General features: G+C 31.8%; 2 protein-coding genes, 1 non-coding gene and 1 pseudogene across 3 annotated transcripts; 2 read left to right on the top strand and 2 right to left on the bottom strand.

Moving 5' to 3' along the window:
• Positions 1–20,095: 20,095 nt before the first annotated feature.
• Positions 20,096–21,000, bottom strand: LOC120126064 (NDR1/HIN1-like protein 1). The gene has a single exon (XM_039144363.1). It carries the CDS (start codon positions 20,888–20,890, stop codon positions 20,261–20,263), a length of 630 nt encoding a protein of 209 aa, XP_039000294.1. The 5' UTR covers positions 20,891–21,000; the 3' UTR covers positions 20,096–20,260.
• Positions 21,001–25,969: 4,969 nt separating this feature from the next.
• On the top strand, positions 25,970–26,051 carry TRNAS-GCU. Its single transcript has one exon. It is a non-coding gene; the product is annotated as a tRNA-Ser (tRNA).
• A 7,344-nt stretch (positions 26,052–33,395) lies between these two features.
• LOC120125955 (mediator of RNA polymerase II transcription subunit 27-like) lies at positions 33,396–36,761 on the top strand. Its single transcript, XM_039144268.1, has 7 exons — positions 33,396–33,787; positions 33,892–34,057; positions 34,881–35,343; positions 36,054–36,113; positions 36,195–36,263; positions 36,351–36,394; positions 36,488–36,761. Exons 1-7 carry the CDS (start codon positions 33,481–33,483, stop codon positions 36,651–36,653), a joined length of 1,275 nt encoding a protein of 424 aa, XP_039000199.1. The 5' UTR covers positions 33,396–33,480; the 3' UTR covers positions 36,654–36,761.
• A 1,660-nt stretch (positions 36,762–38,421) lies between these two features.
• LOC120126219 lies at positions 38,422–47,975 on the bottom strand (annotated as a pseudogene).
• Positions 47,976–72,089: the final 24,114 nt, after the last annotated feature.

Here is a 72,089-nt window from a genome sequence, read left to right as displayed (position 1 = left end):
TAAAAATGAAAAAGTTAAAAATCCTAAATTTTGCAGTTTATTGAAAACAATCGTTTCTAAGTTAATTTTTTTTTCATTTTTTTACCCTTTTGACATTGATTTTACGATCAAAACAGACTTTTTAACTAAAAGTGTTTTTAAAAACATTACTAAACATACCTTATATAAATATAATTTAAATATTATATTTTTAATTTACACCGTAATATTTATAATTGGTATTTTATCTTTTTTAAACATAATTTTTAACTATAATTTCAAATAATTAAATTTTAAACTATACTTTTAAAAAAATTAAAAGTTTTTTTACTGCACTTCTATAAGTTATTTTTCAAAAAATAATACTAAACTGACACTTACAAAAGGTCAAAAACACTTTTACCTGACACTTGGTATAAAATACAATTATTTCTCTATAATTTAGAAAACACTCATTTATCCCTTTAGGTTTATTTACACAAATTTATCATTAATCAATTACTTATTATTTTATTTACTTTTATGATTTTAAATTATTATTATTATTATTATTCGATTTGTTATATTATTTTAGAATTTAAACCTTTTATATTATTTATTATTTTAAAATTTATTTTTTATATATTTTTTTGAAACTAGATCTCTTTATTATTTTGTTTGGATAGATAAAATGTTTAATTTTTTTAAATAAATACAGTGAATAATACTTATTTATCTTTTTTATTAATATATTTTACAAATATTAAATATTCATAGTTAATTTTAATTCAATTTTACATATTAACTTTGAGATAAAATTATTCTCTTTTACCTCTAATTTCTTTGCTTTTTTTATATGTTTTAATCAATTTCGTTTATGTCCAACTAATGTAATCATAAACGGTTCAATTGTTAATTTGAGTGTTAAGTGAAAGATAACATCTATAATAGTGGTCAGTATAGGAGTTCATTATGAACTCTTATGCATGTACTGCTAAACAAATGAGAGATTAAAATATAATGATTATTGAGAATAAAATAATCATTATTTTTATTTAAATTTTTATTTATTTTTTTATTAAGCTAAGATAATTACAAAGTAATATTTGTTCTAAATATGCTCAATAATTTTATCAATGAACACTCAATCATCCTACTGCAGTTGTTGTTGCTCGAATCCATTACCTCAAAAAATAACGATTCTTTTAACCACAAAAATAAGTTGATTGGTGCCTCTATTCATTTTTTTAATATCGGAAAAAGTATAAGAAAGAAGTAGTTTTAAAATATATTTTTGTAAATTTTTAACAATTTAAAATAATAAAATATAGAAACCAAAATATGACGGTTAAAATCAAATTAGGGGAACCACGTAGAAAGAGATGAAGTGGACCCCACCACCTATTTCTAAAATTCGAAGACATCTCATAATGATTTGTTCAAACAAATTAAATAAAATAAAAATTGATAAAAGAGAATCGTTATAGCCACTCGTTCCTACTATAAAGCATCAACTTTTTTATTTCTTTGAAAATTTAAGTTTTGTAATTGGTCAAATTCGAGTGGCCTCGAGGCTTTTTTATGTTTCATTTCTTTGTTTAATTTTTGAGAGATTGACTACTCAGCTCAGTTAGTAGAGCACAAGGTTCTTAATCTTGAAGTCATGGGATCGAGTCCCACGGAGGGCATTTCATAATTCGGAGGTCTTCTACGGAAGTTACTCTCAACCTGGTGTTGAGGGTAGCTTACTATCTTATCTCCCCCTTACCCTATTATATATGGGAACAAAGGACAGCCATTTTTTTTTCTTTGTTTTATTTTCTTGACGTGTGTCTGTTTTTTTAAACGTACGTCGTGTCTCTTTCAACTTTTCGAAAGCATATAACCTCATTTTTCTTTGAAGTTTTGCTGCAAACCACGTCCACAATCATTTTGGTTTCGACATTGATTTTATTGGATTAATGTTATTTCTCCTATCAAGTACGTTGTTGATTTCTGATTTAATGTTATTTGAGGATATTAAACATTTGTAAAACAATTAATTGAGTGCATATAGCACTGGGGATGCATCGAAAAGAGTAAGTGGGAACAATTATGTTAAAACCAAACCATAAATATGAAAAATTATTCAGAATATAATCTTGTGTTATGCACTTAATTGCTCAATGATATAAATTGGAAACACTAGAACTGGATGTTCATTGAATAACAACAGAATTACAACGATGGAGAAGAAAAGATAAGAAATAGAAAAGAAGACTAGAAGAGAGAATTAGAGAAGAAAGAGGTTAACAGATCGTAACAATATTTCATGCCTTTTGCTTCTATCTTCTATTGCATATATATAACCAACTGTAGTAACCAACTAAAACAAATCGATAAAGCCTTGGAATGCTTTCTCTTACACGTACTCTCCCCCACCACTTGTGTTGAACTGGCCATATTTGACGTGTGTTGCGTTGGCATAAATTATATTTGGGTCATAACAATGCACTCTCTCGGAGAGGAACCTTGTCCTCAAGGTTCAAACGATATGTTGAGCTTGGATTTTCCTTTCCAACAAAGGTAGTAGAGTAGCTTGTTATTGATGAATGTGTTAATGTGGCTTCAATTTTTTTACTCCTCCATGTTAGCCATAGAACCCTCCAAGCAACTACACGATTCTGTTTTAGGAAATCATTGAAATCAAGCTTTGCCTGCATTCAACATCTTTTTTTTTGGCAAATCTTCAACATCTTCTTGGCGCATATTTGTGCCTTCTCAACAAATGAGAGAACGCCTCCCATCCTCAATATATGTCTAATCATTCGTTCTGAATGGAAAATTTCAAGGTCTTCCAAGCATTCTCCACATCCTACAAGCTTGATTGGCTTCCCAAACACCCCTTTATCACTCAAAGCTACAACACCTACAGAATCTCTATCTAGCTTTGTTATAATGGCACCAAGAATCCATATTTTAACATTGAATGTTATAACCAAAGCAACAACTTCTTGGCCACTAATTGCGTTCAAAATCAACAAAATGTATGTGGAATTCAATATTTTTCTTCTTGCAATTCATCCACCATTTCTTTACCTATCTGAAACCATCTTGCAGTATTCATTATCACGGCAGCTTCGGCGATACGGTCTAATTCCGGGGGCATTAATTTTGGAGGCACTAATCCTTGAGGCATTTGTAATCGATAGAATTTCATAGCGCTAGAAGGTCAGTTTGAGCAACTTCACAAATGCCATAGGACTCCAATAATCTCTGTAGTGCAACCAACTTGTCTAGATCTCCCATAAACTCTAGAATGATTAAGTGATCAGAAACTTTCACAGTCCTGCTCTAAATATGTCAGTAATGTCAAGGATATCTCATCGAACAGTAGAATTCACAACAATCTTTATCAACATCAATTAACGTTCAACAAATGGCAAATAGGTAAGATCTTGTACCTTATGAATATCTGCAAGATTATAGGATTGATGCACCAACTTACTAATTAATTCATCTGTATCAAGGAAAGTTGTTATGTGAGAGAGTCCTGTTTCAATATGTCCAAATGCCAAACTTTGAAGATTGTAGTTTCTTTGAGCAAAAACCCCAAGAGGATATGTAGTAGGTAATCAAACCAATTTTTACAAACTCTTCAACTCCATCATCTTTAACAACATTAATTACTACATCAGGAAAAGAGTTGAAACCTCCACAAGTATCTAATTGGAGCTTCCAAAGAATTAACAATCTAGAGATGAAGGTGACATAATTTGTATCTAAACTTCTAACAAGATGATTCATAGATATTTCCATCAACAAAATTCAAAATCGATAAGGATCGTCAAACTTAATAAACTCCTCTACATGTGTAAACACTCCCGAATAAATGTTTTTTCGATGTGTCTGAACAACAACTAACAACTGGGAAAACAACATAGATAATTCCTCATATGAAATAGTTTTTCATTGAATTTTTACTATTATCAATGTGTAATACATATAATGTCAATGAGGTTTTTACTACACAGGCATTTTGAATATCCAATTCACGTGTAGGGTAGAGGCATTTACTGTAGTTGAGAGTTGTTCCCATTAAATCTATATTTTGGATCTTATCTAATGTTGGTTATTATGATTCAATTAACTTTAACGTCAGCATCATCACTAATACATTCACCATCTACAACTTTATCAAATTGAACTAGCATTTTTTTTACCAAATATAGGATATGTGTCATCTTCAACATGTTTTTCCATTGTCTCAATCGCATTGGAAGAAGAATTTATCACTGTTTCTTTAGTTTGAAATTTAAATCCATCGCTACTTTGATTTATTTGGTCTCCAATATCATTTACCTTTAATGTTGACAATTCATCGAACACTTGGTGGGCCTTTATGCTTGAGTCATCTTACTTAGTCATAACTTCCAACGATCCACCGATCCACCGATCTTGACCCATTTGTCATATTGCTCTGAGTCACTTGGGTAGTTAAAAGTGTTGGCTGGCTATGAATCTCTTTAAGCATCTTTAAATTTTCATCTTTTGTCTGCTTCAGATTTGACATAATCGATGGTTCGTTGCTAATCATCATGGTCTGAACTCTCAACTCCATTTCTGAAGAGACAAATCATTTTCGAATTACAGCAACGAAATTGTCTAATTCGTCCAACTGTCGTCATTGTTGCATCTACTGAAACCTCTACTGGCTTCCCCTTCCATGATGATCAACTGTCCCATAAAAGTCAAAAAAATTGTGTGCTGAGGCGTTCTATTTTTCTGGATCTTTTCCGGTAGACAATGGCAATTCCGTATGAGCGAGTCTTAGAGAAAATAGAAAACAATCTTCCATTCGACTCTCAACGAGAGCACCAATGTTATGCACTTAATTGCTCAATGACATAAATTAGAAACATTCAAGCTGGATGTTCATTGAAGAACAAGAGAATTACAACGATAGAGAAGAAAAGATAAGACATAGAATAGAAGACTAGAAGAGAGAATTAGAGAAGAGATGGGATAACGGATCGTAACAATATTTCAGGCCCTTTGCTTCTATCATCTATTTCCTATATATAACCAGCTGTAGTAACCAACTAAACCAAATCGATAAAGTCTTGAGATGTAAGATTACCAGTAGGAATAAAAGATTATCAGGGAATAGGATTACTGAGAATGTTGTATTTTATGTTTGGTTGGTTTAGCAGGAATGTAAGATTAGCGTGTTTGGTTAAAGAAATAAAAGATTATTGGAATGTATATTTGACCATATTGTCCTTATTATATATTTGTATAATATTACAAATTGTAAAATATTTATATATTTTCTTTAAAAAATTAAATTCATAATATTTATATAATTTTTTTACAAAATTAAAAATATAAAAAAGGTTTAATGAAAGGGTAATTTTTTTTAACCCCTGAACTTCATATAAAATTTTAATTATAGACTTTTTTTTTGTAAATCTAAAATAATTTAAGGATAAATTTGTAATTTAACCTTCGTAGAATTTTTATTATTCAATGACAGAAGAATGATATTTTTGAAAAAAATAAAAATTTAAGGGCATTTTAGTCCAAAACGCCGGTAATGTTACAATACCTAAGGGAAGGGAGGTAATGACATTCCCGGTAATATACCCCAAAAAATCTACTATTGATAATAAAATATTACCGGGAATGAGATTCCCGGTCAACCAAACATGGAAATGTGGGATTCTCATCCCATGGGAATCCCACAATCCTTGAACCAAACACCCCCTTACTCTTTCTCACCACCTGTGTTGACCTGGCTATGGTTGACGTGTGTTGCATTGGCATAAGTTGTATTTGGGTCATAACATCGTATCAAATCATCAAGAATAAAATATTAGATATAGAAGTGTATCTAAATTAATTGATAGATTAAAATTCTTGAATCTTTCTTTAGCTGTGATTTTTCAAGAAGATAGAATGCTCTTGAGAATAAACTCTCTAACGGAGATAAGAGAAAATACGAGATTATCTATTTCTTGGAGACCTTAACCCCTTCATATAGCTGATTTAAGAATCGATTATTGGTTGTACTTATAACTCTACCCCTCATTAAAATATAAATACAACTTTGATAGTATCTACACTTTTATTTCTATGATACTTCTAATACCTTATGACTTTATAAAAAAATTGGTCATTTAGTTTATTTATATTTTATGATAACAATATACATTAAAAATATATGCTCATAATTATAGATTTTAATCTGACAATCTCCCATTTGGGCAATATTTTTTCCTGTCAATTGTATAACCTTATGAGCTCAAAATTCATTATTACACAATGGATATTCTATAAAAATCTCATCCATCAACTATATCTATATAGGATCAAAATGATATTTGTCATATCAATCATGAGTAGATCCATCAATGATCATATATACAAACACAATCAAATGTCATATATCAATCATGGAGTGTAGCATGGAAATTACATGCAATGTGAAACGCACATGTCTATTTTCAATTGGTCTTTTTTAAACATTAGTGTGATCAAATTTTACCAAAGTCATAGTATGAATAAACCAAAATAAATTTTATTTTTACAAAAAATAACTTTAACATAAATATCCTTAAACTAAAGTAACTGAAACTGTGTCTATAACAAACGAGCATTAAAATTATAAACTCCAACTAAAACTAAATATCCTTAAGTGATATTACACCCACATGAGTAGTGCGCTCATGAAGGACCTAGGGTGATAGCTCATTAGTAAGCGCGCAATTATGAGTTTGTACCAATATGCTCCATAAATACATAATCACTTTGAATTTTCTTTAAAAACCAGAAATATAATATCTATGTGCTTAAACTTTAAGGTGTTTATGTTGTATATGGAATAAAGGACTGCAATTTAGTTCACACAAAATAACCGAAGTGGTATTTCTTATAAATCCATAATTAGTAGTTCATGTGACAAAATTTTGCATTCATATTATAATAAGTCACAGTCCATAAACTTGATGATCTCTTACTTACTAGATCTCTGATATGTGAGCATATAACATTTTTGTTCTAAAATATATTGTACTAATTAATTTGGCTGCTATCCAACGATTCATACCCAAATTGCTTAAAGACATTCTTAATATCCTAAAATCATATGCTATGTCTGAATGCATATAAACTTGAATATACATTAAATTCTTTATTTATTTTGAATCATAAGGAACCTTTTTGCACTTCTTTATTCTAAAAAAATTCTTAGGTAACTGATCATACTAAACTCTTTTCATTTAGTGATAAGGGGTATTATTTGATTTACTCCCACTGAGCTTATATTATATACAATTGTTAACCAAATTAATCTCAAAATCAAACGAGATAATTACTAGGTGAAATTTGTTATACAAATAATGAGAGTCATACTTATACTCATAAATGGATTTCTTTAATTTGTATATCATTAATTTTGTATCATTATACACAATTTTCTAATTGCATTGTATAAAATATTTCATCAATGTTTCCATTGAAAAACATAATTTTGAAATTTAACTTGTATAACTCAAAATTATATATGAGCAACAAGTATCATGATTATCCTAAAATAGTCTTTCAATGAAATCAAAGAGAAAGCCTCTACAAAATTAATTTCTTATTTCTGAGTATATCATTTAAATACAAGAAAAACCTTAAAACATGCCAACACCACCATTTTCATCCATCTTGGTTTTAAATATGCATTTGTAACCAATCAGTTTTGTACCTTCAGGTAATGAGACAAGTTCTCAAACTTTATTATCTTGTATAGAACTTATACCCTACTTACATGACATTAATCCACTTTTGAGAGTCATAACTTTTATGACATGACGAAAGTTGATTAGATCATTCTACTATCATTCTTATTTCTTGCAGAAATATAACATAATAAGCTAAATAATATATTTCTCATCTCGTGGATCTTCTTAATGACACTTATTCATTGAGATTGTTGAGTTTGATCTTTCGTAACAATTTTTCATCTTAAATAAAGAGTTGTTCAATATTATCTTATTGAGATTCTAGATTCACTTTTTTGATTAATGACATGTATGAACACATTAATATCATCAAGTGATAATAGGAATTGAGTTATAATTCAATTCATTTTCAAAAGAAATTCCTTAAATCTTATTTCTCCCTCCAAACTCAACATCATCAAAAATAATGTTATAGATACCATCTTAAAAATATTCTTAATTATGAGATTGTAAAACTTGTAACCCCTAAATCTCGCAAGATAACCAAAGTAGTTACTTACTATTTTAAAATTCAATTTTTCCTCATATATCTCAACTTATTACGAAAGATAAATACCATTTATAACATATTGTTGTCCTTTTGAATTGGACTCTTAACAACTACATTCTGGTTTTATTTTTTCCCTTATCTTTATATGCAGGTTTCAAGTGAATACATTCAAACTTATTATGTTTCAACCTTTTTTCCTCTTGCACACAATAAAAATGAGTTCATTTAGAGTTCATTTCTCCATTTAAGTTGATTAAAGGCTTAAATGTCTCATTGCCCTTAGAACTATATCATTTGTACCAAGTTGCCCCTTAAAGTATTTTTCGAGACGTTTTCCCCTTAACTATAAAATGTTACCACGTTTTTCCTAAACTGTTAAAATCGTTAAAAATAAAATTCATGGACCAATCAAAACATGCCATGTCACTTTTTAATTTTATTTTTTTATCTAAATAAATAAAAAATCAATTAATAAAATAAAATAAACAAAATACCAAGATTACCCTATTCTCTCTTCCCCTTATCTCACCTCCACCAAGATTGTCGTTTCCCTAAATTTGTTTCATCTCTGAAGCTCTCTTCTCCACACAAATGGCTGCCTCTTCAAAACCCCCCAATAGTTTGTCGGCCACCATACCTTCGTGGCCATATTTGCTACGGCCGACTTCTACGATGGATGGGTAAACCTGAAACCAAAACTCAAACGATGTAACCCTTATCTCTTCTTCTTAAAAAACAGAAACGAGATCTTAATACCCCAAAACCTTCACTGTGGGTCATAAATCGACTACACCACTCCCTCCGACCATCTCCTGTGGTTGTTAGATGTAACAAGCCGAACCCAACAACACCAACTCTCTCATTTCTACTTTGTAACCTAAACGACCCCTAAATGTATAAAACTCTCGATCGACTAACTCTCAATGGGGGAAGAAGGTCAAAAAAAGAGCACCGCTTAAATTGTTTTTTAGGATTTATATCCCCTTTTATGATTACAATCGAAAGTCAACACCATTGATTTTGGCACCGGCAAGTTCAATTTAAGAGGTGAATTCAGTGGGGTATTGTAACAAGAAGAAGAAGAAGAAGAAATCGTCAACATGGGCTGAGAATGATGAAGGATCTCACCGGAGTTACCGATGCTCCCCAGTTTCCCTATCATGTCCCTCATTATTATGCTCTCACTGGACATATTGCCATTCGATGTAGCTGGGGAAGACACCAAGGAACTCAAAGGTCTACTCGTATTGTAAACCATAATTAGTCGAAAAACAATCTTGGGACTGAATTTCCATTACCGGAGACTGCGACTCCCAATCTGATATCGACGATGATGATAAAGATGGCCCAAAGTGAAATGGTGGGATTTCTGCATCAAGGAAAAACTTGTTCTCCATTTACTAAAATTCAACGTGAAGATCCATATAAAAAAATTGAGTTTGAGATTTTTTGGAAAGGCAAATGAGTGGAATTTAAGTGGGAAAGGATGGAATGTGGGATAAAATGATTGATTGTTTTCATAATGTTAGAGGAAATGTTAGGCATAACACAAATCTGGTGAAGAAAAGGAAAGCAAAGCAAGGGAGAGAGACACTGACATGGGAAGAATTGGGGAAAGTGAATGTAGGCGGTGGAGGAGGAAGGGTTGGGGCCATTTTTGACATATCATGTAAATAAATAAAAATCAATTAAAAATAAATAGTGACGTGAGGTGTTCTGATTGGTACGTGAATTTTATTTTTTGCAGTGTTAACGGCTTGGGGAAAACAGAGTAATAATTTATAGTTAAGGGGACAAAATGTCTCGAAAAATATTTTATGAGACAACTCGGTATAAATAATATTATTCAGGGGCAACAAAGCATTTAAGCCTTGATTAAACTCTATACGCAGTGATACTGAAATCCAAAAACAAGTAATTTTTCAAAAAAAACTCGATCTTAAGTGTCATATGTTTTAAAGCAATATGAAATATGTCACATCCCAATTTAAGGGTTAAAAATTTTAGTATAATATTTAGAGAATTAGTCTTACTAAAATGTTGGGTTAACAAGGAATTTTAAGAAAGTTGAGAACTATAAGTATAATTTTATTTTTTTGGGTTTAATGGATTGTAAAATTCACATTAATTCTATCCATCTTTGATTAATTTAAATTTTATTATTTTATTCAAAATGTTGGAATCATAAATTGATGAGATTTTTTTTAGTGTTGATAGAAAACGCATCTCTATCTCTCTACTGTTTCTGAAGCTTATCTCAAACTCTTATCTTCAAGCTCACAATCCCCAACAACGATATCCATAATCATCCCCTTCATTTTACCTGTTCTTCTTTGCTCCAGATGCATAATAGAGCTTCTCCATGAAAAATAAAATTCAGTTCACAGTAGCCATTTTTTTTACTCGCCTTAACCATCAGTAATGGAAGTAGTGGTTCCGTTAAAAAGAAAGATGGTATTGTCTCCGATGGCATGGAACGAACAACCGGATCTTCAGTTCTCGAACTTCATCTTCCTAGGACGACAACGGTGATCTGTGAGCCGACTTATGGCTTCTTACCTTGCACAACAAAGCCATGGGGGTAGCTATTCCTTTTGGTGGTTTATGAGTATCTATTATCCCTATCGAAACAGTTTATTTCCAGCGGCTCTAATCTCTTCTTTCAAATGTTTGAAACTGGTATTTTTGTGCCAGTTTTTCAACATTCTCGGTATTTTCCCACAAGTTATCTTGGTTCTAGTTAATGGAGTTTCAGCAAGTGAGGAAACTGCTCAAACAAAAGAAACAATCTCCATGGCAATACTCGCAAGACCAACTATTATGATGCTTACATTAATATGGGCTTTTGTCATTTCTTTTGGCAGCTATAATCTTTCAAACAACTAGCTATGGAGTGAGAACCGATGTTGAAACTAAGTACAGTACAATGATCATGCTTTTATCCACGATTCCATTTCTGATTCTTCAGCTGGTGAAAATTCTAAGTTCTGGTGCCACTGCAAAGCGTCCCTTTGTTCTAATTTCTCTCCTCACTTCATTTGTTTTGCTAGTCGATTATTGCACTTATCAAGTCTTTGAGCCTTGGATTCAGAATAGGAAACTTGAATATTTGATGCGTAAATATATAGAGAGAAGACCAATGTGCTTTGAATGATGAAAATTAGATCTTCAACGATGACTGAAGGTGGCGACTGACGTGGTGGTCATCGGTGACTTGTTATTGGCCGACCAAGCTTCTTGTTCCATTTACAGAGCACTCGGTGGAAAGTGGATGATGATGCTTGAAAGAATAAAAGAAAGAAATAAAGGAAATGGATGATGATGCGTGAAAGAATAAAATCATTTTAAATGAATAATAAAAACTACATAGTTTTGTGGTGTTTGGAAAGTAAGATGGACAAATCATGGTTTCAATCCTCTATGTTTGGTAAGGTTCTAACTTGTCCTTCAGTTTTAATAAAATTTCAACCAAGCTATAATAGTTTAAATTAATTCAATCTAGTTTCCGATTTTAGTTCTTAAATATTTTAACGACTCTAAAAGTTTTAGTTTTATCATTTGGGTTCCCGAACTATTAAATTAGTTTCTAATAATCATTTTTATCACGAGGGGAATTATATTGGATTCAAGTTTGCGTATTTGATGGTCCGGGTTTGTGAGAGGAAAATTGGAATCTCGACCCAGTATCTCTCGATCCATCCGTACGCGTAAGCTGTTTTCAATGTTTTATCTTCGAATTCAATATGGTTTTTAATTTAAGTCCATTTCCTGATGTAAATTCGGTTGTTTGGTATCCGAGGAATTATTGGAAGTTGATTTCAAGATCGAGGGCGTTTGAATAAAGTTTAAATGGTCGATCAGTATGGCATGAAAATCGAGGTAATACTTTACTACCTCTTTATGCTTTATGGAACATGTTGATATTGGTAAATGCATGAATAAGATAATGTTGGTCACTTTTGTGGAGTTGAATAATTTATTCACTCGATATGAATGTGGTAGAAATTCTGTAATTGAATACGGATCGAATGACTAATATAAGAGATTGAGGAATTGTTAGAATTAAATTACAAGTTTGTGATAAGTGATAAAGAAATCAGCCCTGGATTTGTAACTTATATTTTATATCATCAAAGGTTAAATGTTAAAGGTACTTATATGGGAAATTATGAGAATATTTCGATTAGGTAAAATTACGAAATTACCCTTATGTTGGAAAATGACAAGAATTGTCCCTGGAAGTGGATTAGTAAATCTGAAAAGACATATTGATCTGATAAATTTATTGATGTGCATAAGAAATGTTAGTTGTACTTGGAAATTATGGATAATCGATTTTTAACCCCAATAGGGATTATGCAAGATACTAGAAGTTTGTTAAGGAATCATTTCAAGATCAGAGAATGTTCGAGGAAACAACTAACCATAGGATCTTTAAATTATATTAATTTCATTAAGAGCTAATATCGAACTTATCTGGTTAAGAAATTACGAAAATGCCCTTAAGAGGTAGAATAGTCTGAGATGACTCTGAATGAGAAAATACTTAAAGGATTCGTACTTAACTTGATTAAGTACGAATTTAATTGTTAAGATCCCGACTTAGTGCAGGAAAATTCCTGATATTCCATTTGTAAAGTCTGAGAAGACACTTGACCTGAAAATATTCGAATAATGAGTAAATACTTGAAGAGTAATTTATTGGGGTGGGGGTATTCTGCTGTAAGAATTGTTCGAAAGGACTGAAGTAAATGATAAGATTGAATTAAATAATAAGATCGGATGGAATGAAAAGATTAAAATACCGTAGATCTGTAAAATGACCAAAATACCCCTGTAATGGAAATAACCCAAGAATATCACCAAGCTCAGGAATGATTGGATATCCTCGAGCTCTGAAATGAATGGAATAAAACTGAACACCAAAATTACCAAAATACCCTCATGACCTATACCAAGTAAATGCCTTGGATTAATTAAGGAATCCAAATAAGCATAGGTATTGGCCTACCTTTAAAAGTAATCGAACACAATTTAAGTGAGTAGATCAACCCTAAAGCTATGTCAATACCTGAATGGCATAGATATTACTGAAATGTGTGTTCGTCTTCTTAAGTTTGACTCGATGATAAATTTTGGAAGTATTCAACTTAGTTCAACTCTGGATCGCATTCAGTACTAAGAATTGGACGTTTGCTCGACAAATCAACCACAAAGACCAAATTGAATGGAACGGAAGTGCAGCATGTGTCTGAAAATCAGGAACGCTTGAATTACTCTGGAAAATCCCGAAGTATCTGGAATGGACTTGAATGCTAAATAAATTAAGTAACCTCAAGGACTGAGGATTGAATAAGTGAGTTGGATGAATCTGGAAATGTTAATGAACATATATGATGTAATGTTCTTATGGATTATGAATTACAAAATCAAGTACGTCAGTATTTCATGATATGGTGAAAGCGTGAACATGAAATAAATACATTGGAAGATTTATTCAGCGATGATTCTGAAAATGGTCTACGAACAAGAATTTGTGGTATTAAAGAGTAAATACCCTGGAAGAACAATGAATTGACCAATCGACAAGCATTAGTTCTGGGAACTATTCATCTAAGAGTTGTCCGATAATCCGATCAATCGACATATAATATAAATGTCCTGAACCTTCATTTCTTCCTTATCAGCTCAAGTCACATTCTGAATAACTGATGATTCTGTCAGTTATTGAACTCTTTCAATAGTGATTCTGAATTCCGATATTCTATCGGTATACTACAGATCCGTGTTTCCCTACTTGTTAAGATTATCCAATATCTTTGAATACTATCTATAAATTTTGGTGTGTTCCCTACTCACATGAATATTTTATCTGATTTTTCGATTTGAATTCTGATCTGATACTTGACATGGATTCTGATCTGATATCTGACATAGATTCTGATCTGATACTTGACTTGGATTCTGATCTGATACTTGACCTGGATTTTGATATGATACTTGACCTGATTTATGTTTTGATTTTTGATATATCTGTTTACGGACGGACATATTTTACTTGGGGGTAATGTTGGAGGAAGTATACCTGGAGGCTCTTCGGCTGTGTGCTCAGGGCCTTATTTACCGGTTCCTCAGTTGTGTGCTCAGGGCCTACTGGACTTGATGGTGGGTGTATGGTTCTGGGGAACCTACACAATTTGGACTTGTTGGATGGGGATATATATATATATATATATATGTTTTAAAAAGATCTGAAAAGTTTCATGGTTTTTGGGAACACACTAGAAAACCTATTCTAATCTCATGAACCTAGACATTCGAAATATTTCCATCTGAAATGAATACTATTTGTTGTACATACGATATCAATGGACCTCAGCTCAACATAAAGATCTGTAAATATCTAAACCAATAAGGAAAATATGTTTATCTGTATCTGCACGTTTTTCAGCATCATCTGGTAGTTCTGTATTATTGAGCTTTTCGAAGCTCACTCTATTACTCACATTTTCAGGTTAAAAGAATTGTACCAGTGCATCTATCGACTTCAGTAAGGGAGTTCGTCCGGCGTTGTTGCAGAGTATGGTACATGTGATTAGGGGGCATGTAATTGTATTTTGATTTATATACGAGTTTGGAAATCTGTTTTATTTTTAAATAGTGAAAAATGATTTTATAAGTTTACATGTTCTGATAAAAAGTTTTTAATTTTCCGCTATTTTTACAGTGGGTCGCTCCGGTGGCCCTAATGTGACATCCCAGATCGGATCAGACTACCCGCATCGGTCTGGGGGTTACAAAATATATCTATAATGTACATTATAACTCTTCCCTGACCCTTATACTTTATACACATCAAGGAAGTAAAAAAATGATGTCATTTAAACCTTCTTATTTTGGGAAAAATAATTTTCAATTTCGTCAAAAACTATTAGACTCAATGATCTTTTCATATTATATGCCCTCAAAGGCTTCTAAAATGTTGTACTTTATAACCACTAGACTCATGCAATTTGAACAAATTTCACCTTACAAAATCTCTTATACCAATTAAGGATGTTATCCCCCATGAGACATATAAATTGTTCTTTCCTTAGTGTAGAGTCTATATTCATAAATCAAAATCTTATGTAAGTGCATTTTTTTATCTTTGAGATTCGTTTCCCTAAGTATGAGTAGAAAATGTATAATTGTAGGTTTTGCGATAGTAAAAGAACTAGATGAACAAAATAAACAACAAGCTAACATAAGGAAACACTAAATTCAAAATAATGGCTAATTCTCATATCAAGATACCAAACATTACATTGATACCAAGTCTTTGGATAGTAATACTAACAACAAATGATACTCTTGTTGTAGAAATCAAACATTGACAATAAACTATATTCGAATAAAAGACTAATATTATTTATTAATAAAATAATACTAATATTTTTAAAATATTAGAATATTTAATATAATATTGCTTATGCCAATATTTTTATTAAAATATTATATCTATTATTTTAAAAATAAAAATATTAAGATTATTATATTTTATTAAATTTTTTTATAAATTATATTAATTATTTATTAAAATGAGAATAATATATTACTAATTATATTAATTACTTATTAAAATGTTAATATTATTAAAATATTAAAATTATAATATTAAAATAACAATATAATATTATATTTTAAAGAATATATTTTTCATATTCAATAATTCTATAATATTATTTTTATGAAATTAATAAATAAAATTATTTTTATTAATAATTTATTATATATTATTAAAATAAAAGTATAACATTATATATTATAATAATATAATTATAAAAATAAAAATAAAATAATATATTATTAAAATTATTAATAAATATTATTTAATATTTAATATTTTTATTCGAATGATACTAAAATAATATATTAATATTAAATATATAAAATAATAATGTTTTGGGTGTTTATGCTTTCAAGTGAAAAGTTTGTAAAATGACTTATGAAAAATCAGACCGTAAGTTATTTTTCAGAAAAAGCAAATGAAATTCAGTTGATCAGAAAAATGAATTATATTGACCATCTATTTTTTGCCAACCAAACACTAGAAAATGAGGAAATCATTTTATGGAAAACCAATTATATGGACACAAAAAGACCCTAGGTGGTTAGGATATACTTACACTATGTAAAACTCATAAACTTTACACCAATTTTTAGCCATTAGATTTAAATAAACAAATAGTTTAGATTAAATTAAAATTTATAAACCATAAATAAATATTTCTTTAAATCACAGTAAAACATTATATATTTTTCTATCAATATATTTTTCTTTTTAGGGTTAAGGTTTATAATTTAGGGTTTAGGTTTAATTAGATTTAAATAAATAAATGGCTTAGATTTAATCCATAAATAAATATTTCTTTAACTCACAGTAAAAAATATTTTTTCCTTTTTATAGGATTATGGTTTACAATTTAGGTTTTAAGATTTAAGCTTTATGGTTTATACTTTATAATTTTGGGTTTGAGTTTAAGGTTTATAATTTAGGGGTTTAGGGTTTGAGTTTATGGTTAGGTTTGGGTTTATGGTTTAGAATTTGGGATTGGAGTACATATTATTTTAATGTGATTTAAAAGATATTTATAGCCAATTTATATGAGCAAGGTCCGCTTGCACTATGTAAAACTAACAAGTTTTATACCAATTTATAGTCATTAGATTTAAATAAATAAATGACTTAGATTTAATTAAAATTTATACACCATACCAAAAATAAATATCTTTTAAATCACAATAAAACAATATCACGTTTACCATAATCTAAAATCCTAAACCTATAATCTCAAATCTTAAAATCCTATACAAACCTCAAATCGTTAACCCTAAATCCAAACCCTAATCTTAAAAATATTTTTTATTGTGAATTAAAGAAATATTTATTTATGATTTATAAATTTTAATTTAATCTCATCCATTTATTTTTAAATCTATTGGCTATAAATTAATACAAAACTTACTAGTTTTACATAATGTTAGTGGATCCTAACTATATATATATATATATATATATATATATATATATATATATATATATATATATATATATATATATATATATATATATATATATATATATATATTGGAGGGCTAATTTATGAATTAAGCCCTATAACAAATAAATTTAATAAAACACACAATTTTCATTAGAACGTGAATAAATTCAAAGTAAAATTTTCAAAATTAAACAACGATTTTGATTCAATGTGTAATGTACTAAATTTTAATTTGTTAATTTGTATTGATAAAATTCTTATTTTCATCTAGTTTTTAAATTTATATATTGAATATATAAATAATTATATTTTATAAACTGAAATATTATTTATTTTACTTTTATATGTTTATTTTTTTAAGTTACAAATACAAGTATAATCATATTTTCATTAAGGATGTCATGATCCCAATCTTACTATTGAACAAGGTCTCGTTAACTTTTAATGTGTATGGTTGATCAAAATTAAATTTTTCATAAGTATAAATTGTATCAAAACAAAATTTATGTATGCAAAACGATCAACACTTTAATATAATTTTAGCGTTTAACTTTAAATGGAAGACAGGAGTGGGAATTCAGGATGAACACATGATTTTAAGTTAGGGAGGTGAACTTGAAGTTATAAAATTTCATAAGGTGAACTTGAACTTATAAAATTTTAGAGGACGAAAACAAATTTTTAATAAAAAATACATAAAAAAAATATATAAAATATATGATGATTTTAGATTTGTAGGGACAACTGCCTTACCCACCCGTTCCCCTAGGACTACACGCTCCCCTAGGCGTATCACTAGGTGGGATGGCCCAAATACAATGAGATGCCAACTATGCAAAGATGACATTAAATGAACATGAACTCCATGTGGATTGTGATTGACATTAATTATTCCTTAATTTTAAATTAAAATGCTCACATGCCTAACTACCCATACAAATGAGCATCACCCAACAAACATGCAAAATAGAAACACCTCCCTCCAGTGCGATCATCTCCTTTTGGTTAATAATGGCAACTTAAATAATATTTTTTTCAGGTCATTTTTAGTAGTTGACAACTCATATACCTCTTATAAATCTAACTGCTCAAATCTAAAATTTCTAAAGAAAATAATTCTCTTTTTAACCACTACGGTAATAAATTCAGAACATAAAATATATTTAAAGTAAAAGATTGAATATAAATTTTATTACTTAATTTTAAAATTTATACAAATTTGAGAATTAATTTAACCTAAAAAAGTTTAAATATCAAAATTTAATTTATATAATTTAAAACTTATAAAAACTTAAGATGTAATTGAACTCAAAATTTGATCTCTCGTGACTCCGTCGTAACAATGAGTGGTAAATGGCATGTTTCTTTATTTCAATCCATTCATAATACATTTCCATAAAAATCCATAAGAAATTGAATCTCTTTTTTTTTCATTTTCTTTTTAAGAATAAAATTCGAGCTATCTAAATTCTAAAATTGAGGTTATAATAATTTTTAAAAATCCCATAAATTTTACAATTTTATGTTCGACAAACATTGGTTTGATTATATCCGAAGCTTTTGAACTATTGTAAAAAAATTGAGTTATAGTAGTAAAATTTATTCTAATATTTAATAAATATCCACTTTGATTTTTATTTTATTTTTTTATATTTTTACCCTGCCATTTTATTTTTAAAATAAAACATCTTTCAATTCGATGAAAATTATTGATTAATTAACTGTCAATGTTAATTGTTAATGTGAAACGTATCATGTTATCATATATATAGTATGTACCGTATCATTACTTTTAAATATAATAAATATTAAAAACAATTTTTCCAGCACTTTCAAAAGAATTGTTATAAAAGCTTGTGATTTAGTCATTTAGACAGATTAACACAAACAAAATAAAAATGGGGGTGTGAAGATGTTGAGGCCTTGAACTTGAGGGTAGACGTTTGAGGAAGTCCCTTTGTAACATGGCATCATAAATTTATTATTATTTGGTAGAGAGCTTGAAAAGGACCACCCCTACATTTCCATGTGACAAATGCCGAACCCGTCCCCTCATTGCCTCAACATTTTTGTCAACACCCATAATTCAACCTTTCCCTCTTATTTAATTAGTTCTATTTATCTATTATAAATAAGCTAAGGTGATTATAAATTTATATATGTTTTTAATTATTTAATAATAAATATTTAATCACTCTATTATGGTTGTTGATATTTTAACTCGTGAGCTCTAGAAAAAAACAATCATTCTTTTAACTATTAAAGTAATTTGAATCTTACTGATGTATTGATTTCTTAATATAAGATGTATGATAAATACCAAATACGAAATTTAGTTCACTCGTTTAAATAGATCCTACTACCTTAATTTATGACTACTTCCACTCGTTTAAATAGATCCTACTACCTTAATTTATGACTACTTCCAATCGTAGACTTGATTTTGATGGGGAAGTTTACCTAAAATAAACTCTTAAAGTCTTTTTGCAATGAAATAAAATAATAATTATTCTTTAAAGTAATGCATAGTTAAATAACCATTAAGCATGCCTATAAACATGAATGAGCTAAATCTATAAAGGAAGATATATTGTTGAATAGAACTTGCATCGTAATCAAGGATGAAAGTACCCCTTCTTTTAAGAAATCGAAATTTAGAGATCCAAAAATTTTAAAAACAACTAAAAAGAAACGAAATGAAGAGTAAACACCAAGGAAACAGAACTTTGAAAATTAAAGAAAAATCATCCACTATTCATTGAAAATTATTTCTTATTTAATTGTAAATTTTGCTATCTTTTTTTCTTCTCACATCAATATATTTATCCATTTAATCCATAGCAAAATGTACAATGTCCTGCACCTATATATATATAGCAAAAGAAAATTAAAATATAAACGGCGTCAAATAAAAAAGCCAGGGAAAGAGATTTAATATGGATGTAATCAAACGATGTACTTAACGGCGTTTCCTTCTTCTTCCTCGGCCACCCTCATTCTCAGACGCTAACACTGCACCTAGTCACAAACTGATACTTGATAGCGTTTTCTCCGACCATAACGCCGGTGCTTGTGCTCCCGAAGGTGATATAAGCCGGACACCGAACGTAAAGATGATATCTCCCGGAGATGAAACTTCCAACTTTCCATCTCACCCGTCCGTCAATCTTGATCATCAAGAAAACCGACCCGGTAGCCTGTTGCATTCCCAAGCTGGCGGAGAATTCCGGGGCGATGGGAACGGAGTTTCCGTTGATGAAAGGGGACCAAACGTTGATCTCTTTGTGACCCTGGTACGTCGGAGGGATGGAGGTTCGGAGGGTAATTTGTTGGTTGTTGTAAGTGGCGTAAACGTAGAGGCGGTCGTAGTAAATGCCGATCCTGTCGTTGGGGTTTCGAGAAGACAGAGTGAGCTGGAAATTGGAGGTGAGGAGGTTGGGGGTGGAGGCGTTGAAAGCGTAGACGGTGGTGTCTTGGAGGATGAACCTGGGCTTGTTGGGACGAAGGATTGCCCAGATGAGCAGAATTGTTATGAGGACGATCATGAGGAAGATTAGGATGCCGGCGATGATTCGCCGGAAGATTTTTCGGCGGTGTTCACCGTGGTGGCCGCACTCTTTCACCGACATCGTTGATGGGAAGAGTGAAGATGAAAGTTCGGATGAGAGAAAGAAGACGAGGATTGGAAAACAGAGGAAGGAGCTCTTTGTTTGTGTTTGTGTTTGTGTTTGTGTAATGAAAGGAACACCGATGTGTGAAAGAAGTGGGGTTATTTATAGTTTGAAAACAAAAGAAATGGGATTATTTTTATTTTTTAAATATAATTAAAGAATAATGACAATGTTATAACCTTATTCATAAATATTTTATGGATAATTTATAAATTTTTATATAAATTCTAATTGGATTTTAAATATGTCATGACCTTAGATTGAGAGAGTCTTCTTTAACCAAAATTTTAAGGTATAAAAAAAGGATAAATACGATGAAGACGTATGGATGATGAATGGTGATATAAAAATTATATGAGGAAATTAAATCATAATGTTTTTATTTGAACAAATGTTTGTCAAGCTAGTGATTTCCATTTCTTTTTATTATTATTGTTATTGTATTTATGGATAAAGCCCAAAAATTTATAAATGTTTGTTATTTTCTCTAAATAGAATTAAAATTATATGAATCGGTTTATCTTAATGGTTAAAAGAATCATTATTATTTCTTTAGATATTATAGGTTCGAATATCAACGACTACAGTAGGATGATTGAGCTTTTATTATCAAATTATTGATATTATTTAGAACGTATACTGACTTTTAATCACCTTTGTTTAATAAAAAATAAAATTATATTTGGAATTTATTAAAATAATAAAAATATATTAATTTTTTTAGAATATACGAGTTTAAAAGAGAGAAATTGTTGCAATAATTGAGTGATGAAATTCTACGAAGTCTTTATAAATAAGCCTTGACGCAATAGAGGGGAGCTCCATGTGGATTTTTCGTTCATCAAAACGCAGAAAGTCCAAAAAGAACGAGAAAGAAATGAAATAGAAAAACCTTGCAAATTTGAAAAGAAAGGGAAGCATTAACGAGTTAGGAGTGACACGTTTTCATGACAGCCCAAGACCCCCAAGTCTTCCACCGACTTTCTTTTGAGGTTCCAGTGTTTACACTCAATCCCCTTTGTCACCACCTTCTTAGTACTTTCAAATTTTCATTTATTTGTTTTCTAAAAAAATTAATTTTGTAATTTAAAATTTATTTTAATATATTGATAAATTGCAAGTGCGTTGCATTTGTAATAATAAAATATCTGAAATAAAATTGAAGTCAATAATTACTCTTCGAATCTCACTATCATTATTTTTAGTGGACAATCTATAAAATCATATATAAATCGGTTCCCCCAATCGACCTAAACTTTGTGTAAAAAAAATTATCTTGTTAAAGGTTCTCCTAAAAAGTGAAGAAAAATGAAACATTACACTTTGCCCTTTTTACTCTTTTTATTTTTCTATGAATATTAAAGGTTTGAAAGTGAATTACCTTTATGAAAATACTATATTTATACTTTTTCTCCTTTTTTTTGAACGAATAATATTTTGAAGATGTTTATTTTCTAACTGAATATTTAAAAATATTTAATTTTTAAATATAACTTAAAAAATACGTGCCATTTTATAAATCTGCACTATACTGTTTAAAAAATATACTATAAAAAAAATTTCTAACCATAAATATTTGATCAAGAAACATAATTGTATCACTCCCTATTGCTATAATGATGAATTTAATCTCAAATATATATATCTTTTCATTTTAACTTTTATCTATTTTTAAACTAAATTCGATCATTAACCTTTCAAAAAAATTGACTTTTTATGTAAAATATTGACTAGAATGTTAAATTTTTAATTCTGTTGACATGTGATTTCACGTGTCAATCCATATATATATTATGGAATTTCTTAATTTTTGAATGTTTTATAATTTTAATCCTTTATTGATATCTCATATAAAATAAACTATGTTAGTATGAAATGCATATAGACTACGACAGTTCAAAATCGTTAAAATTTAATGTTTTTAGTTAATATTTTCATTTAAAAAAATTAATTTAACTTTTTTTTTTGAAAATTTAAAAATGAAATAGAAGAGAAAAAGAAATGATTCAATGGATGACTCACACAATCACCAATCTTAAATTCGACAGTACCTAACATTTATTCTAATCTAGATATTAAAAACAAAGGGGAAGTATTAGGTGCGGCAGCCTAATATACCGGCTAAAGAAAAGAAGCTACTGAAAATATTATTATTTTTTTAATATTTTCGACAAAACCCTACATAAAATAATATTTGTTCTATCGGAATGTTAATATTGGGCGCTATCTAAACATTATTTTTTCTATCAGAAATGTTAATATTTGATGCTACCTAAAATATTATTTTTTTACCTGAAATTACCTAACGAAATTAACATTTTTGGTAAAACAAATAATGTTTTAGGTAGTGCTTTACCGGAAATGTTAAAAATATAATAATATTTTCGGTAGTGCCTTTCTTTAACCGTATATTATGTTGTGGTACGATATAACTAACCGAAACAAAGGACAAAATTAAATAGAAGAAGAAGAAGAAAGTTAAAACTTTCGTGCCCTTCATAATGTTTTAGGGAGAAAGGGTGTGTAATCTATTTCTCAAGCTAAATTATTGTTGTTCTAATTACATGAGATCACCCACCAATGTAAGCTAATTGCACCAATGTCACATATGTATGGAACTAATTACTTTAGTACCATTCGTAATGTACAAAATTTAAAGTGAACAACCTGTACTTCTTTCAAAAAGAAATTAAATGTTGCTTGGAAAAAAATGTTTAAAATCAAACCCTTCAACTTGAAGAAAAGAAGATGTAATTAGTCTTCAAGTTCATATTTATCGAGCCCTTTTTGACTCTTCTAATAAGTCTTCGCTATAAAATTTATGTATGTGATAAGTACAAAGCAATGTATGTTTAAAGATAATTTTCAATCATCTGACATTGAATGTTCACATCTTGATATTCATTGTGTTTGAACTCGAGATCTCAAATAATAACAATAATTCATGATTTAATACTCGGAGGGGTTTGTTAATTGTTAGGCTGAAATTTCAACGCTTGAAATCATGGTTTATTAACAACCCTCAATATTCATTCGACCAATAAAAAAAGAAAACGGAAATTGAGGGGAAGAAGCAAAGGGGATATCCCCATGCTGGTGGTGGGTTCAATGTACCCTTTGTTTATAGGATCGCCCAAAAGTCTGCTTTTGGGCACTGACATTTAAGCTGTTCTGATCCTTGTCTCTACGATGTCCCTACCACAAATCTTCTCTCAACCTCCTTAATCCTCTTTTGATTTTTTAATATCTTTTTAATCAACCACTTTTACTATTATTACATTGAAAAACGTTAGGTCAATTTTTTTAAAAAAAATTCTTTGTACTAGGTTAAATTCAACTTCAGAACTGAAAATACAATATTAAATGAGAAATAACTATAAATAATCAAACTATAATTAAGGAACTAAATGTGTCAAAAACACATTACTTAAAAAACTTTATTATAATATTTTTTATTAACCTAAAGTGATAATATTTGTTCGAAAGACTCTCAACTCATTTGACAATAAACGCTCAAACACTATTAATTTTCGATATTCTTAAATCTGGAATATTTAGGGACCTTAATTTTATTATAGTTTAATAAAATATTGAAAAGGTTGGAAATCATAGAATTAAGCGTGTGGAAGGAACTCTGATAGGGAATTCACCTGACACAAAACTCCAAATTAGAAGAGGAGGAGAAAAAATTGAAAGCGAAAGGAAATGATTTTTCCAGGAATATTATCAACCCACGCATACATTTATAGTATTGGAAAAGTAGTCCTTTTTCCACCTAAACTCTAAAGCATATCGAGTAATCAAGTATAGAGACATGAGTTTTGAGTGATTATAAAGGTAACAAACAATTAGTGTTACAGAAGATTTTCAAATTCAGGTTACCATTTTCAAAGGGGGTTATGCTGCTAATATTTGTCATATTTAATTATAAATAATATAATTACCATTTAAAAGATAAAAATACTCAGGAAGTCTCTTTACTATAGGATTATAAATAATATAATTATTAAATAAAGTGAATAACTTTCATCTTTATACTATTTTTTTATTAATCTAAGGTGATTACAATTGATAATATATGTTCTAAAGACTCTCAACCATTAGTTGTTGGTGTTTGAACCCAAGACCTCTAGGGATAACAATTATCCCTGTAATTACTCATGTCGTTTGATTTGTGCTAATCCCTACACTCAATGGCGGAACTTGATAATATAGTTTGAGGATGTCAACTTAAAACTTTAAAAAGATTTAGAAATTTAAATTAATTTTTTCAAAAATTTTAAAGGGTTTAATTTACATTTAAAAAAAGAATGGAGTAAATTAACTTTTTTTTTAAAAAAAAATTGGAAGTCTAAATTATAATTTTTTCAATTTTGGGAGGTCATTGAGTTCCTCTCAACCTACACTATTTCAATGCAAGTAAAAATATTTTTTGATATACAACTTTGATTTTTTTTTTTATTAATCTAGGGTGATTTACAAGTGGTAGTATCTATCTTAGAGACTTTCAATTATTTAATAATGAACGTTCAAATACCCCACAGTTGTTGGTGTTTGAACTTATGACATCTAAGAATAACATACCTTTAATTTGTGAGATAGTTTGGTTTGTGTACAACTTTGATCTTATAATTTAGTAATTAATTTGCTATATATTATGTTGTGTATGCTATAGTATATATGACATTTTATAGTATCATATAGCGTATAGTATATACTTTGGACCGGTTTTTATCATTTTTAAAGTAATAAATATATTTTTATTTAACTTTAATTACAAACACCTATATATTATATTTGATATCTTCACATATTTTTAAAATTAAAATTTCTTTTATTATTGTCATTATTGCAACACATGAAAACATAAATTCAAACGTACTTCTTTAAATATTTACACGTGATGGGAGTTGATAATGTTGTATATGTATTCACAAATATGAAAAAGAAGCAAATGTACAAGCGTTGCTTTATTAAATCCAAGTTGTTGTTTTTATTATATATTATAAAATATATACGTTAAATGTCAAAGCAAACGACGCTTTGGCCGAGTGGTTAAGGCGTGTGCCTGCTAAGTACATGGGGTTTCCCCGCGAGAGTTCGAATCTCTCAGGCGTCGCACTATTTTTTCAATTTTTTATTATTGGAAAATTCCAGAAATAGCATCTCGGAGAAACACGATTAAAATTTAAATTAACATATCTTATAAACTAAAATTTAAATTAATTCAATATTATTTTAATTATAAAAAACACTTTTTTAGAAAGGCTATTGATTTTATTATAAATATTTTCGTCTTCTCATATCTTTACATCACCTTTGGATAAAATAATTAAAATCGAGAGTAATTTATATGTTTATGCATCAATTTTTTTATTTTGTTCCTGTTTTTGTTACTTAAAATATTTTTTTAAAATTTATACATAATTTCACATTTTGTTTTTACTTTACTCCTCTGTCATTAAAAAATTAATGAATGTGATTATGTGACATTTTTAAATTACTTTTTAAATTTTCATATCACCTCTCTTTCATAGTCAGTAATTTAATGATGTATTTTAAATAATTTTATCAATTAATTAGATAATGACACATATCTTTATATATAAAAATAAAATAGTTTCATTTTTTGATCGCTATTGTGAGGAGTCAACCTTGACCCACTTGCACAGTTGTGAAGCAGTTCACCAGAAGGCTAAGCATATTACATGAACGCCTTTCACGTATGAAAGAAGTTATTGATCGAGCAATCATGTTAAGCAAAGCCGCGTTTTATAAAAAAACGTGGAAAATTCAAATGACATTAAATTCAACCAGTATCACATAGCAGTCAAGTTTATAATTTAATATTTCATGTCAACAACCAGCTATGCACAACTTTATGTTTAGTACTGAACAGAAACACACCTCGACAAAATTAACGACGATAATCACTTCTCCCACAATCAGCTTGAGCAAGAGGTCGGTCTGAATCAATTCCTACAACAAAGAATTTAAATAAATAACTTATTCTAAATCAATCAATTACAACATTAACGGAATAAACTCGTCAATTACAACTCACGATCGAATGCGAGCTACACGATTCGATTCGTAGTTCGAAGGTAACAGTGGCGGAGGCAGTAACTCGATTATCGGCTCGACTTCCTCTGTAAAATTTTCAACGACCAAATAAATCCCCGATTATGATATTTCATATCACTAAATAATAGTTAAAGACGATTAAAAAAATTATTTATGATTCATTCGAGACCCGACAGTGGTTTAGTTTAACTTCTTGATTATGTTAAAATTGAAATAGGGGTTGCCGACGTCAAGGGTGCATCGAAAGCGGTACCCATGGGCAGGGTCTGCCCTGGGTCGGGGCAGAAGGGGCGCCTGCCCAGAGCCCATAAAAGTTTTATTTTTTAATGCATAGAGAATGGTTTCACCGGTTAGGTAGGGGTCTACAAATTTATTAATTTTTTTCTTTAATTAAGTGCAACAAACGTTAATTTTTTTTTGGAAATCCAATAGACATTAATTATTTTTCAATTCCTATATCTGTTTAGAATTTATTATACCTGTTCATTTTTTTTTCAATTTTTATTAACCATTTTTAAATTTTACCTTTTTTTAATTTAAAAACAAAAACATTAGTTATTGTACGAATAACTGTTCATTCCTTTTTTTTGGAAATTTATCATAACTGTTCATTCCTTTGCAGAATTTGATTTGATTATAATTTTTTTGGAAATTTTTTATAACTTTTCATTTTTTCAATTTTTATTAACCATTTTTAAATTTTACCTTTTTAAATTTAAAAACGAAAACGTTAGTTAAAGATTTTTGAAAATATTTTATATTTTTAACTGATTCTATAAGGTTGAAGTCACTGGATGATAATAAATAAAGAGAATGTTGTAATAATTTAAAGATTATTTTTTTCATAATAATTTGTTGAATGTTGATGCAGTTGATTTTTTTTTCTGAAATAAAAGTGTTGTAATTGACTTTGCCAAATGTGTTCATGTCAGCGCTTGAAATTCTTGAGTTTGTTAATGTTGCATATTGTTATTCTAATGTTTCAATTGCTTATCAAATCCTATTAATAATGCCGGAGACGGTAGCATCTATGGAAATAAGTTTTTCTAAGCTGAAATTGTTGAAAATTTACTTGAGGTCAGCAATGTCACAAGAAAGATTGAATGAGCTACCTATGTTTTGTATTGAAAATAACATGTCTGAAAATATAGATGTTGACACTATCATCAATGATTTTGTATAAAAAAATGCTCGAAGATAATGTTTTTAATAATTTTTTTGTGTACTTTAATATTTTTTTGACATTTTTAGATGATAATTAATTACTATTTGTTTGTTTTTATAAAAAAATATCAATTTTAAACTATATTTTTTATATATTTTTTTTTCTAAATCAGGGGTCCATTTCTTTTATTTTGTCCCAGGGCCTAGTCAGAGCCGGCCTTGCCCATGGGTCGGTAGTGACATGACCAACCTTGTCGTGGCCTTAGATGGCCGACGACGACTGTGACAGAGAAGGACAACAAGTGATAGATGTTGGGACCGTCGGCGTACCCCACGGCGCAGCGGAAACAAAACTCGATGGTCTCACCAGCGATCTAAGTACGTAAAACCGAAATCGGGAGGAATGGATGTGAATACTTACAGTGGGTTCCTTGAAAAAGAGCAAGAACAGCAGTGAATACTGGTGGTGTAGATCGGTTCGAATCGTAAGCCTCCACGAAATCACGTCTCGGCCTCTACTCAGTTCACCCAATTGAGAGCAATATTTGTTTTCCCCAAAACTATTTTGAGCGAAAAACGACTGAAGGTTTATGTGTGTGTGTTAAAAAATGGCTGCTAGACCTAACACACCCTTTTATATCCATTACCCTAACATCTTAGGGTTTTCAAAGTTATTTCGAATTAACAAAAATATTATTTAATTAATTCAATTAAATATACATTAAAGACTTATAATCTGAATTATAATCTTTAATGTTTATTTAAAAACTTATTTAATTATTCTGAATTATATATACCAACTAAAAGAGTTGTAATCTAAATTACATTCTTTTAATGCTTACTTACTATATTCGGGATAATTAAAATCATATGTATATCAAATATATATATCATAACTCTAGATATATTTTTAGTAACATACAACAAATTGTACATTTTTTCTCATTTCAATCCTAGGGTGTAACCCTGTAGGTTCTTGTAACGTTAGTAGTAATTATTAGAACAATTCTAATATTACATACAATGAGTGACATCTAGCAATATATCATTGTCACCTAAGTTACAAGAAATTATGATTCGACATATCATCTTCGTGATTAACTCTTTTATGTATTACATCATTTTTTCCTTTATATCTAGAATAGGCACATGTCTTAGAATAGTCACACTTGTATAGCCCATCTATTGTTTCTTGATATCTAGAGTAGACTATAATTAACGAATATAATATCACATATCAACTTATTCGAGCATGGTCATGCATTTCTAGTCTCACTCAATCAAGTGACCTGTGATATATTTCCTATTATGTAGGAATGACAAATCTTATCTTAACCATATACACCCCACTACATATATCGAAATATATTGAATAACAGTCTTTATAGTGCAACTAGTTACGGAGCATGTTTAACTGTATCAAAACATACAACAATATATGTTGGGATGGCATTGATCTCAAGTCTGAGGATCATACATATAGTTATCACCATGAACAATGTTATGACCGTTACATAATAATCCAAGACATATGCTCATGATGGGTCAATCCAATACATTGTTCTCTAACAATATAATCATGTATCAATTCTGACATCTCTATGTCAATGACAACTCCTTGTCATCAATCAATACCATGTTAGTCTTAAGCATATTATTATTGTCCATGCCCATAATAATACTTGACTATGGATCTTTTAATAATGTTATTATATGGACTTTATTATCTTTCAGTTTATGTTAAACACAGACACATAACTGAAAATAATAGTGACAATGCCTTTATTCAATAAAATCGATAAATAAATACATTATTACAATCATAATATGATTCGTCTTTGGGCATACTCTAACAATAGAGGCTTTTCACGGCCAAACGACGTCGTTAAACCTCGACCCAAGACATCCGAGTCTTCCCCGACGAGCGTTCAACCCTTCCACTGCCACACACGACCGTCGTAAGGGCCCCACGATGACGAGAGCGAGCCATAGCTCGCGGGTTCCGCAATCAGTACCGTTCAATGACAACAACGAGCAATGGGGAGATGCTGAGGTACATGAACGACGATTGGCTACCATACCTAACAAACGTTCGACGATGAAGCGTTGACGATGAGCGACATCACGAGGTTAAACGGTGAACGAAGCAGTGCTAGGGTTTAAAAATAAGGAAGAAGGTGAACACATCAGAAGATATAATCGGGCAGAGGGAGGGATTTGGTTTGAAAAAAAGGGTAAATGATAAACTAAATCTCTACACACTTTAGGGTTTTTGAAACGGGCTCTATTCTTTACCTTGCATACGATTTGATCACTTCTCATAATTTAGGGATTAGAGTTTTTGGGGAAAAACTCTAAACTTTCAAACTTCGCAATTTGGCCACTAATCTCAATTTAGGAATTTAGGTAAAAATTTCCCAAATTCTAGGTTTCAGATTTGGGAATTTTTCAATGTGTTACAAAGTTCATTTGAAATGAAGAAGAAATAAATCTTTTAGGTGATGGTTTGGAGAAGCCAGAGTTCAAAGAGTGGTCGTGGAAGTTACCAGAACAAGTTGTAGAGCTTGTAAGCATCTCTTCTAATTCAATCCTTACTATAAAGTTTTATAGAAATTGCAATATTTGGCGGAGATCCGTAATTCTCTTTTGCTGATCCTTCAAAACTAATTTTTGAGCAGGTCGTGGATTTCTAGAAGCCGGTTTATGAACAAGTTCTCAAAGTATTCAGCCCCTACTTTTCATTGAACACAGATGAAGTGCATCCGACCAAGAAGGAACCAAATGGAGGAGAAACACATAAGCATACTACTAAATGGAGTTCAACCAAGAGTAAACCTAGTGGAGGAAAAGTACATAAGCAAAATAAAAGGAGTCCAACTTTACTTCAGGGTCAGGTATCTTAATTTTGCATTGTTTTGGGGTTGAGATTGTGAAAAATAATACTGGGAAGTGGGAACTTTCTCCGATCAAGCTGATGCAACAGGTTATAAGTTTCTTCCTGATGAAACTTGATTATTTGTTCGTCGGCGATTGCAAATCTGTCCCTCCGTTTATCTCTATGAATTGGACATTAGAGATATTCTTTTGCAAATTGAATCTTTCAAAGGCAAATTCATACATTGAAATAGTATGATTTATATTAAGATTTTGAAGCACTCAACTCAACTCTGAATTCTCAAATATGTTCCATTTTTTTAGAACAAGGAAAATGAAGTTCAAACATGCCTGGAGGCACTGCAAGTACGTTCATACTCTGAACAAATATTATGTGCAACTTTTTTCATTAAATTATGCTAGGCTTTTTTTTTTTGTACTCATAACTTTGTTTAGTGTGGAAGTCGAGAGTATTATATTTTTTATCTTTCACAAGAGTAGAAACTTACCATCTTTTAAGTGATGAATCTTATGAATAAATGGGTTTTGCAAATTGCGGTTGTGAGACCCCCAATGAATAGCGATGTTAATGATAAGCCTGGTTGGACTTGAGATAGACGTCGGCGTTTCTCGAGTAAGACTACAGGGCATTAACTTATCCTTGTGGGTTACTTTGCCAATGATCTGTGGATTGACAAACTCTGTTCATTTTTTAATGACAAGTTTGTTGAGGAAGATGGTGTCTTTAAAGGGCCATAAAAAAAGCATGGATTGACAGCTTTGTGAGTATATTAGTTGGGATGAGCCTGCGAGGAGTTGGTGTGAAGTTAATACAGATGGAGTTTGGAGATCCTTGGATGGATGGAGTGGCATGTCTAGAGACTGATAGATCCAAGGATTGGTGTCTACGTTTTACCCTGGCAAGTTGTGCGGGGGAAATAATCATGTGCGACAGTCTTAATATACGGTTAAAAAAAGACGTTATTGGTTTTGTTATTATTTAAATAACAAAATCGGTAAAAAATTACCGAAAATATTATTATTTCTACCGGTCTAGTATTTATCGAATATATTACCAAAATCGATAGAAATAATAATATTTTCGATAAATTTTTTTATCAATTTTGTTATTTAAATAATAATAAAACTGATAACACATTTTTTTAGCCGTATATTAAAGGTGTCGCAATGTAGAGACTGATGGGTAGAGTAGTACTATTATTCATGACATATATATTTTTTTAAAATTCACATATATTATTTAATAGAAGGGTAAAGTACATATTTAATATCTAAAACTATTACTTTTGTTTTGTATTAGTACCTAAACTTTTATTTTTTTTTAAATCATACCTAATGTTTACTTTTTTTTTCATTTTAGTACTCCGCTGCTAAAATTTTAGATACTAAAATAAAATAAAAAGTTAACTATGGATACTGAAATAAAACAAAAAGTTAACAACGGTACTAAATGAAACAAAAGGTAAACATTTGATATGGTTATGAAAAAATTGAAAATTTAAATATTAAAATGACAATAATTTACGTACTAAATATGCAATTTACACTTAATATAATTATATTTAACATATATTTTTAAGATTGAACTAACTGATAGAAAAAAATTTAATTTTTAACCATAATTATCTAGTTTATCTTTTAAAGTGTCGCTTGGACAGTCATTTCTCCTTTTTATATTTGCTTTTTTTGTTTAATTTTTTCTGATTTAGATCTAAATAAACATATTCTCCATTTTGATTTTTTTTTTTGCATTTTCTTAAAGCGTTTATTATTCTATGTTTTTATGGTATGTTTTTGTCTATTGTTATGATAGTTTGACATTTTGCATTGTATCCATTATGACGTACCACCTGATCAAGAAATATCAACGATCTCGTATAGTTATATATTTTTTCGTAGTAGTTTGTCGATGCATTCAGAACCGTTCATAGAATAATATATTTGATTGATTCTCTAAATCTTTATGCCTACATAAACATTAAGTCTAAGTTTTTTTTGGAAGATGAATAATATATTCAAGTGAAAGTTTTGATTTTAATTTTATTCAAACCCTTAAAATTTTATGTCCTTTCCATTTTTCATGTTAGGATTGTGTTGTCTTTGTTGTATCTTAAGACCTAGCTCTAAGTCTAAAAATGATAAAAATAAATAAATAATTATATATTTTTATTTTAATAATTAACATAAACTTTTTATATATTTATTATTTCAATATCTTATAATAATTTTATTTTTTAGGAAAAAGAATAAATAATTAATATTAATATTGACAAAAATAAAATTATTGATGTTACTTTAATGAATCTATTATTCTCCTAGAAGACCTCAAAGAAGACATACATTTTTGTAAACCCGTTTCGAATATCCCAGTTCTCAGATCTTCGGATTAAATTAACAATACCCTAATGCTGCAACGGCATCAACATCACCTCCAGTCCGCGGTGGCGGCGGCACCGCCTCCGACTTCGTCGACGACGACGTCAGCACCTCACTCGTCAACCACCGGGGAGGCGCCGCCGAAGCAGGTGGCTCAAGCGATGGATAGACTCGGACAGGCAGCGAGACTCATCGCCGATATCCGTCTAGGTGCCGATCGACTTCTCGAAGCACTTTTTGTCGCTGCACAGCCGCATCAAAGCTCCAAACCTCTCCACTTGTTCCGCCAAGAAGACGAATCCATGCGCCAACACTTCCAAGACCTCCGCACCGTTGGTAAACAACAAATAAAAGAAATGGAACTTTTTTTTCTTAATATTAGAATTGATGTCGCCTTGCAGGCCTAGGTTTTTGAAACTTATATTTGATTTTATCGTTAGGAAAGCAGCTGGAGGAATCTGGAGTGTTGAATGAGTCACTTAGGTCAAGGAGTAATTCTTGGGGTTTGCATATGCCATTAGTGTGTCCTGACGGCGCAGTTGTGGCTTATGCTTGGAAACGACAGCTTGCTGGCCAGGCTGGTGCATCTGCTGTTGACCGGACTAGGTTCGTACTCAATTAGTCATAGATATTGTAGATGTTTGATATTGTTGAATTCTACCTAAGCTTCGACGCCAAACAACGCCTTAATAATTTGGCATCGTAAGTTTCAAAATCACATGAATTTAGTTGTCTACCGTTGTGCTTACTAGTGTTTAAATCTTACAGGAAAGTAAACGATCCAGCCCTATTATTTTCTGATAGTATTATGATATTTTACATCTGTATGACTTGAATGACAAATATTTTAAGGTTCAGATTGAAATGAATGTGAATAGTGATGAAGTTGCAAAGTTTTTAGTAAAATTTTCGGATTAATTCTAGTAGATTTTGAGTTTCTGACATGGTGTAATATGTAACATGAATTGCTTTGAGGTTTTTGAAATGGTTCACTGATTTACTGAATTCCGCTATATTAACTACTTGTTTAGTAGGTGTTGCTAGCTTGCACTAGTCTAATTCTGAATGAATAAGGGTTGTTCTACTCATAAACTAAAGATTTGAACCAAGCTCCTAAGACAGTGGCTAACTACAGTTTTGGGTCACATATATAATTGCAAGGGAGTTGCTTTGAATGTATAATGAAATGATTTTCTTAGGCTATCTCTATGTATTCATTTTTTCTACTTAATGTACATTGCTCATGGAAAGCACTCTAGTGTAGTGCTGTTTTCTTGCGTTTTTATTCAATATCATCATTTTTGTTGCAACATAGTACTACTATATAGCGAGTTCCTTTTTAACTTAGCTTCATTTCCTTGGCTCACAATTGTTTGTGCTGAAACTCGAGATTGTCAAAGTGTTAATCTTATTCTTCTAATTTTCACAGGCTTGCTCTTAAAGCCTTCACGGACCAGAAAAGGAGATTTTTTCCTCACCTTAATGATGAAGAGGATGTTGAGGGCACTGACCATGTGTCAAAGAAATACCACAATTTGCCAGCTCAGGCAGCTGATAATCAAGAAAACCGTAGTGATTGTAGAACATTATCTGATGTTTTGAATAACTTGGAGAATGACATGCCAAATCTGAAAGTTTTGACTTATGAAAGACTGGATTGGCTGAAGAGAGCTACGTCATTGCCTGCTTCAGCGAATGATAATACCATGGAAGCACCGAAACATAATTTTCACAGCTCAAGTATACTTAGACCAACAGCCCAGAATGCTGTTGCTATGGATAAGATTGCTGTAATTGAGCTGTTCTTTCCTTCTGTCTTCAGAGCTGTGGTCTCATTGCATCCAGCTGGTTCAACAGATCCAGATTCAGTGGCTTTCTTTTCTCCGGATGAGGTAATCTTTCAGAAGATGTGAATGCTTCTTGTTCTCTGCTTTGAAATTCATTATAGTATTAAACCTTTACCTTTGATTTGCATATGACCATGAAAGAGGCAAATCATATTTATGTTGTATGATTTGTCAAGCTTATCATATTAGATATGTGTTAGATAAGTTAAGTTTCTTTACATTGTAAAGATCTTTCTGTGTTAGTATCTTTTGAGGCTTCTATATATGTATTGCTGCATAGAAGCAGAGGCAAATGAAATACATATTATAATCATGAATCATGAAATTTGATTGTGCATCTTCATGGTTCAAGTGCTTTCCGGGGCTAATTAGTCTAGTTCAAGCTTGGTATCACCTTTTATCTGAATCGGCTTGGCTTGTTCATGAGTCTGTATACAGACTATAGGCAAGCTCTAATTCTATTTGAAAGATTGGCTTATCAGTTTTTTTTTCCTCGGCTGGGGACTTGACTAGTACTGTGGGAAGCTTTTATTCCATTTGAAAGCAAAATGCAGTGCAGACTATTTCCTTTTTGGCTAAACAATGGTAACTCAATTTGTTGGCAGAAAGTTGACTAGGAATCCCGTTGCTAACTCCGAAGCTTGAATTTGTTTTCTTCAATACTTCATAGTTCCGACTTCCGAGCTTTTGATTGCTTTGCCTCCAATAAAACAGTTTACTTGCAATTCTGTGTTTTCCTTTTTCATTCTGCGCAGGGCGGCAGTTACATGCATTCTAGAGGCTCTTCGGTCTACCATGTCTTTAGACAGATCACGGTAACAGTTTATCTAGTTCCAGTTAATTATATCCACTGAGCTGAAGCTTTCAGCTATACTAATAATTATTGCCTATTACAGGAGCATTCTACTGTTGCCCTCCAGTATTTCCAAGGAATCAGAAGTAAAACAGCATTGCATTCTCTTTTGGTACAGTTTCTGACAAGCTGTGAATTGTTATTCAATTATTAGCAGTCATTTCATGCTAATGAGGTGCTTCTGATTCTATTTTTGTAGCATTGGATACGCAGCTATCAAACTTTATTCACCAAAGTCTGCAAGTATGACTTCTTTTCCTTCCCTTTTTTTTCTGTATAATCCTCCTTAACGTGTAGTAATATTTTTCTAGTAATCAAATGAACTTACTGGTACAGCAAATGTGGACGGCTACTGGCAATGGACAGGCAGTCAGCTTTGATCTTACCTCCCGTCCATCGTCCTTATCGAACTTTTTCTGCATCAAAAGTTTTGTCCAGCCAAGACCAAAGTTCTAATGCTCCTGAGGCTTATCATATCAGTTGCTTCTCAGATGACGTGTAAGTTCATTCTAATTTCTGTTAACCAAGATATATTAACTAAGCTAGGAAGAAATAGAAAGATTGAAATTGGCAGTAGTGGTGATGTAACCAGGTTGCTGAATTTACATCCTGTAGGGAATGAAATGAAAGTTCTTTTCTTTCTTTCTTTTTTTGAAAACAAAGAAATGAAAGTTTTAGTTCTTATCAAAAAAAAAAAAAATGAAAGTTTTAGTTGTTGTAAGAAAACTTGTTTCTCAACTCCAGACTCCAAATTTATTGTCTGCTTTGTTTCTGTTTGTACATTATTAGTAGTATTTTTACTTTGGTCCTTACTTCCTTCCATCCTCCGCATCCCGTAGATTAGTGAACTCCATAAACTGTGTTCTTTGTGTCATCTGGTTTTGGCTGTTTTAATCTGATTTAATTCATATCAGCTTTTGTTTTCAATCCTTTATTTTTTAGTGTTGTAATGGCCTGTTGTGAAGTGGAAATAGATCCACCATGATAATAACAAATAAAAGGTTCTCAAAGCATAATTTAGAAGAAAATTAGTGTCAGCTATACTGCTTCACAACCTCATCCATTTTAATATCGTCTTATGTAAGATTTAGAGTCTAAGATTTGGGGTTTGAGATTTTAGAGATTATAGTTTGGGTTTAAAGTTCTAATAATATATTTAGGAGTCATATTTCTGTATTTCCCTCCAAGCGTTGGAAACTGATGTCAAACCCTACTAAAAATAATAATTAATAAATAATTTGAGTAACGTCATTTTTTATTTTTTTTATTTAAAAAATGGGTCAGGCTGCTCAGCATGAATTATTAATCAATATAAAAATGTTATTTTATTTAAATTTAATTATAAAATACATGTATGTTATTATGAAAATATTTTATTTTTCTTAAATCATGGAATTAGCTATCAGATTGATTTGGTCTGGAGTTTATAAAGAAAATGAATGAGATTTGTGGATTGCGGCCCGATGTATAGGCACTTTTTTAACTCGTATCTGTAAATGTTGAGGGTACTATACGTAGTCTTCCGACTATGGTCTTTTTTACTTGGGTCATCCAATTATAATAGTTACAAAATGGTTATTTTAGTTATCGAAAGTTGTAAAATAATCACTTATTGTTAATTTTAAATGAAAAGTTGAGGATATAATTGACATAATAATAAATGTAGTTCTTATATAAATAATATACATATATATATTATTTTAATTTATTTCAAAATATAAAAAAAATAATCTTCTAACATTTCAATAAGTATATGTTTTTTTTAATAGAATAAGTATGTTGTTAAAGTGGCTCAACTGACAGCACCATAACAGTTGGGAGCATTGCAAGTGTATGATAGGAAGTAAAGGTAACCCATCCTTACCAGTGACACCATTTGAAGTCATATCATTTCTCCATAACTACTGAACCAAAACAAGGAGAAAGGAACAAAATATAAACATGTCCCACATTATGTACCCTCTGGTAATAATGGAAAATAAGATCCTCATATAGGAATTAAATTCATTAAAATAAAACATTGTTTAAAAGGTAAATTTATCACCAAATCTTGTGGATTTTGATACAAAAATGCTACAAATTGAAAAATAAACACCAAGACTTGAACTTATAATTTATAGATATGAAAATCCACCAACAAAAAGCAACCGCAAATGATAAATATTTATATATTGAAATTGAATCCTCAAATGGATAGAACATAAACAGCTATCTACAAACTCGCAAACGACCAAAAATATTAAAAGAAATGCAATAAAGCTATCCGTTCCTCATCGACCATCAGCCGAAGTGAACGAGTCTGCAAAACCAGTAGGCCTAGCAGGGATACTACCTTTGTTGTCTTCCAAATCCATGTAACTCAACTTCTTCCCTTCAGCTTCTTGCCAACCTTTCACCATTTGGTTAAGTGGAAGATTGTAGCCGATACCACAACATTCGGCGTTATCATCATCCAATGGTTTCCATTTCTCAACAAGTGGAGCCAATACATTCACAGCATGGCCCATGTCTGGTCTTTGGCTGGGTTCCCTTGCAGTGCAATGTCCAACAAGTTCAGCAATGATGGAGATCCTCTTGAATGTTTTGCCTTCTATGTCGAGACTTGGATCTATGGCTGCCCTCAGTTTCTCCTTGTCTGATTTGATATGCCAGAACACGCAGCTAAGTACCGGGTCTCTTTGGGTCTACCATCAATCCAGTTACAAGTTCCATCACCATAACTCCGAAAATAGACACGTCGGCTTTGGTCGTGATTTTTCCTGTCACTGAATTGATTGGCACGTTATGTTAGAGTTGATACCAAAACAAAAGGATATCAGTTATAAGAAACAACAATGGGGTCTATGGGACTCAATCAAGGGCTAAATTCATATGGTTGAGATGATACATCACAGATTAAGCATATGCATTTTACAAGTATGAACTGAAAGGCAATACCAATGTTCTGAACTTCCTTTTTCATTTTCATTTGGGTGGTCGCCCCCACCCACTCCCCTCGGTCCATCCCTATAGCTAACTATCCCTATAGAACTACATGCAGAAAATCCTTGTAGTTCCAACAGGGGTCCCAGTTATGAATAGAAAGAATGCTAAAACAGTTCAAAGTTTAAACAAACTAACTACCCTATTGAGAAAAAATTTAATGTGTATTCAGCCTAATATCATTTCAAATGATTGGAAAAGCTTAAATGATTTGCATACCTGCATATTCTGGTGCTAAGTAACCGAAAGTTCTGGCAAGCCTTGTCACAACAGATCTCTCACCGTCAGGAGCAAGTTTGACCAAACCGAAATCTGAAACTTTTGCTCTGAAATCATTACCAAGTAAAATATTTGAAGAATTCAGATCTCTATGTATGAAGCTTTGGTGAGCCAGGATGTGAAGATACTCAATTCCTCTTGCTACATCCAAGGCAATATTGAGTTGCCTCTTCAGAGATAGAAGCTCAAATTTCAGGCTCTTCCAATGGAAAAGATGCTTGCTAAGAGCTCCTTCAGACATATTCATAAACAAGAATTCTTTCATTGCCTTCAATGGAGTAACCCAAAAGAGATACCAAATTACGGTGCCGGGCCTTCGAAAGAACTGCAATTTCTACCTGGAATTCATCCAAAGCTTTGCTTCTAATCACACCAGCCTCCATTCTTTTAACTGCAATTTGTGTCCCATCATTCAGTTTCCCTTTATAAACTACACCGAATCCACCACGACCTAGCTCGTTTTTGGGTGCGAAATTTTTGGTTACGTTTCGAAGAACTTGGACCGATATGAACAAGCTTCCAGCTTCAATGATATGAGACTCCCCAATCCAGCTACTGTTTCTGCTTGCAGAACCACTCCTGGTTAGCACAGAAGTGCTTCCGTTACAGTTACTCGCAACAACAACCTTAACCACGTTGTTTGAATCTGACAGATCCCTGGGGTGAACGACCAGGGAAGGAACCAACTTATTGTCTTGTCTCTTCTTACAATAGTAGAGAGATAGAGGAACAACCAGAAAGGCAAGAACCAAAAAACTCGCGACTGGAGCAACAATTGAAACAATGTGTTTTGTTTGAAGCCTTTCGTTCCCGTTGAGTCCGCAGAAGAATCAGTTGGACTAGAACCTGAACCTTTTAATGAGGTAGATTGACTATCGGTTGGAGAATCAGAATTCTTGGATGGTGCATTTTCCCCGGTGGTGGAAGGGACCTTCTTATCACCATTCAATAACGGATTACCACCTAGTACAAGCTTCACAGTGCTACTAAACTCCGGTAGTGGACCAGATATGCTATTGTCGCTAAGATCCAAAGTTTCCAGAGCTTTCAAGCTCGTCCAGTTCTTCGGAATAGAGCCACTTAGATTTTTAGATTGCAGCCTAATTTGAGAAAGGGAGTCCAACTTTCCAAGTGAAGGACTCAAAGTACTAGAGAGATTATAATGGGGCAAGTTTAGGATTGAAACTTTCCCAACATTACATGTAATTCCTACCCAATTGCAAGTGTCATTATCAGACCAGGAAGAAACAAGCCTAGAAGGGTAATTCATACAATCTAGAAACTCTACAAGTGCCATAACTTCTAAGGGACAAAGAAAACCCTCAATGCCTTCACAAAACTTTTTTGAAGCAAAAGTCACATTTGAGGCTTTAAACATTGGAATTGGACCCAGAAACTGATTATTGTTTAAGTCTAAGGTGTTCAATCTCATATTTACTAAATTGCTAGGAATCATACCAACAAGGCTATTTCCATTAAGATTGAGATCTTTAAGAGAGTTAAGTTATCAATTGTTATAGATTATTAGAAAAAGTATATATTCCATTAATTGTAATATATTTTAGTTACCTAATTTAGATATACTAGCTTGTGCATATATAACCCTTTTCTATCGATGAATAAAACCTACAAGACTACTTTCTTTACTGAGTTCAACATGGTATCAGATGTGTTAAAATATTCAAGTATTTAAATTTTTTTTTCTGGGGGCTGTTTTGGTTTCGAAAGAAAGGAGTGGTTTTTTATAGTTTTTCACCGGCGACTTTTGGAGGCCAATCTATCGACACCGCCAATACAAGGAGGTCCACCATGTGCCAATCGATCGATCTGGAAAGATTGGTCACCAAATTCCCTACGCGTGAAGCTCATGCGCAGCCACAAGTATTTGTCATTTCGTCACGCATCGGCGCGTGAGGGCGCGTGGCCTCCCGTTTTTCAACATCATTTTCTTCCACCAGCATCTCTATTTGATTTCGACGACGTCCTGTCGTCGCTTCTTGTTTTCGATTCGATTTTTGGTCGGGTGTCTCCTTTTTTTGGTGATATATGCTTACCGATTTAATTTCCTTTGCGGGCTGTTTGTTATCTTGCACTTTTCGCTGATAAAAAGAATATAGAAACTTCTTCAATGACTGTTACAATATCTGCGGATGAGTATGCCAAGTTCCTTCATCTTCGAGAAACTATGAAACAATCGTATAGTCTTATTTCTACCCTTGTTAAGTCAGGTAAATCCAATACATGTCTTGTTTCCACCTCATCGAAATAGGTCATTGATTCTGGTACAACAGACCATATGACAGGTAACCTTAGTTTTCTTTCTCATTTTAAATCTCATTCTATCACTCCTGTTACTTTAGTTGATGGTTCCACATCCATTGTTATTGGCTCCAGTATTACGAATCCTACTCTATCTCTTCTTTTGTTATCTGTTTTGAGCTTACCACAATTACCTTTTAATTTAATGTCAGTTAGTAAACTTATGCGTCTCATTAACTGCTCCGTCTCATTTTTCCCCCCAGTTATTATTTGTTTTAGGATCTCTTGACGAACAAGATTATTGGTAAAGGACATGAATCTGATGGTCTTTATATCCTCGACACCCAAGAACCATAAATTGTTGTCTGCACTTGAATTATCACTCCTTTTGAAGAGCATTGTCGTTTAGGTCATCCCTCACTCATTTCTTTAAAGAAACTTTGTCCTCAATTTTCTAACTTAACATCTTTGGATTGTGAATATTGTCAGTTTGTTAAGCATCATCGTCTTAGTTCACACCCTAAAGTTAATAAACGTTCCTCTTCCCTATTTGAGTGAGTCTATTATGATGTTTGGGGTCTTAGTCCAGTTATATCTAAACTTGGGTTTCAGTACTTTGTCACCTTTGTTGATCATTTTTCTAGAATGACACGTCCTTATTTGATGAAATCTCGTTCCGAATTATTTACTCATTTTTCTTCTTTTTGTGCTGAAATTCGAACTCAGTTTGGTACACTTGTTCAAATATTAAGAAGTGATAATGCAAAAGAGTATCTTTCATATCCATTTCAAAATTACATGTTTGAGCAAGACATTATCCGTCAAACTTCATGTGTTGACACGCCTTTTCAAAATGATGTTGCTAAAAGAAAAAATTGACATATTCTTGAAACTGCTCATGCCTTGTTAATCCAGATGCAGGTTCCAAAATGTTTTTGGGTTGATGCTGTGTCAACTGCTTGTTTTCTCATCAATCGTATGTCTTCTTCTATTTTTTTTGGGTAAAACACCTTTCCATACTTTGTTCCCAAATAAAAATATGTTTCCCGTCTCACAAAAAAAATTTGGTTGTACTTATTTTGTTCGGGATGTTCATCCTCATGTTACAAAGCTTGATCCTAATTCCTTGAAATGTGTGTTTTTGGGGTATTGTGCACAAAAAGGGTATCGTTGTTATTATCCAAATCTGGGTATGCATCTTGTGTATGATAATGTTACTTTTTTAGAACAAACATCGTTTAATTTTTCTTCAGGTTTTGTGCATCAAGAGGAGGAGGATTTCTTAATTTATCATATCTCGTCAAACTTGGAATCTTCATCCTCTACATTGGTTCAACCTTCATTTGTTAAGCCTACCATTAAAAATGCATACTCTCGTCACCCACAACTACCCAATTCCAACCTGGTTATAGAGGTTCTAGAATCATGTCCTGATGAGCCAATATCTTCATCATCAGATCTGATTACCATAGATGATCTTGATCTTCCTATTGCCCTTCAAAAAGGTAAACGTAAGTGTACATACCCAATTTTTTCTATTGTCTCCTATAATTGTTTGTCCTCCTTTTCTCGTGCTTTGTTTACATCCTTAGATATTGTTTTTATTCCTAAAATTGTTCGAGAGCCATTAGCTCATTCGAGATAGTTAACAATTATGCTTGAGGAAATGACTGCTCTAGAGGATAATGGTACGTGGGTTTTGGTACCTTTACCTACTGGTAAACAAGCTATTGTGTGCAAGTGGGTGTTTACTATTAAATTCAATCCTGATGGCTCTGTTAATCGATTGAAAGTTTGGTTTGTTGCTAAAGGATATGCTCAGACTTATGGAGTGGATTATTATGATATGTTTTCTCTTGTTGCTAAACTTGTTTCTTTTAGATTATTCATCTCCCTTGCGGCCACTTTTGATTGGATTTTGCATCAGTTGGATATAAAGAGCGCCTTTCTTCATGGTGATCTTGAATTGGAGGTGTATATGGAGTAATCACTTGGTTTTGTTGCTCAGGGGGAGTATGGGAAAGTATGTCATCTGAAGAAACATCTATACAACTTGAAACAAAATCCTCGAGCTTGGTTTGGGAAATTTAGTCAAGATATTGAGAAGTTCGGGATGCAGAAAAGCGAGTCAGACCATTCTATTTTTTTTAGAAAGTCTGATGGATGCATTATCTTGTTAGTGGTATATGTGGACGATATCATTCACATTGGAAGTGATGCTAGTAAAATTTCATCTTTAAAGTCCTTTCTTCACACTCATTTACATACCAAAGATTTGGGGATGTTAAAGTATTTCTTGGGAGTTGAGGTGAACAGGAGTACAAGAGGAATCTTTATATCCCAAATAAAATACATGCTTGATTTATTATCGAAGATGGGAAAATTAGGTGTTAAACCTTGTAGCACTCCAATGGTCCCTAATCTATAATTAATAAAAGAAAAAGAATCTTTTAATGATCCCGAGAGGTGTAGGTGTAGGTGAATTATTGGAAAACTTAACTATCTTATGGTTACGCGTCTTGACATTGCGTATCCAATAAGTGTTATGAGCCAATATATGTCATCTCCAACTATTGATCATTGGAAAGTAGTAGAACAAGTTTTGCATTATCTGAAAACTTCTCCTGGACATGAAATTTTATATAGCAATCATGGTCATACTAGGATTGAATGTTTTTCAGACTCGGATTGGGTAGGATGCAAGGAATATAGAAGATCTACCTCATGATACTGTGTGTTTATTGGCGGTAACTTGGTTTCATGGAAGAGTAAGAAATATAATGTGGTCTCACAATCTAGAGCTGAAGCTGAATATAAAGCAATGGCCAAGTCCGTATGTGAAATCATATGGGTATATCAGCTACTCGATGAAGTAGGAATTAAAGTCTCAGTACTAGTAAAACTCTGGTGTGATAATCAAGTTGCACTTCATATTGCTTCCAACCCTGTCTTCCATGAACAAACCAAACATATTGAGATTGATTGCCATTTCATTCGCGAGAAGATACAACAAGGTTTGGTCACTACTGGATATGTGAAGACCGAAGAATAACTGGGAGATATTTTCGCAAAGGGTCTCAATGGAATCTAGATTGATTATATATGTAACAAGTTGGACATGATTAATATCTAAGATCCAACTTGAAGGAGAGTGTTACAGAGTATTAGGCTAACTTTTAGAAAAAGTAGATATTCCATTAATCGTAATATATTTAGTTACCTAGTTTAGATATACTAGCTTGTGTAGATATAACCCTTTTCTATTTATGAATAAAACCTACGAGACTACTTTCTCTACTGAGTTCTACACCAATATTATCTAGAATTGGTCCAGTAACCATAAAGCTGAGGTACTCCATTGTTGCCACTACATCAATTGGTCTAGGCCTATTTGATTCCCATTCAGCCAAAGCATCTGCAAAGAACTGTCATTGGAATTTCACCAGACAAACCATTATCAGAAAGCTTCAAGTTTGTCAAGGAAGACATGGAACCAAGAAAATCTGGCAATGAACTCTTCAAATTACAACTCATACAAGAAAAGTTAGTCAATTGAGCTGAGTTTTGTAAAGCCTTAGGGAATGACCAGCCAGTTGTGGCATTAAAATTGTTGTGATCCAATGCCAACACTTCCAAATCATCTAAACCATCAAATAAATCAGCTGTAATTGAATCAAAACTGTTGTAATCCAAATAAGCCACTAAAAGATGAAAGCATTCCACTCAATTGGTTTCTTTGGAGACCAATGTTGTTGAGCACGGAGAGCTTGTTTAAGTTTTGTGGCAAAGTACCCTTCATTCCCAGACCTTGAGCCTGAATCTGAGTGACCCGGGACTCATGATCACAGTATACATGGTTCCAGCTTGGAGGACCACAAGGGTCGCCACCAGTTTCAGGCCACTTCAAGAGGTCAGAACTCTCAAGTCCATCTCTGAATTGCATTAAAACATCAAGGTCACCCGGGTCAGTGATGCTAAAAACCTCTGTAACAAGAGATAAAATAAACGCTCAACCAAAATTGTTTCCCATGGCAGGTTTTTGAAGCTGCATTGAACCGGATCACCTCAAACTACTGTCAAAGAAGCTTCATTTGAGAACCAATGGTGGTTTCTTCAAATCTTGCATCAAACAGATTAAAAGACCATACTTTAGATTCCAGAAATGCTGGGGAGACAATGAAGAAATGAAAGAATAGCAGTGTTTTGAAAACCGGACCGGCCGGTTCAACCGGGAACCGCTGCCTAGTCCGGTTCATTCTACACCAGTTAAACCGCTACTAGTGAATCGGAAGGAACCGCTGAACCGACTGTAAATCGTTTGAACCGGACCGTGAACTGGTTGCAAATCGGTTCTGTTTTTTTTTTCTAAAAAAAATTAAATCAAACGACGTCGTTTGTTAAACAAGCCGAGTCGAACTCGAGTATTGCTAAGCTCGACTCGAACTCAAAAATTTTAAAAGTAAGCTCAACTCAACTAAAAAACTCACGAGCTAAAAATTATCAAGTTCAACTCGAACTCGAAATATAATATTGAAACTTGAACTCAAAAAGGCTCGAACTAAAAAAAATTAGAAGCTCAATTGAAGCCTGAAATTCGAGCTCGATTGAAGCGAAAGAATAGTTCGCTCTGTACTCACCAAAAGGCTCCATGATTTTGAATGTCAAATTACCTCTATTATTTATAGAAGTCAGTTGGGATGCTCTATGTTTTAGCCATGGGGATGTTTTGTTAATATTTTTACTCTTTAGACTTTTGTGATGTTCTTCTATGTTTCTTAGCCATGTGTGATTTTTAAAAAAAAAATTAAACTAAACGATATCGTTTGTTATGATTTTTTTAGCCCCAAATTTATTTTTTGATTATAGTTATAAAATTATATTTATTATTTAATATGTTTTACCTTAAATATTATGTTGTAATTGATTTGAATCTTTTGTTTCATTGATTTTATGGTTTTTAACTTATATATGTTATAACTTGCTTTGAATATGACTTGTGATAAAAAATTGTTTTTAATAAATGTTTTTTTTATTTTATTTAATTTTTTAAATAATTAATTAATTATGACGTCGTCCGGTTCTTCCGACCGGTCTAATCGGTTCGACCGGTTGAACCATTGAACCGATAGCACGGTCGGTTCGCTGACCGATCTGGTTCTGAAAACCATGAAGAATAGTTGGAAACAAGCAAAAAAATAAAATAAAATCACATAATAGTTCTTTGATATGAAAACAACACAAATTATTGAATTAAAGGTGAAGCATTTGAGGCAAACTAAAAGAGAGAAAATGGAGAGAAGGGGGTGTTCGGTTTAAACCGACAACCGAATTAATTCGGTTAACGGTCGGCCACGAATTAATTCGGTCGGGGAATAGTTAAGGATTTTTTTGGAATTCGGTTAACGGTTAATTCGGTTCGAAATCGGTTAATTAACCGAATTAACCTTTAAATATAATTATATTAAGAGGCCCAATCCATTTAAAATCTAAATCAATATTAATTAATTAAAATAATATCAAAACTAAATGCAAAATGTTTGAATCAAATTAATTAGATATTATTTATAATTAGATATTATTTAAATTAATTGTAAATTGTTTTTTTAATTAAAAAATATTAAATTCTAAAATTCTAAAAAATTTCGGTTAATTCGAAAATTAACCGAATTAACCGAAATTTATTCGGTTTCGGTTAATATTTTCGGAAAAAAAATTCGATTCGATTAACGGTTAAAAAAAATTTGATTAATTCAAAAATGATAGTTCAGTCAGTTCGGCCACCGAATTAACCGAATGAATACCCCTACTTAAAGTGAATTTCTGAAGATATAAACACAAATATCGTAATCAAGATTCTGAAAGCAAAAAAAAAACAGAAAAATAATTATAAATTGACACACATGTCATCAGACATTTCCTTTCCAAACAGAATGTAACGTGAAGGTGTCATTTTTTTATTTGTTTAATTAATTGGAACGACACATATTAACCTTGAAATTTCTTGAAATTTGAATTTTTTTCTTTAAAAATTAAAATTTTCTTTATTAATGTATGTGTTCATCTTGAAATTTTATGATGTCTATCTTAAAATTTTATCGTATCAAAAAAATTATATTAATAATATATGTACTCACCCAAAAAAAATTATACTTGTTACTGAATTAATTGATTAATTTTTTTGACAAAAATAATTGATGAATTAAGCTGGTGGGTCATTTTTATTTTTAATAATTTGGTTGAGAGGACTGACCTGATCCATTTTTCCTGCTGCATTGATTTCCCTGACCTGTTTTTCTTCCTTCATTCAAAATATTTATATGTACATACAATAGGAGTCATGTTGATACTTACGATATATGGAGATCGTTGTCATTCCATTCCGTCTTCGAAAAAATCAGTTGATGTAGGCTGTGTGCTTGTACTCAAACTGAACTTGACTTGAGGACATGTTAGTTTGTTATGTCCCTCACCGTTGCAGTACCCACATCGCCTAATTTTCTTCTCGACCTTGTTCTTCGGCACTTCTTTTCGCTTGCGTTGTTTTCGTTGAGGGTCACGAACATTGTTTACTACAATGCTCTGGTTGACTGAATCATTCAAACCAAACGAGTTTTCTAATTCTTCTATTAGTTTTTTCATCTCATCTCTTGCGGTTTTGAAAGACTCGTCTGTCTTTGATGCAATGTAGCATAACCTACTTGACGTTGAACGTAGAGCAGCGAACCTTGCCATTTGCATCACTTCTGGAGACACATTCAAATCAACATAGCTGGGTGCAGAAGCCTTCGCATCATTAGTCCACCTACTTTGAATCAAAGTCCCGGGCAAATATGTGTAGTCCAATTGCTTCAAAATGTGAAGTTGATGGCGACACGGAAGTCCACGGTCTCGAATTTTTTGCATGAGCAATAGAGTTTTCGTACGAGAATCAAAACTAATTTCAAATTTCCTATTTTTTTCTGCGTACTTTGACAAATATAATGTTGACATTCATCTGATAAGGACTTAATCTCTGCCTCAATCCGGTACAATGTCTCCCGTATAAATTCATCTTGGAAACACGAAAAGATTCGCGGGTAAAAATCGCAGCGGCATGCTTTCAAGGTCGACCAGTTTGTGATCTGGAAGGGCTTCGTATGGGAACTTAAGTAATCCGCTTTCAACTCGTTCATACACATTCTACTAATTCCATCTTCAATTGCACGAACATCTAAATATGTCTTCTTGTGTTTCAGTGCAATAGCTAGTGAAGCATTCATAGACTCGCACCTTTGTGTTGAGCGAATATTGGCAAAGAAAAATGACCGGTTAGATATGCTTGTGCCCATAAGTGTCGTGTATTTCCCTTCTCAATCACCCATGGATGCTTTTGGACGTTGAATTCTGAAACAACCGAACGCCATTGAATATCAAATTCCTTGGTTGTCACCAGGAAGCCATGCATTTTGAGAATGCTGCTATAAACTTTGGGTCACCAATGTTAGCTTGTGCATTGCGAGAAAGATGCCAAGAACATAATCTGTGCTTAGCATAAGGGATAACAGATTTGATAGCCCTCTGCATTGCCCTATCCCCATCGGTTACAACGGAAATAGGTGATTTATTCATCATGGCTTCTAAAAAATTCTGAGCACCCACTCGAAAGATTGAGACGTCTCGTCAGCGATTATGGCAGTGGCAAACACAATTGTGTTATGGTGATGATTGACAACAATAGGCATAATTGGTCGACCATACAAATTATCTTGTACGTTGTGTCGAACGTAATTACATCACCGAAGCATGTGTAATCCGATCTCGATGTAGAATCCGACCAAATAAGATTATACAATGCCCCGATTCGTCTACCGAGTATGTCATAAAAAACCCGGGATCATCATGTTTCTTATAATCAAAGTAGGCAATAAGCGCATTCATATCCCCATCGACGATTTCCTTTGCTTTACCTCTTTGAAGTGCATTGTAGAGGTCTTTATGTGTAAATCCAACATATGATAGCCCCCTGCCTGCTGCGTTAAATATTCATTACTTGTGACGTGCCAACACCGACCTCTTTCAATGTTTGCCTCATCGATATCAGCCTTACTTACAGCTCTATTAGAACGCATAAATGGTGTCATAGCAGGTGTGCACAATGCATGATTATGTTTCTGATCAGACTTACTTATAACCCACTGATCGTTTGTATTTGTTGCTATAACTACGACTCTAGCCTTACATCCTGTTCTTGTGACTGGCGTATGAGCACGTTGACGATCAACAGTATTGACTTTTGATACTCGAAACCCTTCTTTGGAACAACAAAAAACTTGTGTCTTCACTTCCCTTCCACGTCAAGCCGTGTTGTTCCCTTACATGCACTAACCCATGTTCCCGTACGAATCCCTTGTAAAAGTACCAAGCTTGATCACGTGAACAAAAGCTGACCAACCAATCTGTCAGATTCTCAACATTATGTACTTCATGGCATTCCTCGGTTGGCTTAACATTGTCTACATCAGTATTATCCATGGCAAAAATTTTGTTGTGCAAGTTCAGTGGTCCAGGAGTTGATGGAGATGTAAGCAAAGGTTCATTTGAACACGTTTTCAGTCGTGCTGCTTTCAATAGATGTGGTAGTGGTAGTTAAAGGGTGGGTACAACATTAAATTCGCAATACATATTTAGGTATGTACAATAACTACAAGTATATATATCATTAAATTATGTATGTACAAAACATATTTAGGTATGTACATCTTTTGAGTGAGTTTTAAGATTAATTTAGTAATTAGGCGTCTAATGATTATTTTTTACGTTACGTATATATTATTATTAAATTAAAACAATAAACATATATATTACATATTATTATTATCTTTGGTTAATATTGTTAAATTTAAATACTAAATAATATTTTATAAAATATCAAAACAATCAAATAATTTTTTGTGCAAATGAAATTATTAAATTAATATTGTAGGTGGAAAACATGAAAACACTATTAAAAAAATTGAAACATAAATTACATAACTTTAAAAAAATATCGATCATTTTTATAAAAAGTATAGACACTTTCAATAATAGGTAAAAATATGATGTAATAGGTAGCGCTTATAATGTAATAGGTAGCGTTTTATAATGTAATAGGTAGTGCTTATATTGTAAAGTATCTATCCTTTTTATAAAGTGTCCATATTTTTTTCACTGTGGAAAACATTCACTTAAGGTTATCTTTTGAGTGAGTTTTAAGATATTAATTTAGTAATTATAGGCGTCTAATGATTTATTTTTTACGTTACAGTATATATTATTATTAAATTAAAAACAATAAACATATATATTACATATTTATTATCTTTGGTTAATACTGTTAAATTTAAATACTAAATAATATTTTATAAAATATCAAAACAATCAAATAATTTTTTGTGCAAATGAAATTATTAAATTAATATTATAGGTGGAAAACATGAAACACTATTAAAAAAAATTGAAACATAAATTATATAACTTTAAAAAAAGTATCGATCATTTTTATAAAAAGTATAGACAGTTTCAATATAATAGGTAAAAATATAATGTAATAGGTAGCGCTTATATAATGTAATAGGTAGCGTTTATATAATGTAATAGGTAGTGCTTATATTGTAAAGTATCTATCCTTTTTATAAAAGTGTTCATATTTTTTTCACTGTGGAAAACATTCATTTAAGGTTATCTTTTGAGTGAGTTTTAAGATATTAATTTAGTAATTATAGGCGTCTAATGATTTATATTTTACGTTACGGTATATATTATTATTAAATTACAAACAATAAACATATATATTACATGTTTATTATTACCTTTGGTTAATATTGTTAAATTTAAATACTAAATAATATTTTATAAAATATCAAAACAATCAAATAATTTTTTGTGCAAGTGAAATTATTAAATTAATATTGTAGGTGGAAAACATGAAACACTATTAAAAAAAATTGAAACATAAATTACATAACTTTAAAAAAAGTATCGATCCTTTTTATAAAAAGTATAAACATTTTCAATAAAATAGGTAAAAATATGATGTAATAGGTAGCGTTAATATAATGTAATAGGTAGCGTTTATATAATGTAATAGGTAGTGCTTATATTGTAAAATATCTATCATTTTTATAAAAGTGTCCATACTTTTTTCATTGTGGGAAACATTCATTTATGGTTATCTTTTGAGTGAGTTTTAAGATATTAATTTAGTAATTATAGGCGTCTAATGATTTATTTTTTACGTTACGGTATATATTATTATTAAATTAAAAACAATAAACATATATATTACATATTTATTATTATCTTTGGTTAATATTGTTAAATTTAAATACTAAATAATATTTTATAAAATATCAAAACAATCAAATAAATTTTTGTGCAAATGAAATTATTAAATTAATATTGTAGGTGGAAAACATGAAACACTATTAAAAAATTGAAACATAAATTACATAACTTTAAAAAAAGTATCGATCTTTTTTATAAAAAAGTATAGACACTTTCAACATATTATAATGTAATAGGTAAATTTGCAATGCTATCGGTATAAATATACCGGTTTACTTATAAAATAGGTCAATATAAGCGCTACCTATTACATTATATAAGCGCTACCTAGTATATTATTGTACTTTAAAATATTTCCGGTTAAATAATATAACATAACCGGTCTAAATTTTAACCGATCACTTATTTAACCGGTCACGCCGTATATTAACCGTTTTTTAGACGCCGCACCGCAGAACCACCCAGAAGTTACCACTCAAATTCCTTTATGGATAATAAAAACATTATACCATAAACAAGTATATAAAATATACTCTTTACTTTATTTAAGTGCTTTTTGTTAAAATAAATATCTAGAGTTATATTTTTGTCAAAATAAGTATTTAAAATATTTTTGGTCAAAATAAATCTAGAACTATCATTTTGGTCAAAATATGTATTTAAAGTATTTTATGTTAAAATAGATATCTAAATTGTTCAAACTTTTTCATTTAAGTTTTTAAAAAAGTGACATATAGTGTTAATTAAAGAATACTTTAGATAGTTAGATGAAAAAATTGAATATTTTAATTACTTATTTTGACCAAAAAGTACTTTGATACTTATTTTGACCAAAAATATAATTTTAGGTACTTATTTTGACCAAAACGTACTTTAGGTACTTAAATGAAATAAATGATATATTTTAAGCACTTATTTGTTATACAAGCCATAATAAAATAATGCACATGAATACAAAACTATGTTTATGTTTTTCTATAATTATTTTCTCTTTTCAATTACAAAGTAAATTAAATTAAAACATTAATTACGAATTTTAGAATAATTAGATTATAATTATAAATACAAATGATTAACCTATATCAACAAAATTTTAAAATTAAATTAAATTTTATTCTAATATACTTCGTGAAATTTATAAACATATAATACGTTGCAATATAAGCAGATAAGATTAAATCTAGCATGCAATGTTATCATTGAGGTATCATGCAAGTCATTATAATCTATAAACTACGTGATAGTGTCATGATTTGATTCTTGATTCCACCTTAAAAAATAATTTTATCAACAGTTTAAAATGTGACACGTAATATATTTATAAAATTTTAAAATAATTTTAAATTATTATTATTTAAAAAAAATATTTTTTCCTAAAATCTCAAAACTCTCATAAAATCTTTAATTCTAAGTCCACTAACGTCGTCCTTAGTTTTCAAAAGTGCGCCTAAGGTGGCAGGCGCAGCTCCACGTGGAAGAAAACACCTTTGGAGGCACATGCACAACGCATGATGACAAGTAGGAGTAGGGCTGTAAAAAGTTAATCCGACATGAAAAACTGACTGAAATCGATTTGTGTCAAAACTGTTTTTAATATGAGCTGGAGCGATTCGAAACTGACTCGAGTCGAAATTGGTGTTTGCCTGAATCCGAGTTAGACCTGGAAATTGTGAACCTGCACCCGATCTAAGAACGACATGAAACCGAATTGAATCGAAAAATTGATACCTGAAACCGACTGATATGAATCCAAACCCGAGATTGACCTCGTAAATAACTGGTATTACCCGACCTGTTTTCAACCTAACTTGTGATGAACCTGACCTGTTTTTAACCTAACATGTTTTTAACATGATCTGTAAATGATCCGACTTGTTAATGACCTGATATGATATTTATCTGACTTGATATTTACCCGACTTATATATTACCATGGACGAAATTATAAGATTTTAATAAAATTATGAGTTTTTTAGTTTATGATGTAATTAAAAAATTAATATAATTACTTTTTAAATGTTATAATAAAATATTTATTATGATAATTAAATTAATAAATAGACATATTATATAAAATTATTTAATAAAATTAATAAAATTATTTAAATGTAAATTAGATAAAAATGATTAATAATGCAAAGGAAAATTAATATAGTTTAATTTATATAAATTATATAGTTTAATTTATATAAAGAAAAAATAATATTAATAATGAAAGTATTTATTATTTAATATATATTAACGTTTTACATTATTCATATAAATAATTTTGGCAATGAAATAATAATTAATTTGATAATAAATGAATATTAGTATTGAACGTGATTAATTCTCTAAAATATAAATATAAATATAAATTATACCGTTTAATTTTTGTAAAGAAAAATTATCTACCAATTATAACATAAATAAAACATAATATAAAATATAAATTTAATTGATAATGATAATTTGAATAACATTTGATATAAAATTTGAATAACATTTGAGTCAATTCAAGTTGAATACAATAAAATGAAAAAAAATTATTTTTTAAGCTCTCAGATCTTATAACAAAAACGTTATAAGGCTAAAAGCCTAACTTTGCTACAAAAAATTTCTTCATCGAGCTTTTATATCGAAATAGCTGCCAACATTATTAAATTATGAACAACTTTTAAAGCTACCAACATAATTTAATATGAGTAGCTATTTCGAAAAAAATGACAGTTTCAACAATCTATTTAAGTCAGACCAACAAAATAAATTACAAGGCAACAACAGGCAGTAGGCAGCAGCAGGCAGCAACAGGCAACGACAGGTAGAATTTCTACATTAAACAAACATTTATTCAGCGGTAAAGCCAAAGGGAATACGATGGCCAACAGTGCCAAACATTTCCGACTTTACCAAACCCTTACATAATCAAACATTCAACATTGTTTATAATAACAAAAATAATATCAACCAAAATCAGAATGTGTTACTTTGGACAGAAGCATCCTACAAAAAAACAAAAGCATCAATAAAAATTTGTTTCAGATAATGTTAAACATAATAAATACAATAAGTAATTAATAAGTAAAAGTTACATGTAAACGGAAGAAACAAGACTGAATCTCAAATTCCAATGGTTTCACTTAACGTTAATACCCTAAAAAATTAAAATTAAAATTAAATTAATTAAGAAACAGTTTGAAATATTGAGATTAAAATTAAAAATAAAACAATTATATCATACATTTACATAGCAGAGTCATTAACTATAGTAAAGTAGCTTCATCCTTATCCTCCGGCTCAAAACCATACAACCAATTACGGGTTGTAACAAAAATCTCAACATTTTTTTGTAAGAGTGAAACTCTTAATTTGTTCAAAATTCTACCCCATACTAAAGGACGATACAAATGCAACTGAAGTAATTGGAATAGCCAATATATCTCTCGCCATGCGAGAAAGTACAGTATATGAAACACATTGATTTTTCCAATACTCCAAAATATCAAAGTCTGATTCTCTAATACAAGGGACAATGGGCAAACTGATGTACGAGTCAACATCAGATCATCCACTCCTTGAAGCAGCTAAATTGGCATCAAAATTCTGAAAAACAAAAGACAAGAAATTAGTAAATGAAAACAGGAAATAAATAAATTAAAATTCAACTAGAAATTATATTAACTAACCTGAAATAAATATGATTTTCTAAATGTTCGAGGCCGATTGGAACTTGAGCTACTTCTGTCCAAGGATGTGCTACTTTGGACAGAAGAAGAAGAGACTTACCCTCTGTTGAAACACAAGGTGCATTTTTTTGAATAAAATACATGTAACTCAAGAAACTCATCATAAATGAGACTTACCCTCTGTTGAACCTCATTCTCAACATAAAGAACATTGTACAACTCCTTAAGAAGTTGCAATTTATATCGAGGATCAAGTAAAACAACAAAAGACAGAATCATAGAGTGATCAGACCAATATTTCACATATAGTTCAAGCATGGGTCCTGCCATTGCAGAAATACCTTTACAAGGATCATTATGAGCATCACACAACAATTTCTCAATTGCAACAACGTTAGCCAAATACAAGTTAGAAGTATGATACTTAGAACCAGAGAACAAAGTAGTAATTTCATAAAAAGGCTCAAGAAAATCACAGATTGTTTGAACTATTTCCCATTCATGATCAATAATGATATCCAACTCATTTTCCCTATTAACAAACAAGTTAATTCCTAATCTAGCCCCAAGTGCCCTATGAATCATCAAGTAAGTTGAATTCCAACGAGTAGGAACATTCAATACTAACTTACCAAAGAAATAAGAATCATAGTCTTTAACAGCTAATTCAAAGGCACAAAGTCGAGAGTCAGAAGAATCAATAAACTTAATAATCTGACGTAATTTATTAACAGAAGAATCAATTACCTTCAAACCTTTTTGAACTATCAAGTTCAAAATGTGGGCAGCACACCTTATATGGAAGTACTTACCATTGTAGGGAAGAGGAGAAATGACATTCAAATCATCTTTAATTCTCTTAACCATTCTATCATTTGCAGAAGCATTATCAAGTGTAATGGTAAATGTTTTTTTTCAAGACCCCATTCACATATCATATTTTTCACAAACTTAAAGATAGACTCAGCATCATAAGGATGAAAAAAACGACGAAAATTAAGTATTTTAGACTGAAGTTTCCAGTTATTATCAACATAATGAGCAGTAAGGGCAAAATAAGAACGTGAAGTGCAGGCAGACCAAGCATCACATGTAAAACAAACAAGACTTGAGACAGAATGCATTGAATCAAGCAATATTTTTTTTATGCTTTTCATACTTCAACATGCAATACTTAGTAACAATATACCTAGATATATCCTTAACAGAAGAATTAAGGTAATGTTGTAAATCCCTAAGTTGGTCATGCTCAACAATACTATATGCTTGGATTTTCAAAAGAAACTACACTCGGCATAAATAGAACCATCATCAAATTTGGTGAATGTGTAGTGGTCTTAAACATGAGAGGTTGGTATTTCAAAAGAAACTACACTACCTGGATTTTCAACAGGAAAATCCTTATATGCTTGGCATTTCTCAGTATGCCTTCTAGGGTTAGATGCACCAATATAAGAATAAGCTTTATACCTTTTCAATTTGCAATACTTACACTCGACATAAATAAAACCATCATCAAATTTGGTGAATGTGTAGTGGTCCCAAACAGAAGAGGTTTTTCTCCCAAATTCGGATGAACCAGTGGACTTCCTCTTAGAGGATTTATTTAAATCAACTGCTTCAGACAATATATCATTTACATCCTCTTGTAAACAAATTAGGGTTAGTATGGTAAAAATCAAACCTTAATTAAACCCTAAATAAATGTAGCTAACAACCTTATACAACCAATCCGAATGAACAACCAACAACACAAACAAGGACTACAGAGGAAACAAATCAACAGTAGCTACAAAGTATAGTATATTTACCTCTTTCAGAATGCCCTTCATTCTGATTTGTTAGGTTTTCTCCTACAAAATAAATAAATAATATATTAATAAAAAATATTAAAATCAAAAACAAAATAATAAAATACTAACATACCTGGATAATTCAACTCATAAGAAAGGTTGTCCGTGAAACCCTTGAAAAAAAATAAGGATTTGAATATTAACAGAGACAGCAAGTGAAGATGCTCGGTTAGGGGTTTTTAGGTTCGGGTTCGAATTCAGGTTTGGGTTTGGGTTCTGGGTTCAGGTTTGAATTTTGGTTCAGGTTTTGGATTTGGATTTAGATTCGGGTTTGGGTTCAAGTTCGGGTTTGAGTTTGGGTTCAGTTCAGTTCAGTTCGGTTCGGGTTCGGGTTCGGGTTCGAGTTCGAGTTTAGGTTTTGGTTTAGGGTTAGGTTTAGGGTTTAAGTTTAGGGTTCAAGTTAAGGTTAGGTTATAGAAGATGAACAGGTTTGGATTTGATCGAAGAAAACAAAATGATTTTAGGGTTTAAGTGTTTGTAAAGATCAAAGAATGGTTTGGGGGGAGAATAAGGATGAAATGTTGCTTGGGTTTAGGATTTGATCTAAAAAAAGGAAACGGTATGTGTTTTGGTGTTTGTGAAGATCAACGGACGGTTTTTGTGAAGAACAAATATGATCTGGGATGAATACGGATGAATATGAGAGAAAATTTTGGGTGTTTGATCGAAAAAAACAAGAAAACGAATGGTTTTTGGTGTTTATGAAGATCAAATGAGGGTTTTGGTATGAACAAGGATGAAATTTTGTGTGTTTGATCAAAAAAATAGAATTTTTTCTTCTTCAGGATTTGGTGTTTTTGAAGATCAAATAAAGGTTTTTTCAAAGAACAATAAAGAACACAGATGAACTTCTAGAGAGAAGGCAGAGAATTTGAGAGAAACAGAGAGTTAGAGAGAGAGCAAAATGGGAGAATGAATAGGAAACCGAAAATGAGAAAACAAATTGACTTTATATAGTCGCTCCGTTCAAGTTGGGTTAAGGATCCGCGTGTTTTTTAATTTCATTTTGTATTTTACCATTGTCCCCTTGTTTTGATTTTATTCAATTTAGTCCAACTTTAATGATTCAATTTAATCGTTATATTTTAAATTATTTCAATTTCATCCCTATATAATTTATATTAATTAACTATTTATAATTAATATTAAAATAATTATATATTATAATTAATATTAAAATAATTAATATTAATATTAATATTAACTTATATTAATATAATTGATATTAATATAGTATAGTTTATAAACTATATACTATATTAATATAAATTATAGTTAAGATAATTAACATTAATATAAACTATATAGTAAATTAATATAAACTATAGTTTATAAATTATATACTATAGGTTATAAAGTATAAATTATATAGTACACTAATATAAACTATTGATTATGAACTATATCTTACATATATAGTTTATATAACGTATAAATAGATTGTATATATACATATACTATAGGTTATATATATAGTTTATATATACTATACATAGTTTTTACATACATGTACTATAAGTTACATATATTGTTTACATGTATACATATACTATGAGTTATATTTATTAATTATTGTTTATGCATCATCTTTAGGGTTTAATATGTATGATTTTGGGTTTACGATTTACGATTTTTTTATAAACGATATACTTTTTTTTAATTTATATAGTTTATGCATATTGTTTCTATAAACTATATAAGTAATTTACCTGAAAATTAACCTGAGTTGACATGTACCCGATTTTACCAGACTTGCTTAATCTGGTGTCAAATTAACCTGAAAATAACCTGAATTGATTTGACTTGTACTTGACATGATCCGAGTCAAACCATCAAATTGACCTGAGTTGACATGTACCAGATTTTACCAGACTTGCTAAGATCCGATTGAAACCTGTCCGATTACCTGATTTTACAGCCTTAAGTATAAGTGTATTCGGTTCGAATTTTCAATAAAAATTGAAGCAAACCTCACTTTGCAGTTTTTAAAATTGAAATCGAATGGTATAAAAATGATAGTTTTTGGTTCGATTCGGTTCAATTCACTTATTTTTTATTGTACATTATTTTTCAAACTTAACATAAAAAACAAATTTAAAGCTTATACCGAATACAAACATATAAGTTTAAATTTATAAAAAATATTATTAGTTTTAAAATTTTATTTTTTTAAGTTTCTCTTATAATAAAAGCTTAATTATAAAATAAGTGTCTAAACTATACCACTTTTTTCAAATAGGTGCCCAAACTTTTTTTGAATCATCTAGGTGCCTAAAATTACAAATGTTACCATTTTAGGTGCCTGGGATGTATAGACCATTAATAATTTTTGTTAAGTGACACATGTCATGCTCTAGTAATTTTTAGTTTTAAAAAAATATTATATTTATAAAAAAAATCCTATTTTTTTCTAAAATTAAAAAAGCCCCAAATCCCTGAAATTACCAAATCCCTAACTCTAACCCTAACCCTAACCCTAAACCTAATCACCCTTAACAGCCACGACCACCATCATAAACAGCACCCTTGTCATCTCTATTGTTAGTCGTCCTTTCTCATGGCGTCGTGGTTGTTGTTGGAGTCGTCGGGTAGCTTCAATTTTGCAATTTTGGTATTATTTTTGTCAGGTTTAAATCATGGATTAGGGGTTCTTCGGGTTGTTGTGTCATCAGTGATGGTTCAATTGGGTGGAGGTTCATCGAGGGCAACAACGGAGAATGGAGGTGGCCGACATGGGCATATAGATTGGAATAAAATTTTTCAAAGGTTGGTTTTTTAAAAAGATTTTCAAAAGTTTTAGGGTTTTTAAATAAAATTATATTTTTAATTTTTTAATTTTCAATAACAATTTTCAAAATTAGTACAATAAGACATGTGTAACTTAACAGAGTTTTTTAATGGTCGTTACGTCCCAGGCACCTAAATGGGAGACGTAACAACTAAAATGATAATGTTTGCAACGTTAAACACCTGGATGATTCAAAAAAATTGGGTACCTATTTGAGAAAAGCAGTATAGTTTGGGCACATATTTTACAAGTAAGCCTATTATATATTCAAAATAAATTTATTTTGTATAATTATTTCTTTTCTTTCTTAATTCGGATTGATTTGGAACAAATAGTTTCCATATGAAAAAATTGAAACTGAACCCAATTATAAATTTATATTCTCAAATTGAACCAAAATCGAATCACAAAATGAAAAACCCAAATTGAATTAAACCACATAATTTGATTCAAATCAATTATTTGATTTTCTCAGTTTGATTGCTTAGTCCTAACGGCGGGCTCTCCTAGGCCCGCGCTTATTAAGCTTTTATGCTTGGGCGCTAGGCGGACGCTTAAGTCGCCTTGAATAGGGGTGGTAGGTGTAACATCCTCCATACCGGGTTAGTGATCAAATTGTGAAATTATAAAATTCAGTGACCAAAGTAGATAAATTGAATAGTTGAAAGATTTAATGGGAATGTTTTATGTAGGATCAATTAACAAAGAAGGAGGAACTAAAGGGGTAAAGGAGTCTTTTAATAGGGGAAATAATTAAATATTAGATGAGGATATTTAAATCCACGTGGAAGGCAAATGAAGAGAACAAAAGTTTCCAGATTTCTCTTCTTCTTCTTCTCCATCGAGAGACCAAGCTAAAGGCGAGTTTTCTTGTTGATTAAATTCTTGATGAATTTAAGGTTTCTTATTGATCCTTAGTTGATAAATAAGCTTAAGGAAAGCTTAGATTATCTTAAAACCATAAGATGAGGAGAATATGAAGAATCAAAGAAAGGAAGTAGAAAAGTAAAATCTTGGATTAGAGTTCCTAATAAGAATTAGAAGTGGGATTTGACTTGTCATAAAGCTAACTAAGAAGTATGAGGTGTTAGAATTCAAATTAGAACATGTTGGAATTTGGGTTAGATTCTTAAATTCTACATGGAGAATTGGATTTTTTAAGTTTGAAAAGTATGAAATGGATAATAATTAGTTTAAGTAAGAGTATGCAAGTTAATGATATATAAAGAGGGGAAATATAAAGTGTTAAGTAGACTAAGAATAGATTTTCGTGCTAAAATGACAATTCTGGGCAATGTGCATCGATGCATCGATGATAAATCCCAGAAATTATTTAAGGTGCATCGATGCACATGCAGTGCATCGATGCATTAATTTAAAAATAAAACATCGAATAGGATTTATGCATCGATGCATAAGGAGTGCATCGATGCATCCCCGTTAAATACAAATATCGAATAGGATTTATGCATCGATGCATGGTGTAGTGCATCGATGCATACCTCCATTAAAAGATAAAAATGGCTTTTCTTTTAGCCTAAGAAATGATAGTTTAGAATATATTAATTAGTATACTATCAGTATCAATGAATTACTATGTAGATATCGAGCCTAAACGAGTTCCGGAACCATCAACAAGTAGGATCAATCGAGGGAAAGACAAAGAAATCTAGGTGACTGCATATGCATAGCATGAATATGTATTTTATTCAGTTCTAGACTTGTGATAAGTCTAGATTCAATATTTTGATACATGATAGTGTTTCATATTATGATATATGACATGAATCCATACCATATGCATTATGGGACATGAATATGCAAGAAAAAGTTATATGAGTTATGTGATAAAGATATGAAAATAATATGTCTACGTGATACAAATAAGATAAATTGTGAAAGCCCATGTTATGTAAATGAGAACTATAGGTATAGTTGGCATGCCAAGGGTAGAGGGTCTATGTGGTCTTTCGGGACATATATGTATTCTTTGGAACATGTGTGAAGTCTGGTGAGACACATAATTGATCCTTGGCATATGTATATGATTTTTAAGGAATGATATGTGGTCCTTCAGGACATATATGTATTCTTTGGAACATGTGTGAAGTCTGGTGAGACACATATTTGGTCCTTAGTATATGTATATGATTCTTAAGGAATGATATGTGGTCCTTATGGACATTATTATATGGCACTACAGTGTAATTCTACGCGGCACTCTGGTGCAATTCTACGTGGTACCTCGGTGTAATTATATGAGCTGTGGTGACAGCATAGTGCACAACCTCACAATACTCACATACCTTAGGTTCTCTGTATGGTACCATGGGCTAATGAACTTACTAAGGTGAACTTATGAATGTGAATTTGATAAGTATATGTGTAAGAAACATGGTTCTGGTTATTGCATTATTTACATACATCTTATCATTGCAACCCATCCCAATTTGGCAATTACTCTATATTTATTGATATTATTATTATATTGCCTCACTAAGTCGATGACTTAGCGTGTGAGTGTTTCACACGTAGGATCCGATAAAGTAGACGATCGAGGTTAAGCAGCTGGACAACATTACTCCTGCAACTATCAGATCAGAAGCAACTTAATCAGTAGGTCATTTTGTTATGAAAAGGGATGTTGGCATGTAACTAAAGGGTTAAGTTGTGTATGCTCTGAGTATTTTGATAAACTTGTATTAATATATGTATATTATTGTATTTTTCTTAATATAAGTTCAAGTATTTTGATATTATTTGTAAGAGTTGTGTTTTAAAAGTCAATATAATATCTCTGACTCGTATCTGGGTTGGATTCGGATTGGGGATGTTACATTTAATGGTTTCAGAGCCATGGTTTAGCCGATTCTAGGCATAAACCAGAGTCTATAGAGTCTTTAAATGGAATACATGCCAACAAATAGTGAGAACTTCTGATCTGGTATAATATGAGTATATTGTTTTGCTAATAGAACAATGTGTTTATTCTTATTAGATGTCCGGACATAATAGCTCCCGAAGTGAAGCGGGAGAAGATAGGCCTGCTGAAAGCAGTAATTCACCTGCCCTGGCCAGGCAAGGTGAAGAACAGGCATCTCGAGGAGTGCCTGTGCAAGATCAAGATATGTTCTTTAGAACGTTAGACGCTATTCTAACGCGTCTTCAACCTCATGCTCCACCAACTCAAAGGATGAATGTAGCAAAAGAGTTGAGAGGTTTGGGAGCTCCCGAATTTAAGGGAGAAACCGAAGAAGGTCCGGTTACGGCGGATCTTTGGTTAAATGACTTAAAAATCATGTTGGATGGTCTCCACTGTTCTGAAGTGGAGAAGTTAGATGGAGTTGTCTCGTTGTTGAGGGGTCAGGCGAGAATATGGTGGACGAACGTCACCATGAGGATGCCCAGTGACCAATTGACTTGGTCTTTATTCTTAGATGAATTTAAAAACAAGTACATTGGAGATCAATTTATTCGACAGATGAAGCAGGAGTTTTTGAATTTGAAACAGATGAACCGCTCTGTATATGAGTATGAATGTGAGTTCAACAAGTTGAGTAGGTTTGCATCCGAGCTTGTGCCTACTGAAAAAAAGGCTTGTGAATGGTTTGTAGAGGGTTTGCGCCCTAGATTGAAAGAGATGCTGATATTATTAAATTTGTCCTCGTTCCAAGAGGTGATCAATCGTGCCAAGGCTCTTGAAAGAGCTCAGAATGAGAGATTTGGGGATTTTAGAGTTCAGACATCAAAGAGAACGGGTGCTTCTTCTAGCTTAATACCATCAAAAAGGGGAAGAGACTCAGGATTTTGATTACAAGCTAGATCAGAATCAGTTGCATCGTCTGCTAGGGGAGCAAGTCAGACAAGACCTAGACAGACGCAGTCAGTGGGATCTGGTGTTGAGAGATCTACTCTGAGTCAAGCGAGACAGTGTCAGTACTGTGGGAAAAACCATTCTGGGGCTTGTCTGATGGCTGCTGGGACTTGTTTTTGATGCGGAGATGTCGGACATTTTATCCGGGATTGTCCATTTATGGTTGGTGAGCCTGCACCATCTGAAAGAGTTGGTTCTTCATCACAAAGAGGATGAGAAAGAGGCAGGGTAAAGAACCCGTCTGAATTCTCTACTCAACCTGAAGTTCGGTCAGCCGCATGGGTGTACAATCTAAAGACAAGTGAAGACCGTGATGACCCTGATATTATAGTAGATACTTTTCAGCTGTACGATAGATTAATATTGGTATTGATTGATCCGGGTTCTAATTATTCTTACATTACAAGTAAGTTAGTAAAGGAATTGAGGATTCCCTTAGAAGCTACGAGTAATGAGATTATAGTAACAACTCCTTTAGGCGATAGTGCTCGGGTGAATAAAGTCTGTAAGGGGTGTCCCATAAAGGTTCAGGGAATTGAATTCCATGTTAATCTGATGGAATTACCCTTTGATAAGTTTGAAGTGATTCTGGGAATGGATTGGTTGTTCCATTACTATGGAGATGTTAATTGCAGATTGAAAAAGGTAACCCTGAAAAGTCCAGGAGGAATAGAGATAAGTGTGAGCAGTGAAAAGTTTAATCCTTTAGCAAATGTAATGTCAGTAATGTCAGCTAAGAAGCTATTGCTACAAGGATGTCAAGGATTTCTTGCAAATGTGATAGATTTAAGAGCGATAGAGAAAGGGCTAGAGGAGATTCCAATAGTTCAAGAATTCCCTGAAGTTTTCCCGACTGAGTTGCCAGGATTATCTCTAGATAGAGAGGTAGAATTTCAAATTGAAGTAATGCCAGAAACCGCTCCAATTGCAATGGCACCTTATCGGATGGCTCTGAAAGAATTGCAAGAGTTAAAGAATCAATTGCAAGAGTTGTTAGGAAAGGGATTTATTCGACCAAGTGTGTCACCTTGGGGAGCTCCGGTGTTATTTGTTAAGAAGAAGAATGGATCAATGCGTCTCTGTATTGATTATCGACAGCTTAATAAGGTGACCATCAAGAACAAGTATCCCCTTCCGCGCATTGATGACTTGTTTGATCAACTAAAAGGAGCTTTGGTATTTTCGAAGATCGATCTACGTTCGGGTTATCATCAATTGAAGATTCAGGAGAAAGATATTCCGAAGACGGCTTTCAGAACGAGATATGGTCATTATGAATTCATCGTAATGCCATTCGGAGTAACGAATGCACCAGCTGCTTTCATGGATCTTATGAACAGGATTTTTCAGCCCTATTTGGACCAGCTTGTTGTTGTCTTTATTGATGACATACAGGTTTAGTCGAAGTCCATTGAAGAGCACAGCGCACATCTGAGACTAGTTTTGCAAATTCTCAGGGATAAAAATCTCTATGCGAAATTGTCCAAATGTGAATTCTGGCTAAACGAAGTAATTTTCTTGGGGCATGTGATCTCGGCAGTTAGGATTAGAGTGGACCCTCAGAAGGTTAAAGCTATAATGAACTGGAAAGTTCCAAAGAATGTATATGAAGTTCAGAGTTTCCTTGGACTTGTCGGTTATTATCGAAGATTCGTTAAGAATTTTTTGATGATAGTGTTGCCTTTAACAAAGATGATGAGAAAGAATGTACCGTTTGTTTGGACTTCTGAATGTCAAGAAAGTTTTGAAGCTTTAAAGAGAATTCTGACAGAAACTCCGATATTGGTTCAACCGGAATCTAGCAAGAATTTTGTAGTATACAGTGATGCATCCCATAATGGGTTGGGGTGTATATTAATGCAAGAAGGGAAGGTGGTAGCGTATGCATCGAGGTAGTTGAAACCACATGAAAAAAATTACCCCACCCATGATTTAGAAATGGCTGCTGTTGTGTTCGCTCTCAAGATTTGGCGTCATTATATGTATAGAGAAAGATGTTACTTGTATACAGACCATAAAAGTCTGAAGTACCTGATGACTCAAAAAGAGTTGAATTTAAGGCAACGTAGATGGGTAGAGTTCTTAAAAGATTATGATGTGATAATTGAATATCGTCCCGGAAAGGCTAACGTGGTAGCAGATGCTTTGAGTAGAAAGACGTTTGCAGCTTTACGAGCTATGGACGCAAGATTATATTTAACGGGAGACGGTGGTCTTTGTGCAGAGTTAACACTTAAACCAGCATGGTTGGAACGAATAGGAGAATTGCAAAGTAAAGATGAAATGTGTTTGAAAAGAATAAAGCAAGTAAAGAATAAAGAGATTAAGGATTTTGAGGTTAAGTCAGATGGAAATCTATATTGTAAAGGAAGAATTGTGATACCCGACAATGAAGACTTGAAGGAAGAAATATTGACAGAGGCTCATTGCAGTCCATTAACGATGCACCCGGGTGGAACCAAGATGTATATGGATTTGAAGCATCAATTTTGGTGGCCAGGGATGAAACGAAACATCACCGAATTTGTGTCTAAGTGTTTGATATGTCAACAAGTCAAAGCTGAGCATCAAGTTCCGTCAGGATTATTGCAACCGCTTGTCATTCCTCAATGGAAATGGGAAAATGTTACGATGGATTTTATTTCGGGATTACCCTTGACTCCGAACAAAAGAGAATCAATATGGGTAATTGTTGATCGATTAACTAAGTCAGCGCATTTTCTCCCGGTTAGAACATATTTCTCTATGGAAAAATATGTAGAACTGTATATTAGAGAAGTTATTAGATTGCATGGAGTGCATGTTTCCATAGTCTCTGATCGAGACCCTCGATTCACTTCTAGATTCTGGAAATCTTTGCATGGAGCGTTGGGGACTCATTTAAACTTTAGTACGGCTTTTCATCCTCAGACTGACGGTCAATCAGAGAGAACTATTCAGATATTGGAAGATATGTTGAGAGCATACGTAATGGAATTCAAAGGATCATGGGAAAAGTATTTGCCGCTGGCAGAGTTCGCTTACAACAATAGTTATCAGTCTAGTATAAAGATGGCCCCATATGAGGCATTATATGGGAGGAAATGTCGTACTCTATTAAATTGGTATGAACTCAAAGATCGAAGTGTTATTGGTCCGGATTTAATTCAAGATGTAGAACAAAAAGTTTGAGAAATTAAGCATAACCTCAAAGTGGCCTCTGATCGGTAAAAGTCCTATTCTGATCTTAAAAGAAAAGAGATTGAGTTCGAGGTTGGAGATAAAGTTTTCCTTAAAGTATCTCCTTGGAAGAAAGTATTACGTTTTGGTCGGAAAGGAAAGTTAAGTCCTAGATTCATTGGGCCATATAAAGTTGTTAAGAGAATAGGATCCGTGGCATATCAGTTATCCTTGCCACCGGAAATGGAGAAGATCCATAACGTCTTCCATGTGTCCATGTTATGAAGATATAGGTCCGATCCCTCTCACATCATTACACCAGAACAAGTAGAAGTCCAATCGGATCTGACATATGAAGAAGAACCAGTGAGAATATTGGCTTTTGAAGTCAAACAGTTAAGAAGTAAGACAGTTTCGTTGGTCAAGGTTCTTTGGAGAAATCACAAAGTAGAAGAAGCTACGTGGGAACGTGAAGAAGATATGCGACTTCAATATCCCCATCTGTTCATACAATGAAAATTCGAGGACGAATTTTTTTTAAAGGAGGGAGATTTGTAACATCCTCCATACCGGGTTAGTGATCAAATTGTGAAATTATAAAATTCAGTGACCAAAGTAGATAAATTGAATAGTTGAAAGATTTAATGGGAATGTTTTGTATAGGATCAATTAATAAAGAAGGAGGAAATAAAGGGGTAAAGGAGTCTTTTAATAGGGGAAATAATTAAATATTAGATGAGGATATTTAAATCCACGTGGAAGGCAAATGAAGAGAATAAAAGTTTCAAGATTTCTCTTTTTCTTCTTCTCCATCGAGAGACCAAGCTAAAGGTGAATTTTCTTGTTAATTAAATTCTTGATGAATTTAAGGTTTCTTATTGATCCTTAGTTGATAACTAAGCTTAAGGAAAGCTTAGATTATCTTAAAACCATAAGATGAGGAGAATATGAAGAATCAAAGAAAGGAAGTAGAAAAGTGAAATCTTGGATTAGAGTTCCTAATCAGAATTAGAAGTGGGATTTGACTTGTCATAAAGCTAACTAAGAAGTATGAGGTGTTAGAATTCAAATTAGAACATGTTGGAATTTGGGTTAGATTCTTAAATTCTACATGGAGAATTGGATTTTTTAAGTTTCAAAAGTATGGAATGGATAATAATTAGTTTAAGTAAGAGTATGCAAGTTAAGGATATATAAAGAGGGGAAATATAAAGTGTTAAGTAGACTAAGAAGAGATTTTCGTACTAAAATAACAATTCTAGGCAATGTGCATCGATGCACATTCATTGTGCACTGATGCATCGATGATAAATCCCATAAATTGTTTAAGGTGCATCAATGCATTAATTTAAAAAGAAAACATCGAATAGGATTTATGCATCGATGCATAAGGAGTGCATCGATGCATCCCCATTAAATACAAACATCGAATAGGATTTATGCATCGATGCATGGTGTAGTGCATCGATGCATACCTCCATTAAAAGATGAAAATGGCTTTTCTTTTAGCCTAAGAAATGATAGTTTAGAATATATTAATTAGTATATTGATAAGTATCAATGAATTACTATGTAGATATCGAGCCTAAACGAGTTCCGGAACCATCAACAAGTAGGATCAATCGAGGGTAAGACAAAGAAATCTAGGTGACTGCATATGCATAGCATGAATATGTATTTTATTCAATTCTAGACTTGTGATAAATCTAGATTCAATATTTTGATACATGATAGTATTTCATATTATGATATATGACATGAATCCATACCATATGCATTATGGGACATGAATATGCAAGAAAAAGTTATATGAGTTATGTGATAAAGGTATGAAAATAATATGTCTACATGATACAAATAAGATAAATTGTGAAAGCCCATGTTATGTAAATGAGAACTATAGGTATAGTTGGCATGCCAAGGGTAGAGGGTCTATGTGGTCCTTCGGGATATATATGTATTCTTTGGAACATGTGTGAAGTCTGGTGAGACACATACTTGATCCTTGGCATATGTATATGATTCTTACGGAATGATATGTGGTCCTTCGGGACATATATGTATTCTTTGGAACATGTGTGAAGTCTGGTGAGACACATACTTGATCCCTAGTATATGTATATGATTCTTAAGGAATGATATGTGGTCCTTATGGACATTATTATATGGCACTACGGTGCAATTCTACGCGGCACTCTGGTGCAATTCTATGTGGCATTTCAGTGTAATTATATGAGTTGTGGTGACAACATAGTGCAGAACCTCACAATACTCACATACCTTAGGTTCTCTGTATGGTACCATGGGCTAATGAACTTACTAAGGTGAACTTATGAATGTGAATTTGATAAGTATATGTGTAAGAAACATGGTTCTGGTTATTGCATTGTTTAAATACATCTTATCATTGCAACCCATCCCAATTTGGCAATTACTCTATATTTATTGATATTATTATTATATTGCCTCACTAAGTCGATGACTTAGCGTGTGAGTGATTCACACGTAGGATCCGATAAAGTAGACGATCGAGGTTAAGCAGCTGGACAACATTACTCCTATAACTATCAGATCAGAAGCAACTTAATCAGTAGGTCATTTTGTTATGAAAAGGGATGTTGGCATGTAACTAAAGGGTTAAGTTGTGTATGCTCTGAGTATTTTGATAAACTTGTATTAATATATGTATATTATTGTATTTTTCTTAATATAAGTTCAAGTATTTTGATATTATTTGTAAGAGTTGTGTTTTAAAAGTCAATATAATATCTCTGACTCGTATCCGGGTTGGATACGGATTGGGGATGTTACAGTAGGCATAATAATAAAGTAATACATAGGAGTGGGAAGAGAAGAATTTCAATAAAAAATTAATGAATTAGTGCTTTTATTGTCTTAGGGAGATGGAGTTCTAATAAAAAGATACCTTGTGGAGAGGCTTTTAATAAAAAAAATCTTTATTAATTATTTTAATAAAATATAATTTTTATTTTAATTGAAAACATTATCACGCCACCATTAGTGCAGTAGCATTCCACCATTAGTACAACACCACGTCGTTATCGGAGCTTTTTAAGACCATCGTCGTACCTACCACTATCAAATACACTTTTCTCTTCTCTCACTTTCTTTTATTTTCGTTTGTTATCTACATCTCCTCTAGGACTCCAAGAATTCAAGCATTTTAATCTTATTCTTTGGTTTGTTGCATTTAATGGGATTATGAGATTTGAACTTTGTTTTCAAAGTGATTTTTGTGTTGAATTTTATAAGATGAACTACCAATAAGTAATGGATCTATGTCATTAACGATTGACTATATGTAACACCCGAAACCCGATTGGGCCTAAAGTGTCATATTGGTTATCGAGATAACCCATGTTTTTGAAAACTATTCCTTCATCTTTTAAAACATACTCAATGGTACCATACAAATGTAAATAACAGTTATAAAACATTTTATAAATTGGAGATTCGTGACACATAATTTAAATCAAAATATTACAAACTCTTTCTTATAAATCTAAATGCATGATTAATGTTCTATGAATACATATGCCCACTAAAGATATAATGCAGTGCTCTGAAGGAGATGCTGGAAGTCCTGCTACGACGGTGTTCCACAAATGACCCAAGTTAAAAACCTACGAATAGAAACATTCGAATGTTGAGCTTACAAAGCCTAATAGTATAATCGCTAATATAGAGAAGCATTATGAGTTTCATAAACACAAGCACGCTAAAGATATGGTACTAAGCAGTAGGTACATGCATGATCTCGAACAAGTGCTACCTACTTAGGGTTTTATTGTTTTATCGCTAAAGTAGGAGTCTCATGCTTCCCTTAATCCGAATGAAATTGCTATGCATTCTCTAAATGTGACACAGACACCCCTGTGCATTATCTGAATGCAACATTGACTTCGCTGTGCATTATCTAAATGCAACACTGACTCTGTTGTGCATTATCTGAATGCAACACTGACTCTGCAGTGCATTATTTGAATGCAAACTTGACTAGTATATGGTCTCACATAGCCATCAGACACTAGATAACTGAGAGAACTCGGTGTCACATAGCATCGGTGAAATTCCCATTAAGTTGTTGAATGATCTCATGGTCTCATATAACCATCAAGTATAGCATGGAGGGGGAACCTAGTGTCACATAGTATCGATACAATTCACGCTCAACTAAAGCATTGGCTCGGTCTTACACATCCTTCAAGCCAAGAATTTAAGATATCTGTTGTATTGGACTGGTACAACTATACATGCATGACTAAGGGCCCAAATGCCACACATAACTGTCATCACTAACCCACTCCTCGTGAGTGTTCGGGCCTCACATAATTATACATGCATGACTGTGGGCCCAAGGGCCACACATAACTGACTATGCCCCACTAGGGAATCTAAGGTAATATGGCTACACCCTAACATAGCTGGACATACTAAAGTGATGTCATCCTCTTACTAGCTATTATCTCACTTGTTCTCTTATCTAGAACACTATAGAAAGGTTTATTAGTATGTTATTGTTGTTAGTTATTAAGTTGCTCTATTCTAGTCGATCATTACTTAATGATGTTTTAGTAATTCTCTACCTCTAGAGAAGTCTCTACACATTTCTTGATTCTATGATGATTAATGTGTTGTCGTTCACTGTTTGTAACACTAGCTAGCCCAATACCTGACTCGGGTTCATCACTGGGTAGTGACACTTTAGTCGTTCTTATCATATTTTTCCCCAATACCCCTTGAAGTAAAGGGACGA

Source organism: Hibiscus syriacus, unplaced genomic scaffold, assembly GCF_006381635.1.
Source record: "Hibiscus syriacus cultivar Baekdansim isolate YM2019G1 unplaced genomic scaffold, ASM638163v2 tig00110450_pilon, whole genome shotgun sequence".
In the NCBI taxonomy this organism is placed as follows: domain Eukaryota; kingdom Viridiplantae; phylum Streptophyta; class Magnoliopsida; order Malvales; family Malvaceae; genus Hibiscus; species Hibiscus syriacus.
The sequence above is the reverse complement of the archived record's forward strand: the minus strand, read 5'-3'. Positions and strand labels throughout refer to the sequence as shown.

What these genes read in the sequence shown, in the direction of transcription:
- LOC120125955 (XM_039144268.1), top strand. Translation starts at nt 33,481, where the DNA reads ATGCTGCAACGGCATCAACATCACCTCCAGTCCGCGGTGGCGGCGGCA. An exon ending in CTTTCTTTTCTCCGGATGAG is followed by an intron (nt 35,344 to 36,053) that starts GTAATCTTTCAG and finishes CATTCTGCGCAG; the next exon opens with GGCGGCAGTTACATGCATTC. An exon ending in CAGCATTGCATTCTCTTTTG is followed by an intron (nt 36,264 to 36,350) that starts GTACAGTTTCTG and finishes CTATTTTTGTAG; the next exon opens with CATTGGATACGCAGCTATCA.
- LOC120126064 (XM_039144363.1), bottom strand. Translation starts at nt 20,890, where the DNA reads ATGTCGGTGAAAGAGTGCGGCCACCACGGTGAACACCGCCGAAAAATC.